This window comes from Pelobates fuscus, chromosome 7, assembly GCF_036172605.1.
Source record: "Pelobates fuscus isolate aPelFus1 chromosome 7, aPelFus1.pri, whole genome shotgun sequence".
NCBI classification, from domain to species: domain Eukaryota; kingdom Metazoa; phylum Chordata; class Amphibia; order Anura; family Pelobatidae; genus Pelobates; species Pelobates fuscus.
The window spans coordinates 146,169,293-146,241,381 of NC_086323.1; the positions used below are offsets into that span (position 1 = coordinate 146,169,293).

At 43.0% G+C, this 72,089-nt stretch overlaps 2 protein-coding genes across 2 annotated transcripts; one reads left to right on the forward strand and one right to left on the reverse strand.

The window, feature by feature from the left end:
• Positions 1–16,383: 16,383 nt before the first annotated feature.
• On the reverse strand, positions 16,384–17,971 carry GPR27 (G protein-coupled receptor 27). Its single transcript, XM_063427537.1, has one exon. The coding sequence runs from the start codon at positions 17,855–17,857 to the stop codon at positions 16,742–16,744; it is 1,116 nt and encodes a 371-aa protein (XP_063283607.1). The 5' UTR covers positions 17,858–17,971; the 3' UTR covers positions 16,384–16,741.
• A 5,724-nt stretch (positions 17,972–23,695) lies between these two features.
• Positions 23,696–44,940, forward strand: EIF4E3 (eukaryotic translation initiation factor 4E family member 3). The gene is made up of 7 exons (XM_063427538.1): positions 23,696–23,942; positions 38,024–38,096; positions 39,944–40,038; positions 41,490–41,550; positions 41,802–41,868; positions 42,380–42,535; positions 42,933–44,940. Exons 1-7 carry the CDS (start codon positions 23,737–23,739, stop codon positions 42,977–42,979), a joined length of 705 nt encoding a protein of 234 aa, XP_063283608.1. The 5' UTR covers positions 23,696–23,736; the 3' UTR covers positions 42,980–44,940.
• Positions 44,941–72,089: the final 27,149 nt, after the last annotated feature.

Consider the following 72,089-nt stretch of genomic DNA (forward strand, 5'->3'; position numbering starts at 1 on the left):
CCTATGTCTCAAAGTCGCCCAGTGTCCCCATGTCTCCCTGTGTCTCCATGCCTCTCAGTGTCCCCATGTTGCCCAGTGTCCCCTAGTGTTTGTATCCCCATGTCTATAGTGTCCCTTAGAGTCTGTGTCCTCATGTCTCCCAGTGTCCTGATGTCACTAGGACACTAGGGGACACTTAGAGACATAGGGACACTGAGACACTAGGGACAGTGGCTGGGAGACATGGGGGCACAGACTAGGGGCCACTGGGAGACATGGGGCCACTGTGTCCCTAGTGTCTCAGGGTCATGGGTGTTCGAATGTGGGGGTAAAGAGGGGTACTAGCCCCCCCCCCCCCGGATTTTTCAGCTTGTGCTGCTATTTTTCGTTTTAGTGTGAGAATACAGTGCAATACCAGCGCTGGCCAGTAGGTGGCGCTGTGAATGGAGAAAGGCAGGAAGCTACAGCTTATCCCTGCCTCTCTCTCATGACTGAAACCGCAGAGGAGCAGCACAGAGGCAGCCTACAGAGCAGGTAAGTGAGGGATGGGGGGTGGGGGAGACCGCATAGAGGAAGGTAAAGTAGAAGGAGCAGAAAGGTTCTGCAAGGGGCAGGAGGGGTCAGCAAGGAATGGAAAGGCTCAGCAAGAAGCAGGAAAGGGTCGAAAGGTTTTCAAGGAGCAGGAGGGTAAAGTAGAAGGAGCAGCAAGGAGCAGGAGGGGTCAGCAAGGAGCAGGAGGGGTCAGCAAGGAGTAGAAAGGGTCTGCAAGAGACAGGAGGGGTCAGCAAGGAATAGGAAGGGGCAGCAGGAAGGGGTAGGGACGGTCTGCAAGGAGTAGGAAGGGTCTTCAAGGAGCAAGAGGGGTCAGCAAGGAGTAGGAAGAGGCAGCAAGGAGCAGGAAGGGTCTGCAAGGAGCAAGAGGGGACAGCAAGGAGTAGGAAGAGGCAGCAAGGAGTAGGAAGAGGCAGCAAGGAGCAGGAAGAGGCAGCAAGGAGCAGGAAGGGGCAGCAAGGAGCAGGAAGGGGCAGCAAGGAGCAGGAAGGGGCAGCAAGGAGTAGGAAGGGGCAGCAAGGAGTAGGAAGAGGGAGCAGGAAGGGTCTGCAAGGAGCAGGAAGGGTCTGCAAGGAGCAGGAAGGGTCTGCAAGGAGTAGGAAGGGGCAGCATGGAGTAGGAAGAGGCAGCAAGGAGCAGGAGGGGTCAGCAAGGAGTAGAAAGGGTCTGCAAGGAGCAGGAAGGGTCTGCAAGGAGTAGGAAGGGGCAGCATGGAGTAGGAAGAGGCAGCAAGGAGCAGGAGGGGTCAGCAAGGAGTAGAAAGGGTCTGCAAGGGGCAGGAGGGGTCAGCAAGGAGTAGTAAGGGTCTGCTAGGAGTAGGAAGGGGCAGCAAGGAGAAAGAAGGGGCCGCAAGGAGAAAGAAGGGGCAGAAAGGATTAGGAAGGGTCTGCAAAAAGCAGGAAGGGGCTGCAAGGAGCAGGAAGGGGCTGCAAGGAGCAGGAAGGGTCTGCAAGGAGCAGGAAGGGGCAGGAAGAATCAGAAGGAACAGAAAGGATCAGCAAGGGGCTGCAAGAAGCTGGAAGGGGCAGAAAGAAGCAGGAAGGGCAGTAAGAAGCAGGAAGGGTCTGCAAGAAGCAGGAAGGGCCATCAAGGAGCAGGAAGAGCCATCAAGGAGCAGAAAGGGATCAGAAAGAGAAAGGAGCAGAAGGGCGCAAAATAAGCAGAAAGTAGCAGAAAGGTAAAGGAGCAGAAGGAGCCTCAGAAGACAAAGAAGACTGTGTCAAATGAAGGAGAAGAAAATTAGATTGGAGCACTTCATTCTGGACACCACATCATAAGGCGTTGGTATCTGGGCCTGGCAGGGAAACTTTGGACCTTCTCATGTCCCCAGGTAAAAACAAACAATATCAGTGTTAATGTGTTCACTTTTATTTACTTAGGAAGCTACAGCTTATCCCTGCCTCTCTCTCATGACTGAAACCGCAGAGGAGCAGCACAGAGGCAGCCTACAGAGCAGGTAAGTGAGGGATGGGGGGTGGGGGAGACCGCATAGAGGAAGGTAAAGTAGAAGGAGCAGAAAGGTTCTGCAAGGGGCAGGAGGGGTCAGCAAGGAATGGAAAGGCTCAGCAAGAAGCAGGAAAGGGTCGAAAGGTTTTCAAGGAGCAGGAGGGTAAAGTAGAAGGAGCAGCAAGGAGCAGGAGGGGTCAGCAAGGAGCAGGAGGGGTCAGCAAGGAGTAGAAAGGGTCTGCAAGAGACAGGAGGGGTCAGCAAGGAATAGGAAGGGGCAGCAGGAAGGGGTAGGGACGGTCTGCAAGGAGTAGGAAGGGTCTTCAAGGAGCAAGAGGGGTCAGCAAGGAGTAGAAAGAGGCAGCAAGGAGCAGGAAGGGTCTGCAAGGAGCAAGAGGGGTCAGCAAGGAGTAGGAAGAGGCAGCAAGGAGTAGGAAGAGGCAGCAAGGAGCAGGAAGAGGCAGCAAGGAGCAGGAAGGGGCAGCAAGGAGCAGGAAGGGGCAGCAAGGAGCAGGAAGGGGCAGCAAGGAGTAGGAAGGGGCAGCAAGGAGTAGGAAGAGGGAGCAGGAAGGGTCTGCAAGGAGCAGGAAGGGTCTGCAAGGAGCAGGAAGGGTCTGCAAGGAGTATGAAGGGGCAGCATGGAGTAGGAAGAGGCAGCAAGGAGCAGGAGGGGTCAGCAAGGAGTAGAAAGGGTCTGCAAGGAGCAGGAAGGGTCTGCAAGGAGTAGGAAGGGGCAGCATGGAGTAGGAAGAGGCAGCAAGGAGCAGGAGGGGTCAGCAAGGAGTAGAAAGGGTCTGCAAGGGGCAGGAGGGGTCAGCAAGGAGTAGTAAGGGTCTGCTAGGAGTAGGAAGGGGCAGCAAGGAGAAAGAAGGGGCCGCAAGGAGAAAGAAGGGGCAGAAAGGATTAGGAAGGGTCTGCAAAAAGCAGGAAGGGTCTGCAAGGAGCAGGAAGGGGCTGCAAGGAGCAGGAAGGGTCTGCAAGGAGCAGGAAGGGGCAGGAAGAATCAGAAGGAACAGAAAGGATCAGCAAGGGGCTGCAAGAAGCTGGAAGGGGCAGAAAGAAGCAGGAAGGGCAGGAAGAAGCAGGAAGGGTCTGCAAGAAGCAGGAAGGGCCATCAAGGAGCAGGAAGAGCCATCAAGGAGCAGAAAGGGATCAGAAAGAGAAAGGAGCAGAAGGGCGCAAAATAAGCAGAAAGTAGCAGAAAGGTAAAGGAGCAGAAGGAGCCTCAGAAGACAAAGAAGGCTGTGTCAAATGAAGGAGAAGAAAATGAGATTGGAGCACTTCATTCTGGACACCACATCATAAGGCGTTGGTATCTGGGCCTGGCAGGGAAACTTTGGACCTTCTCATGTCCCCAGGTAAAAACAAACAATATCAGTGTTAATGTGTTCACTTTTATTTACTGAGTGTCAGGGCCGCTGGGTAGGGGTGCCGCTGATTGGCTAGATGGGTCTGCTAGCACTCTAAGCCAATCAGTAGCTCCCCATTCATAAAAACATAAAACATTTTTATGAATCGGGAACTAGCGATTGGCTTAGAGTGTCAGCTGACCACTCTAGCCAATCAGCGGCACCCATGCCCAACGTCAATCTGCACTTCCTGACACTCTGTTTCAGAAGTCGAATACCACTGAGCGACCTGGAGATCTGGAGCTGAAGGAAGCCTTTGGGGGTAAACCATTTGAGAGCGGTTTCACCCCTTCAAAGAAAGAGCACCCAGGGGCCTCCTTGCATCACAGCATTTTCATTTAGATAAAGTTGTTATGGTGACCAGAATGTTCCTGTAATTTGATGAAAGGAACACTATATAGTGTCAGGAATACAAACATATATTCCTGACACCATAGTTGTGAAAACGCTATTCATCCTTGCTTTATGTGAAAATGACTATGCCCCTTTCCTTTCATGACACTGTCAAAAAGGGGCCAAGCATGGATGTCATTACAATTATGCCCCCCTCCCCCCCGGAAAAATTCCTGCGGACGTCCATGCTCAGGGTCCCCATGTTCCCCAGTGTCCCAATGTCTCAGCGTCCCCATGTCTCGGAGCTGCTGTCTGGAGTCTCTGTGCAGAGCTGCTCCCCGCGGATCAGTGAGTAGAGAGAGGCAGGGAGAGAGATGCCGTAACTTCTTATCACTGCCTCTCTCCATACAAACAGCGACCCCTACTGGCCGGCGCTGGTATTGCAGAATAATCTATGTTTATACTGAGACAGACATTTGTATTGCCGGTATTACTGCAATACCGGCACCGGCTAGGCAGCCTCAAATACCTGAGAAATACTTCTGAGAAATACCTGCCAACCCTAAGAAATACATGAGAAATACCTGGCAACCCTAAGAGTAGTGTGTAAAAAAAAAATTAAAAATGTTTTTTTTTTTTTTTAAACCAATGGGCCTATTCCATGGGCCTGGGCCTGGAGCTGCAGCTCCATCAGCCCCTATGTTAATCCGGCCCTGCCCGGGGGCACGTGCACATATCTCTGGATGTGCAATGTTTTAATCTGAAACAGACAGATTCCTTTCACAATGACCACTTACAAAAACAGAAGTGGTCATGGATACTGGAGTAACCCTTTAAGGATGATTTGACTACAGAGGACACTGGCCAAGGATCCTGGTACTAACACGAGCTTATTAAATCTGCCTAATGGGAAATTTCACACCTGTAGGCATAAAAATGTACTTTATTTCAACTTTATTTTAGCACTGGGCTACTCACAATAATGAGCTAAGAAGAAAAAACTGGGAGTAAGACTGACTTTTTAAAGGACAATTATCATCAAATTTTCACTTGGTGTTTTTTAAAAGTTCATTACATTTTTTTTTTTTTTTTTTTAATTCTTTATTTTTGTAGTACTAAGAATTACAGGCACACCTATATCGCCACGACAGCAGATACAGGTCGATGAAACAAGATGAGAGATACGGTAGTATGGCAAGCATTAATAGTACAATTTTGTTAAAGAGAGTTTTATAAAGGTCTGTAACATTTGCTTAAACGTTAGCTTAAACCAGGCTGGTAACCGCTAAGAAGTAGAGTAGACAATTGGAATATTATTGCTTAACAAAAAAGCATAACATAACAGCCTATAGGAGCCTGTCAACGGAGGTAGAAACATGGCAAGGATTTCACACTTTTCATGTTGTTGGTCAAGATTAACACATCAATATGGCCTAACAAGCTGCGACATTCAATGTGAACATGTAGGTAACAGATAGAACTTGCATATTATTTAAACATAAGTAGAGAGGAGGTGGTCATGCCACTATGCACAACGCAAGATATAAAACCCGTGTAAGGGCAAGTCGTACCAGCAGTAACAAGATTGGTATGAACGGGATTGTGGCCTGGGGACTAAATTACGTGTCCGGATTCCACCAGTATTATATAATACATGTTGTAAGGTATCCACGTTAATCTATAATACTCAAGCAAAAATGGTGCGAAGTCGCTGCACCTGTCAGGTAGCGTATGAGGGATACAAATGTTAGCATCTGAGATTTTAGGCCAATATCTACAAATAGTATAATAATAACCATGACAGTAGGCCTGCCTAGCCCCAATAGCATTCTTAAGCCAAATAATAACCGGCACATTACAACATAACATGTTAAGAAGAGAAGAAATACATTTTTAAAAAGTAAAATAAACAATGCATGCACGTTTATTAATAGTGAGTGTGACCTGTCGGTGGCCTGTCGGTGTGGTCTCCGTGTGGGAAAGAGTTGAACGCTATGGTACTTGGTAGGCAGGTTAGGAAGCCTGTGTCCAAATGTATTAGCCTTCGGTGTCACTTCAGCCCTGGTATATCGGGTGTTGTAGCTAAGCCGCCACGTAACTATGTGTTTGCCAGTTAAAAGGTAATATGTTATGTGTGGGACCGTGTGGGATTGCGGCCAAATGCCAAGATTCAGGCCCTTGTACAGGTCCTAACGCAAGGATTATTTAATCATGGACCAGATAAGGTCCTGGGACCCCCTAATAGCATCAGTCGCTATAACATGCAGGCTGTCTGGATAGTAGACTGTGTTCACCTGTGATGGTGTGTAGAGGAATATGGTGTAGTGTAGCCATCAAACAAGATATAACAAATAAGAACAGTACCAATATATATATAAAAAGAAAAGAAAAAAGGTTGTAGTCGTAGTCCGGTTGAAAAAATGTCCCTGCCGTCCATTGCAGTGGCCACCCTGTTGTTTGAAGGTATGTGTTTCAAGACTGTGAGTCAGGTATTTAGAGGGTGCCGTCAGGGAGGATGTGGGCCTCCTGATCGTTGCGAGGTTCGGTGTAAGTTAAGTGCTTGTACGTATGAGGTCGACCATTGGTTCCCTAACTGAAGAGTGTCCCTGCCATCCCAAGGATGATTCCGATGCCATTGAGTCTGCCTGTTAGGTGGTAAGTGCCACGTATGGGTCAGGTGTTTGGCCTGTCGGTACAAATGGTACAGATCTCGCCGGGTCCCACGAGTGTTGGGGTGACTTTGCACCCTGCCGGGCTGTCTGTGTGAGTGAGTCCGGCGGTAAGCCCAGTGCTTGCAGTAGCGGTGTCGCGTCGTTCAGCTCTCTGATCTGATGGGAGTCTGCTCCCTGTTGCACGGTAAGTACTTGGGTTGTTTGCCACCGATATTTGAGGCCTCTTTGGCGGAGGAGCGTGGTAAGCGGTTGGAGGGATCGCCTCCATGCCAGGGTACCCCTCGATAAATCTGCGAGGAAATGCAACGACATCCCTTCGAATTGGAATGGCGTCTTCTCCCTCAAGGCGTTTTGAAGTGTTGTCTTGTCTGTTCTGGATTGTAAGGTGAGTATAATATCTTGTGTGGCCTCTGAAGGTGCCCTGGGGGATTTGGGAATTCGAAATACGTTTGCGGGGGTGACCTTGTTGGCCTGCATGGGTGGCAGTATTTTGGTAATGAGGAGAGCCACAGCCCGAGCCAGGTCTGCGTCGGGGATATTTTCAGTGAACCCTCTTATTTTCATGTTGTCCCTCCGACCTGCATCCTCTTGTTCCGCCATGCGGTGTTCAAGGAGCACTTGTTGGTGTTGGATGTCGAGTATGTTTCACCTGATTTCCCCAATATCTCGGGTGGTGTCCGTGGCTGTGTGTTCCAATGTGTTTAATCGGGTTGTCATCCCTTTTATGTCCCCCCTGAGTGCCTCGATGTCATTGTGCAGATCCTTGTGGTGGTCCGCTAGCAGCCGCGTGAGGGCCGCAATTGTTACCGGAGCTGTCTCTGGGTTGGGACTGGGTAATTGTGGAGGTCTCACCGCCTTGGTTGCCGGCAGGTAGTCGTCCTCGGATGGGTCGTCCGAAAAATCGGAGCAACCGCCGTGTATCGACGCCATGTCTGGTCCACATGCCCCGCGGGCCTGCTTCCACATGTCGCCTATTGTAAGGCCGGGCGGGTGTTTTTTTCGGCCGGCGGTTTCTTTGTTTTCCGTCCCATGTTGCTCAGGGGTACTGCTGGATGCCTTTGTAGGTCGTTTTAGGGTATTTCTCCCGGATTTCTGGGGTTGTTTTACCCGTTTTTCTCGATTTTCTGCCGGAGCTCTCAGCCCGTGCGACTGCTCGCCTCGGCTGTCAGACTCCGCCCCCCATTACATTTAATTAAACTGAATTTTTCTTAAATTATGTATATTGATTTTTTTTATAAACCCGATGCCTATCTGTGCTCATTGGCACGTCATCCTGCAACTTTGGGATAGCATAAAAGAATGGGTTTCAAGGTTAAACTTGATGGACTTTAGTATTTTTTCAACCTATACAATTAATATATAGTTTTGGAAACGAGTTTCTATGCCCAAGAATGACTGTTCAAAGTGCAACTTGAGTTATGCAAACGATGAAGAACAGTGATTTTTGTTTTTGCACTGTTGGGCGTTTCAGCATGTTTGGTCTAGCGTCTTTCTATTTGGTACATATTGTTATAAACTTACAATTCTTCAGTTGAATTATCAAGTCAAGCTGATGGTAAAGAAGGGGTTAAGATGCAAAACAATCGTTCTTCTGTTGCTGGTCTTCTCCTGACATAACATCATTTCTGATGCATATCACAGTCCAACCCAACATCCAGATGCTGGCCCTCAGCGCATTTATCAAAACCCCCTCTGGACAATAGCAGGTGCGGCCTGAGATGTTATCTGACAACAACCAACTGTAAACACAGACTGTTAAAGGGATTTTCTACTCAAATAACTACAAATAAGTAGGAAGGAGATAATATCTCAAATGAAGCAGATTCACCCAGTTACTGCCCTGAAGGGCCAGCCAAAGTCAGATAAAGGTGGGACATGCCATTATGTAAACAATATTAACAATTTCAGGTAACTGAATTTGCCTACATGGGGATGACTGGACACAAAGTCAGGATTTGATTGGCTGGGGCTATCTTCACTGTGTGGCTATATACGTGTTATATAGGAAGCAGTTTAAGAAAACCGGGCAATGTCAAGATAACAGGGACTTCACCATTCTTACTATACACATACAGCTAACAGAATAGTATACATAGATTGAAATAGCCTTGTATGTCAGATTATATTGCAACAACAGTACATGTGTTCTATTGTTTAATAAATATATTATATTTTAAGTCACTGATGTAAGCATAGATTATTGAGTAGAATAAATGTGTAATATTATAGTTACAAATCCCAGTATCAAGGGAGACCTTTCTACATATATCTATCTATCTATCTATCTATCTATCTATCTGTCTGTCTATCTATCTACCTACCTTTCTATCTAATTATCTATCTATTTATCTTTCTATCTATCTTAATATTTTAAGACCTACACTACTAGTCAGGCAAGCCACTTGTCATAGCAAGCCTGGAGGGTCCATGGCATATCCAGGAGGAGTGCATTGATTAGTGACAAGTGGAAATTGTAAGTCCTAGATATGTGATTGCCCGGTAGTTAGATGGTGTTGTTTGACTGAGAGGCATTGTAGCTTTTTCATCCAGTAGGTGTGGATCATGTCAGGTCCTGGTGCTGACCAAGTCATTGTGTGGGCTTCTCATTGTTGTGTATTGGGAACATGTAGTGGTCTGCTTTCAAGTCTAGTAGCCATCGAGGGTTGGTGTTGAACTCCCAGATGTTCTTCCAGTACTGTTCAGTCTCAGCTCTAGGTTAATATGTTGTTGCACTGCAACTGTGGTTGGCTCTTAGGTAAATGTGGCATTTATTCTCCAAGTCTCAGCCTCTCTATGTTTCAGTTCAATTTGATAGCCAGTGCTGTGAGTCTTTGCTTGGCTGTTTCTGGAGCATCTGGTATGGGCACATAAACAAAATAAGGTCTCTCAAATGGGTTCAATAGTGTTGAGCCTACCAGGGGCCTGCTATGGGGATAACCCAAATCCAAAAACCCACATGTACACATATCCCCCTTCTCTTTCCTTATATCACCTAATCCAAAACTTATTTTTCTTACTCTATATCAATCCTTCCTTCACTTGTATCCCTCTCCTCATATCTCCTCCTCTTGTCCCTGTTTCCATCTCCCCAACTTGTGTCCATTTACCAATATTCTACCCTTCTGTCCTCTCCATTTTGCCTATCACAATGTTAGTTTCTTCTTTCCTCTACATTGTCTCTGGTAGCATGGTTCAGTAAGTAGCATGGTCTTGGAGTCCTTGGAGTGTCAGGACTCTTCGTGTTTGGAGCTAAGTCCTATGTGGAATGGGAGTGGATAGAACTCTCTTGTTGGAGCTCATAGCACTAGTGTCACGGCTCCCGGTGATTCTGTCGGTGTGGTTGCACATAAGGTAAGCAATAACGCCAACAGAAACAAATATGACTTGCCTTGTTCGCGGCAGATCACTGCCCGACCTCCCTCTGGTCCGGTCCCCAGCGGGTGTGATGCTTTTAAGAGCACTAGCCGCTGCAGGTTGGATTTTTGTAAAATATTACCTTCGCCCACAACAAAGATGGGGCCAACGTGCGTGCGACATCACGTCATAGACGCACACGCACATTTTGGGGTCAGAGGTCGGAGGCAGCCAATTACAGCCAAAGGAGGGTTATTTAAACCCAAATTACTTTTAGTTCAGTGCCTGTCGTGGTTTCCCTTAGTTGGTGATCCGAGAGTGTGCTCCTGAGCATTTTTTTCTGGTTATTGACTTTGGCTTTGTATTGACTTTCCTGAATTCTGGTATCCTTGACTTTTGGCGTTTCCTCATCATTGTGTCTCCTTCTGTGTCCCTGACCTCGGCAAGTATTCTGACTATTCTCTGGTACGTTAAGTCCAGCCATTCTAAGGCCCGGTAAGACGTTACCTTTAGTCCTAGGTGTGATATAATTCTGCGTGCTGGATCGACTAGTATCCTGTCAACTAGACTGTTAACTAAATAGTCCTGACAGAGCATGTTCGCTTTCAGTATTTACACTTGTTCACTAAACATTGAATTTTGGTGAATTGACAACTGAATTCTAAGCTTTGACTATAGCTGATCACCTATATTTGCCTTGACTTTGCAATTCAGTTTTCAGTTCACTACAATTAACACTATTCAGGGAATAGTGACATATGCAATAAACAGATCTTTATATAAAGTAATAAAACATTGATCAGATGGCGGAGCTTGAAAGCCGAGACAAGCGGTCGCACTACTCTGGAGCTCCGAGGCCCAAACAAGACAAATACCCATATAACCGGCAACTGAACCACGGCAGAAACCCCCGGCCCACACCCTAACAACATGGGTCGCAAAACAAACAAAAAACAAACGGGGAAAAACAACCCGGGACTCACCATGGGAGACATGTGGAGGCAGGCCCGAGGCGCAAACGAAGCCAACATGGCGGCACTCCACGGAGGCTGCTCGGACTTCTCTGACGACCTCTCAGGTGAGGAATACCTACCAGCCCACACATCAGGACGGCCCTCACCACCGACCAACGCCACACCGGACTCCACACCTGTGACAGTGGCGATCCTTAAACAAATACTAGCTGACCACCACGACGACATCCATAAGGACATCACTGCACTGAGGGGAGACCTAAAGGGAGTAACAACCCGCCTAAATGCAATGGAGACCTGAACCGAAACAAACACCAGGAACATAGGGGAACTCAAACGTACTGTGCAGGAGCTACAACTACAGCAACGCTCCCACGAACACCGCATGGCCGAGAACGAAGACGCCAGGTGGCGTAACAATTTAAAAATCAGGGGGCTCTCAGAGAAAACCACAGATGCAGAACTACCACAGGTCATCAAACGCCTGCTCGCGATGATACTGCCACCCGCACAGGCAGATCACATTCACCCAGATTACCTCTTCAGGGTCCCCAAATCACCAAAGGCACCTGCTGGGACCACCAGGGACGCCATACGGAACTGACAAACGGTGATACTGGACGCCCTGCGGGGCAGGACGTCCCTACAATTTGATGGCAGGGCACAGAGTTTTTACGCCGACCTCTCCAACGACACCTTGGCTTGGAGACGGTCCCTCCAGCCACTCACCACCCTCCTCCGCCAAAAGGGCCTCAGTTACCGCTGGCGACCATCCCACACCCTAACAGTCCAACAGGGACCTAACTCGCATCAGGTACGGGACTTGTGTGATGCGGCACCACTTCTACAATCATTAGGCCTAACTATGGACTCCCTCAACCCAAAAGGCCGGAAGAGCCCAGTATCCCCGCAGCACAGATGGGACCCAACCAGAACTGTCCCGTTCATCCCACAAGGCCTCACACCCGACCCATACGCTACTATTACCACTTGAACAGCGACGGACGACCACACGGAATACCTGTCGAGACAGCCAGAACATTTACACCAAACATACGGTAACCCGCCCCTCAAGTGTCACCAAGACGCGGTCGGGACAGTCGACACACAGCTTATCAATCCCTGACTGAACTGTGTTTAACGTTTCAAAATTTTGATGCCATGCCTAATGTCAAACGTTGATGACATGTCTAACCACTATTGCCCCTATTGCTTATTGGTTACTGTTACACCCTACTTATTGTTGAAACTTTAATTTGGATGGAGACAGACACCTGTACACATGCAGCTACCCACTACAGGGTAGCAGCTGAGCAGCCCATACAGATGCCCACGGCACGCACGGGACACAGACCCTTTTGAGTCAGAACTGTTAACTGCAAATAGCCTGATTACGTACAGATTCCTACCACTGCTTAACTTGAAGTATACTAGCCACAGCTCTATACTAACACACATATCTTTTAAATGCAACAAACAGGCAAAAATGAACACACACATAGCAGTTATAAAACACCTTACAACCAAACATTCATTAAGGTTATAAAGGGCAAAAAGCTTATAATAATGTCAAGTACTAGCCAAGTCAGAAAAAGTTAAATCATAATAAGGGTTTGCACAGAGATGATAGAAATGATCTGTCATGGTACAAACTAGCTAATATATACTCACTTACCACCAGAAGCTGCTGTGTTTATTGGGTTTTTGAAAGTAATGCCTCAATGTATTTCTGTTTCCGTATTCATAGGACACATTATTTCATTCAAGCAAAAATTAACATTTTGTTGGAAAAGAATACATTTAAAAATATATATGCCTGTGATTACCGAATGTGTTTATATTTAAAAATGTGCGCACATCACACTAAGAAGGTCAACCATGCAACTATCCGGCTCGTAAAAACTAGTGTAGCTATATCGGTGATGGTGTATCATGCATTAAGCATTTTGTTAACGTTGGCACACTTATGAACCACCTTGACTCTCCCACTACCTAACCGCTAGACCGAACACCCATTCGCTACTTACATAAAGTTTTTCTGGTTATAATTTCCTATTACTAACAATGTTCAGGGCTGCTATATAAATATATAAATCTATGATATAAGCATTAATACTATATAAAAATGTGCATTTCTCTTGTATGCCATGACGTTGGACATTTGTATTGACTATGTATGTTTGTTTTGCTGTTGTGGCACCACAGACCACCTGTATCTCACTGCACGAAAAATAAAATACAGAATACATAAAAAAAAAAGAGGGAAAGGAGGCGGAACCCCTCAAGCATTATCATGCTTGAACCCAGGGGAACTAAATTTAGACAACCCCTATACTTTAAGCATCCTGTCAAGTTAAACTAACAGGCAGCCAATCACCTCAGCAAGTTCGGGGCCTTTGCCCTAGCATACCATCCATGAACTCAGCGAGCCACTAGTGTCCCCGAACCTCAGGCCCATGCTATGTTAATCCTAGTCGGCCTACGCCGCACGTCCCTAGGGTTAGACTGGACAATCCAGCATGTTTATTCACAGTTATCCTATATTTTTGTTTTTTGTGTTTTAAACATGTGCTTAACATTAACCGACTTATAAGCTTGGCCAGCTCCTCAAACAGATGTGTTGTCTCCCCTTCTGCCCAGATAGTGGAAGCAAACGCCGTCATTGTGGGAGGTTAAGACATGCAAACTGAGATATGTAACTACTCTGCTCATAAATGTTGTTTACGCTACTTTAACCATAAAATAACAGTGCAGTATGCTTTAAATCTTTGTACAAACCAACACTGTCTATTGTATATTATCGATGTACCTTATTCTTGTCATTGCCAAATGATGTACTCACTACTGCACTGCCAAAAATAAAGAATTTAAAAAAAAAACAACAACAGTGATCAGATATATTAGACATTAGATATTCAAGTTTATTTCAAACATTTAAAAATGAATCAAGCCCAATAGCATCATAAAGTATCATTTTTTTGTCTTTTTTCTTTTTTTTTTTTTTTTAAACAAATAGCAGTTTAACGTTCTAATTTTGTTCTGGGAAGAAACTATATTGTCCCCCACTCAAACTTATGTCACCATAGAAATGTATATCTGATATCAAAAAAGTAAGAAATATTTCATATTATAAAATGGCATGGTTTCATTGCAATAATGCATAATATCAATACATAAAACAGAGCTGATTGTTGCATTTTAACAACATTTTCTTAGGAAACACACTATATACATTGTATACAATTATTTACATTGTTCGAAACTTGTGCAAGTAATTTAAGCAACATGGCAACAATTAACAATAAGTAAGGTGTATTTATAGATACATGGTATTATCAAATAAAAGTCACTTATATACTGCTGTCCATGTACCATCACATTATATTAGATCACAAATTTGCACATTATCTTTTATTTTTATATCAGGATAAATTGAAGATGAAAATAAGTATACAGTAAAATTTAACAATTAAACCAATTATATTCAATAAATCGAGTATGTGTAAAACTGATCATGAAAAATATCAGATTTAAAGCAGAAATCAAATGCCTTTTCCTAAATAATTAGAAAGCTAACTTTTAAAAATGTACTATTATCAGAACCGTAGCAGAGAGGATATTGCGCCATTGGAATATTTTCAAACAGTTATTAAAATGAGTATGCAAATCAATAGATTAATATACAAATCAGTGATTACAGAACTTTCAATAAGCTTTTTTTTCTGTTCATGAAAATCCCTATTAAGTAGCGAATGGTTTAAGAAATACTAATGGTACAAACATATAGTCCTGTGCTAGGATTTTCAGAAGCCCCAATTTTTATCTTGGTGCTTGTATGAAGAATTCATATGCTGTAGGAGGGAAATAAATAAACTAATCAGAAGAGTTCAATAGTGAATTCTTCATTATGGGTTGATTTTCTTAGCTGTTTATGCACTGCCCATCTGCATACACAAGTGATATGTCTCCAAAAACAGGTGATGGAAACAGGTGACCCAAACTTGGTGGTGAAACTATAAAATCTCTATTTACAGGTTTATTCACTTATCAGTGAATTTGTGGAAAACACAAATGTTAGGGTAAAACAGGCAGACTAGAAACATGTTCTAACTCAGGCTTTCCCAAACTCTGGCCCTCCAGATGTTGCTGAACTACAACTCCCATGATTCTATGAATGAAATAGATAGGCTGTGAATCATGGGAGTTGTAGTTCAGCAACATCTGGAGGGCCGGCGTTTGGGGAAGCCTGTAATAACTCAACTACATTTTTCAACTCAATGCCTGTGATCACAGGTTTTATAGTACAGCAAAAGTACGGTGTGTTGTTATTTTATATGTCCAGCCAAAATAGCTAAGCAGGAAAAATAGCTAAGTAGGAACATTTGTCCAATTTAGTTACTTCGGCCTGAAACTTGCAATTCTTAATGTATTACTGACAACTCACAGTATACTCAATGACCCTAACAAGGTTGTTCACCAAACCAGAAATGTATGGAGAATTGCAAATATGTCGGTAAAATAGCTGGATGGCGGAAAAAGTTCCAACTCGCTTAGCTAAACAAACAATCATAGCTATTAACTAAAGTGAAAATTTAAAGTGAATGTCAAATTTAAGGCCAGAGTAGTCAAACTGAAATTGTAGCTGAATTAGAGAATTTTTTCAGTTTGGCTATTTTGACTTTAAATTTGAAATTAATTTTTAATTCACTTTGCATTCTTACTTTAGTAAATAACCCTGATAGTTTTCCCCAAGAGGTAAACCAGTGTGGATACTGTGGTTTCTGTTGGAGTGATGTTATGCAAAGGCCATGACACAACATACACACAGTACACATTTCCAAGCATGCTTTCCTACAGTGGCTTTGTCACCTTTGGCGGAAGGGGGTGTCATGGCTATTTTACAAAGTCCCTGGAAGGTGACATCCCTAATCAGTACCCAGCAGCTGGGAAGTGTAAACTTAGGTGTATACATGACTGTGGGATACTTCATAGACCAGCTCGCATTAATGTAGGCGGACATGACAGATTCCAAAAGTTGTTATAGTAACAGCTGTGGGAATAATAAAACTGACAAAATTTGACATGTATATTTATTTATATTTACCTTTCTTACCTAATATTAAACTTTTTTTTTGGGGGGGGGGGGTTGTAGGCGGGGGTGTTTTTGAAATATCTGTGTCTGTAGTGCTTGATATGTAATTCCAACCCTATGCCTGAATTCGAATGCCAATGGATTTCTGATGCTCTGAGCCTGAAGGTGTGGCAGATAAACAGGGCATTGCTGGTTATTAGCGGCAGAAGATACCTGGCCAAAGCTGGCCCTATTAACCATCCTCACGCCTAGAGAGTGACGGGAGGAGTGGTCGACTGGTGACAGGCCTAGGGCCCTGCGCAAATTTAATCTGTCTCATTTTCATTGTGTGCAGTACAACAAACATACAGATAGAGAGATAGACAGAAAGTATGTGCCTGGCAAAATTTTGACATTCTTCATGGTGTTAATGTAATGCTATTGTGTTCAAAGTTTAACCCCTTAAGGACACGTGACATGTGTGACATGTCATGATTCCCTTTTATTCCAGAAGTTTGGTCCTTAAGGGGTTAAAACTTTTCACTTCAATGGCAATTTTTGCAAACACATTTGTATGTGTCTGGACACACATAAATACATTATCATTATTATTTTTATATATATTATTTTGAGGACAAAAATAAAAAAAAACATAGCTTGTGCAAGAAATCTCAGTACTGACAGTTACATGTCACACACTGTACCTTAGACACACCATATGTATCTCCATTTGTTTAATTAAACTTCACTTTAAACATAATGAATAATTCATTATGCTAACCTTGATTGACTGAAACTCCAATTACTCCTAGACTTATTTTAATTACAACAAGAAAGTAGTTTGTGTCTGACCACCCATGGAAATTGTAAAAAAAAAAAAAAATGCATTATGTCATGATAACTATTGTTTGCATACCCCATAACAAAATAATATACATTTACAGGCCTGCCTTAAATGTCTATATGAGGCTCTCTTTGTGTCTGGGTGCCTATACAAGGAAGATAGGCTCTCAAAATTAGCCTCACTTCTTTGTTTACCAGGATACAGACAATAGGGTTTACTCCTGTCTGAGCAAATGTAAGCCATACTGCCACTGTCAGGTAGTGTTGGGGCAGTGAAGCTGCTTTCAAAAACACCCTCAAATAGCAGGCCACCAAATAAGGAGCCCAGAATAGCAAAAACAGAACTGTAATCACATAAAACATTTTGCAGAGCCTCTTCTCCTGCTTGAATTCTTCCAAAACCAAAAGTCCCTTGATTTGATTTTGGGTTGTCTGCCTCATTCCAACTAGGGTAGGGGGTGTAGGACCCCTTCCAAATCCTGCAATCCAGTTGGCAGCTGCCTGGCCAGCTGCCCCTGGACCATGGAAGCTCCAATTTTGACTAATAGCTGGAGTAAGCTGGGCTGGCTTCATTTTGCGATGGTCATAAATAAAAAACAGTAGCTTCATATAGATTAAATGAGTGGCCCCCACTATGAAGGCCAGCATCAGCAAGAAGCCCAGGCTGTCATTAGCCTTAACATAACGATGCTCAAATGTGCACTGGTCCTCTTCTCTTATGAACTTGTAGGTGCCCACCTCAAATACTGGAGGTAAGGCCATAGCTGTGGACAGGATCCAAGCCATGGAGATGAGAAGGGCACAAGCCCAGCCTGTCATCTTCTTGCAATAAAACCTATGGTGGGCTATGGCCATGTACCTGGTCAGGCTGATGGACAAAAGCATGAATGCAGCATGAAAGCAGAGCAGGACTGCCCCAAAGGCCATGATCCGGCAGCTCCTCATGCTATAGGTCCATTGAGATCCACTAGTGATGGATTTCAGCACCAAAGGGAAACAAAGCAGGGAGCGGATGACATCTCCCAGGATCAGGTCCAGCATCAAGTAATAAGGGGCTCTGTGCAAGCTCCTGGCTCTCAGGGTGATGAAGGCGAACAGGAGGTTGCCCACCAGGCTGACAGAGGCGATGAAGCCCAGGGATGCCAGCTTAGCCACGGATGCAGGGCTGATGTCGCTGGGAAGGAGGGATGCGTTGCTTTTCCCCAAATCAGGATACCCAGCCATGGAGACAGCTGTCTGTGAGCGACGGATCCTTGGCAAGTCATGTGCAGATTAAAGGGACCCCCAGCAGCAGCATGGATCCTGTAATGTATGCACGGTGCAGCCACAGCACGCACAGCCAGGGGCACAGGGGGAGAGGAGGGGGAGAGCATGGCATGGCCCTGGTAGGGGGCATGGGGGCTCTGGTGGGAGTCAGGCAGGGGTAAAGGCACTAAACGTTAAAAATACACACGAGGCAAGCTATTCACTAATGTATGAACAAGAAGTACAGTCTGAGCTTGTGAATCTGAACATGTGTTATATATGCATCTGTCAGTGCACAAATATTGCATGTATCTGTCAAGGTATGTTTCTGTGTATGATATGTGAATGATATGTGTATATGTGTATGATACGTATATATATGTATACATCTGGCATATATTGCATGTATCTGTCAAGGTATGTTTATGTGTATGATATGTGTGTGTATATATACTTTTATATATACACACACATCTGGCATATATTGTATGTATCTGTCACGATATGTTTCTGTGTATGATATGAATATATGTACATCTGGCATATATTGCATGTATCTGTCAAGGTATGTTTCTGTGTATGATATGAATATATGTACATCTGGCATATATTGCATGTATCTGTCACGTATGTTTCTGTGTATGATATGTGTATATACATCTGGCATAGTTTGCATGTATCTGTCACGGTATGTTTCTGTGTATGATATGTATGTATATAAATCTGGCATGTATTACATGTGTCTGTGTAACTACATGTATTTATCTATATGTATCTGTCAGTTTATGTATCTTTATTTTTGAGTGTACTTGTATATACCGGTATGTCTATATATCTGTTAGTGTAAGTGACTGTGTTTGTTTGTTTATTTGTTTGTGTATACCAGTCTGTCTGTTTATGCATGCTTGTTCACTTATCTGATAAATTATCACTCATCTGTTGGTAAGTACACATTTGTCAATTAATGTATCTGTCAGTGACTGTGTATCTATCAGTGTATGTATGTCTGTGTGTGCATATTTATGTATATCTTTTCAAATGAAGAGGAAATGCACACACTATTATTTGGGTAATACTCCCATCAGGGTGCCTCCAAACCACAAAGGTCAACTCCCAAATAGGTCAAGTAGTTTTAAATACAAATGTCTGGGCACACCTGTGGGGCACACCTGTGGTTTCTTTAAAGAGGCAGTCTTTTATTCAGGAGTACAAAAAATAATGGTTTCGGCACCTATCCATGCCTTTGTCAAGTCTTGATTTGACAAAGGCACTAATTGGTGTTAAAATTTTGCTTATAAGTTGCCACTTAAAATTTGATGAGAAATGGTTACCTTGGCTAGATAATCTGAAATAACTATATACCTTGATGCGTTCTCTGTTATGAATATCCTTATATATAAAGGTCTCTCTAGTTCTTCCCTATGGTACTGTATTCAGGAAAGTTATGAAGTAACCTAATTATTATAGTTTAGGCCCGTCTAATCCGCTCAGTCCTTTTAAATTGTGATATTTGTGTTTTTGTGTGTGAAGTTTACTCAACAGTTCATATATCCTTCCATTGTAAATGAAAGTCTATATCTAATTCTGAACTGTTTTTGTCTGTGATGTTAAATATGTAAAATTTGCAAAAAGAATAATAAAAAAAATAAAAAAAATGTTGCTTATAATCTGTACTCCTGAATAAAAGACTGCCTCTTTAACCCCTTAAGGACCAAACTTCTGGAATAAAAGGGAATCATGACATGTCACACATGTCATGTGTCCTTAAGGGGTTAAAGAAACCACAGATGCGCCCAGACTTTTGTATCTAAAACTACTGGATGTATTTATGTAGGCATCTATATAATATAGCTATCCAGTTTTTCTAAATGTACATCTATGTGTGTTCATGTATCTTTCAGTGTGTCCATCTTTGTAAGTATGTAAATATATCTGTATGTTAGTGTGTATATTTATTTTCGTGTGTGTGTGTGTGTGTGAATGCTTTATGTGAGAAGTCTACTCACACAGCAGGTTGTGAATGTGTTATTTGCTGGCTGTGATAATTGCAGACACTCTCAGACAACTAACAAATCAGGAGATAGGGACATCTAAAGTACCCAGTACCTAAGATAGGGGTCAAATCAACATGTTTCTTCAGGAAGTGTGAAGGGAGGTTGTATACGTCAGCCATGGGACATTTAGCTAGGCTTGTAGAAAAAAGTGGTTTACCTAATGCCAGAAAACTGAGCAGTAAGATTGTGACAGATGATCTAAGAAGCAGAACTACTTCATTAAGCTGAAGTGGTTTGGGTGCTTAGACTGAACAGTGAATACATAACTTAATTAGCTATACATGAAAACCAACCTGCACAGCAAAAGAAAGTGAAATAGATGTTATCTGGAACAATATAAAACTTACCAGTACATTGTGTTTAAAGATGTGTTTAAATGTTTAAAGAAATTGCTTTACAATTCATTCCTATGTACTTTTTAATACCTCAGGATTTAGGGATTACCCAGTTGTATCAAGATTTTTTCTTTCTTTCTAAAAACACCTTAGACATACCTGGGCATTTCCCTAAATCCTGGACTGGTAGGCATGCCTTGAGGACTGGTTTGGAAAGTACTGCTGTAGCCATTAGGAGATGTGCACACTTCAATCTAATATCATTAGTACACCAGGTATTCCCAATGCTCAATATATCCATGTAATGGTGTTGCTTAGGCATCCAATTCCCACAGCTAATTGAAACAAGTATATATATATATATATTACTTAGAACCCAGATCAAAGATACAGTTAAGTCACAGTCCTTCCAGATCATGTGTATACCACAAAGATCACAGGGTAATGCAGTACACTAATAATCGGATGGCTTGGCAAGAGAAGCGTTACTTGGTCGCTTGAAAAAGATTCGGATGAGCTAAAATTCCCTAGTTATTTGCCAACTTTCTGCTGACAATTATATTCAGCAAGCAGAAAATGAAAGGTGGTTTGCTCTTTGCACTCTTGATGAGCTGATGAGCTCTGTCAAATAGTGAAAACTACATTAAGTGCTGAAACTAACTTGAGGAAGAGAATTGTCAAAAATAGAAGATTTTACAGATGATTCCTTAAAAAGTCACTCAGCATTTTTTTTTCATATAAATTTTACTTTTGTCTCTTTTGTTAGAAGCAATACTAAAAAGGATGCACCTAGAACGGGGATTGCTTGAAAAGGAGAATGGTTTGCTGACATTGACTTCTCATTATGAGATGCAAAATATTTCTGATGTATTAAAATAGGTTTTGGACAAAAGGCACAAGCAATTTAATTTCTTGTTCAGAGTTGATAGCTCATGTCTTCCAAGCCTACCAGATCACACTGAACTTTTTCAATTGGACTAGCATCGTTTAAGAAATGTATACACTCAAAAATGTATAGGGTTTTTTGTGTGTGTCCATAGGAGGAGGGTGTAAACTTGGATTTCATACTTGTGCAGTGTATAATTGCAGCCAGTGTGATGTGCAAGATGAGGTGTCTATTGAAAATTGCAAGTCCACTGGATAACCTACTAATAGGGGTAGGGTTTCCATTGAGTAATGCATTTGTTGTGATATGGTCTGCTTGATGAATGAGCGGAACTCCCTCAAACCTTTCTGTAATGCTGGTGCATTGCTATAGACTCACAACAAAAGAAAAATGAAAGACCAACATGCCACACCAAATCAAAATTATGATACTATGCTTCTACATACACAATCAAAAATGTCACTAAATGTTGTCCGAAGAAACATCCGCCTTTGTTAATTTGTGAAGCTCAGAGGAATCTATATCATACTGAGCAGCAGAACTATTGAGCGATAGCAGTTTAATGCTATCCTTAAGAGGCGCTGGTATTCCAAATTTACCTTTCTCTCATTGTTTCCTCTTCTTTTCCTCTCTCAGGATCTGTTCTTATTTTCTTTATTTCTGATCTAGTTCTCTTTAAAACATAAGACAAAGTAAGGATTACTATTTATTTTTCCAACGCTTGACCATCTTTAACAAAAGGATGAGCTTAAATCAGCTTCATTTCCTGTGTCAATGAGAAGGGTGAATACTTTCTATGACACAGGTAATGGAGTTGGGTCAAAGAAAGTCAAGCTTTGAAAAATACACAAGACAAAGTAGTCCCTACTTTGTCTTATCTTTTAAAGGAAACTAGATCAGAAATAAAGAGAAAAAAAAAGAAAGTTAGATTCGGATTGACACTGTCGCTTTAAAAGTCACAGTTTCCCTGAAACACTGGACCACTCTAGGCACCCAGACCACTTCAGCTTAATGAAGTGGTCTGGGTGCCAGGTCCTTCTAGGGTTAACCCATTTTTTCATAAACATAGCAGTTTCAGAGAAACTGCTATGTTTGTGAATGGGTTAAGCCTTCCCCTATTTCCTCTAGTGGCTGTCTCACTGACAGCCGCTAGAGGCGCTTGCGTGATTCTCACTGTGAAAATCACAGTGAGAGCACGCAAGCGTCCATAGGAAAGCATTATGAATGCTTTCCTATGTGACCGGCTGAATGCGCGCGCAGCTCTTGCCGCGCGTGCGCATTCAGCCGACGGGGAGGAGAAGAGGAGGATCGGAGGAGGAGAGCTCTCCGCCCACCGCTGGAAAAAGGTAAGTTTTTACCCCTTTCCCCTTTCCAGAGCCGGGCGGGAGGGGGTCCCTGAGGGTGGGGGCACCCTCAGGGCACTCTAGTGCCAGGAAAACGAGTATGTTTTCCTGGCACTAGAGTGGTCCTTTAAGGCAGCTATTCTATGTATCTAAACAAAGATATTAATCTTGAGTCACAGCTTCCCTGTAACAATATATCTAAATAACCTCCACTAATCTGCAAGTTGATACTATCTAAGCAAAGAAACGTTTTTTACAATTTAATCCATCAAATCAAGAGGGGGGGAAAGATGTACCTCATATTACACCTATCTAAAAAAAACCTGTTTAGTTGTCTGACTCCTACTCAGTGAGGCTTACTCTAACAAAGTCCTCTATATAATAGCCATCTCCCTTATATACCTCAGAGCTCTGTGAGAACCCCCATCAGAGCTGAAACATACCAAGCTCTCTGTACCAAAACCAGAGCATGCTTTTTATTTCTTTTCTTTTTGAGGGGGGTGGGGCACTTTTTTTTTTTTTTTTTTTTTACTCTTAATGAAAGGGTTCTCTCTGTTACTACTTTTTGGGGATCCCATACTTCTAATATATCAAAGAGGGTCATGTATGGTTTTTTTTAAAGGAATTCTGATTTACCAACTTATTTGACTCTTTTTGAGTGATTTGCTTTGTCTATATTAGATTGGCTATTTTCCAGTGTTATTTACCGTTTTATTTGGGGGGGAGGGACATCATAGTGTAAGGAATACAGCTTTCCATTACTAACACTGTGGGGTTCCTTTAACCCCTTAAGGACACATGACATGTTTGACATGTCATAATACCCTTTTATTCCAGAAGTTTGGTCCTTAAGGGGTTAAATGTTAAATTCCCTGTGCATTGTCATGTCAGTGAGTAACCCTCTCAGTGAGCCCTTTGTCCAGCACTGTTGTTGCCCAATGCTGGCCAATCTGTGTTATCAGATGTTGGTTGGGTATCCCATGGTGACTAGTCAGCTGAGTGGCCACATTAATAAGATCACAAGCCACGCTGGCTCCTCCCAGTCAGTGTGTTATACTGTAGCCCTCTCTCTGTGAATGGAAGCCGGCGCACAGCGCTCGCAATGACAAAACTAAACTAAACAAAACAGGCTGATGACGTCACCGACTCTGGCCAATAAAAGCGCGCGTCCTTCCGCCCCGTGCAGCAGAGTGCGCGGTTGCTGTGGTTTCGGGTGACGTGTCTTACGCAGGCGACAACAATGACGACTACGGTGCTAGCGGGGGCAGGGCTAAAGCGGAGAGTCCACAGGAAGATGGCGCTCCCCACGGCTCCCGACCGGCGGCTCCAGACCGACACCGAGGACAAACTAGAGCTCAACCACCGAGGCCTGGAGGAGCTCAGCAGCCTGGCCGCCGACGGAGACGGCATCCCACTGCATTCACCGTGGACATTCTGGCTGGACAGGTAATGGGCGGCAGGAGAGCCCGGCTGGAATGGCGGAAATACACTGACTGTGTGTGGGGCTGATATCGGTTATTATACACTGACTGTGTGTGTGAGGCTGATATCGGTTATTATACACTGACTGTGTGTGTGAGGCTGATATCGGTTATTATACACTGACTGTGTGTGAGGCTGATATCGGTTATTATACACTGACTGTGTGTGTGAGGCTGATATCGGTTATTATACACTGACTGTGTGTGTGAGGCTGATATCGGTTATTATACACTGACTGTGTGTGTGAGGCTGATATCGGTTATTATACACTGACTGTGTGTGTGAGGCTGATATCGGTTATTATACACTGACTGTGTGTGTGAGGCTGATATCGGTTATTATACACTGACTGTGTGTGTGAGGCTGATATCGGTTATTATACACTGACTGTGTGTGTGAGGCTGATATCGGTTATTATACACTGACTGTGTGTGTGAGGCTGATATCGGTTATTATACACTGACTGTGTGTGTGAGGCTGATATCGGTTATTATACACTGACTGTGTGTGTGAGGCTGATATCGGTTATTATACACTGACTGTGTGTGTGAGGCTGATATCGGTTATTATACACTGACTGTGTGTGTGAGGCTGATATCGGTTATTATACACTGACTGTGTGTGTGAGGCTGATATCGGTTATTATACACTGACTGTGTGTGTGAGGCTGATATCGGTTATTATACACTGACTGTGTGTGTGAGGCTGATATCGGTTATTATACACTGACTGTGTGTGTGAGGCTGATATCGGTTATTATACACTGACTGTGTGTGTGAGGCTGATATCGGTTATTATACACTGACTGTGTGTGTGAGGCTGATATCGGTTATTATACACTGACTGTGTGTGTGAGGCTGATATCGGTTATTATACACTGACTGTGTGTGTGAGGCTGATATCGGTTATTATACACACACTGTGTGTGTGGGGCTGATATCGGTTATTATACACTGACTGTGTGTGGGGCTGATATCGGTTATTATACACTGACTGTGTGTGTGTGGGGCTGATATCGGTTATTATACACACACTGTGTGTGGGGCTGATATCGGTTATTATACACACACTGTGTGTGTGGGCTGATATCGGTTATTATACACTGACTGTGTGGGGCTGATATCGGTTATTATACACTGACTGTGTGTGTGAGGCTGATATCGGTTATTATACACTGACTGTGTGTGTGGGGCTGATATCGGTTATTATACACTGACTGTGTGTGTGGGGCTGATATCGGTTATTATACACTGACTGTGTGTGTGTGGGGCTGATATCGGTTATTATACACTGACTGTGTGTGTGTGTGGGGCTGATATCGGTTATTATACACTGACTGTGTGTGTGTGGGGCTGATATCGGTTATTATACACTGACTGTGTGTGTGGGGCTGATATCGGTTATTATACACACACTGTGTGTGTGGGGCTGATATCGGTTATTATACACACACTGTGTGTGTGGGGCTGATATCGGTTATTATACACACACTGTGTGTGTGGGGCTGATATCGGTTATTATACACACACTGTGTGTGTGGGGCTGATATCGGTTATTATACACTGACTGTGTGTGGGGCTGATATCGGTTATTATACACTGACTGTGTGTGTGGGGCTGATATCGGTTATTATACACTGACTGTGTGTGTGGGGCTGATATCGGTTATTATACACACACTGTGTGTGTGGGGCTGATATCGGTTATTATACACTGACTGTGTGTGGGTCTGATATCGGTTATTATACACTGACTGTGTGTGTGGGGCTGATATCGGTTATTATACACACACTGTGTGTGGGGCTGATGGCGGCTATTATACACTGTGTGTGGGGCTGATGGCGGTTATTATAGACTGACTGTGGGGCTGATGGCGGTTATTATAGACTGACTGACTGTGGGGCTGATGGCGGTTATTATAGACTGACTGACTGTGGGGCTGATGGCGGTTATTATAGACTGACTGACTGTGGGGCTGATGGCGGTTATTATAGACTGACTGACTGTGGGGCTGATGGCGGTTATTATAGACTGACTGACTGTGGGGCTGATGGCGGTTATTATAGACTGACTGACTGTGGGGCTGATGGCGGTTATTATAGACTGACTGACTGTGGGGCTGATGGCGGTTATTATAGACTGGCTGATGGCGGTTATTATAGACTGACTGACTGTGGGGCTGATGGCGGTTATTATAGACTGACTGACTGTGGGGCTGATGGCGGTTATTATAGACTGACTGACTGACTGTGGGGCTGATGGCGGTTATTATAGACTGACTGACTGACTGTGGGGCTGATGGCGGTTATTATAGACTGACTGACTGACTGTGGGGCTGATGGCGGTTATTATAGACTGACTGACTGACTGTGGGGCTGATGGCGGTTATTATAGACTGACTGACTGTGGGGCTGATGGCGGTTATTATAGACTGACTGACTGACTGTGGGGCTGATGGCGGTTATTATAGACTGACTGACTGACTGTGGGGCTGATGGCGGTTATTATAGACTGACTGACTGACTGTGGGGCTGATGGCGGTTATTATAGACTGACTGACTGACTGTGGGGCTGATGGCGGTTATTATAGACTGACTGACTGACTGTGGGGCTGATGGCGGTTATTATAGACTGACTGACTGACTGTGGGGCTGATGGCGGTTACATTAACTCTTACAGGGTAATTAAATAAAACCTCATTGGTTTTATTTAGACTTCAACTGACCACTGTAGCCCTCCCCTCTTCCCAATTTCTGTTTCTTGTACATTCAGTCTCTTATCTTTGTTCCTCCCTCTTTCTTGTGTTTTTTATATATATATATATATATATATATATATATATATATATATATATATATATATATATATATATATATATATATATATATATATATATATATATATATATATATAGTTTACAATTCACCTTGGTTTAGTCCTATGTTCAATTAAGTAAGAGTGTCACCATTGGTAAAGGGTGGAGAATCGAAGTTCCACTTCAATTGCTAAATTAAACACAATTGGTGATCAAAATGAACCCCACCGGAAGGCAGACTGTGCACATTGTGCATGTGCAACGAAATGGAGTAATGGAAATTTGGAGGGAAAATGATGTGAGTGTAGGTCTAATCCGCAAGGTACAAGGGGCATTAGGTAAGGGAAAGGGGGTGATGGTATAGTTTAAGTTCTACATACAGGGAGTACAGTTAAATCATATGTAAGATACCATTTTCAAATATTGTGTAGTGCACTGGATGAACTCAAAATCCTCTGATTGCAAAAGTCATATTTTTGTTTGCAAATGCTTTCTTTTCTGTAATGGAAAGAAGGGATGTTATTTGGAGTCCTAGTGGAGAAATGTAAAATCATTCCTAGGGTAACTCCAAAGCGAAGTTGGGACTTGTGTGCTAAACGAAAGTTTAAAAAAATTCTACACAATCTTAATAGTGATGGGGTGCTGTAGTTTGTTTATGGTTAAAGGGACACAATGGTCACCAAAACCACTTTAGCTTTATGAAGCTGTATGTTGTATAGATCATGTCCCTGCAGTCTCACTGCTTAATTCTGTAATTTAGGAGTTAAATTACTTTGTTTATGCAGTCTAGTCTCACCACTCTGCATGTGACCTGCGCAGCCTTCCTAAACACTTCTTTTAAAGTGTCATCTAATGTTTACACTTCCTCTATTGCAAATTCCATTTAACTTAGAATTTCTTATCTCCTGTACAGTTTATAGTTTGCTAGGCACTGCAAGAGACTGGTGTAATTAAACTGCTATTGACAGTGCAGGAGAACAACTTTTAACATAAGTTACAACTGAAAACGAAACCATTTTGTGTTTATGCACTGTCAGTCACAGCAAAGGGAGGTATGGCTAGATCTGCATAAACTAAAACAAAGGTGATTTAACTCCTAAATAGCCGTGAAACATCAGGGGCATGATCCATTAAGCTAAAATTGTTTTGGTGACTATTGTCCTTTAAGACTGAAATTGGCAAACGCATTCTACTAGTATTTAAATACTTACTTGAAAGTGGATGCCAAATAGAGGGATATTTAAAAATTTTTGCTTGACTCTAGAAAGTGACAACTTTGGGTTGGGTTGGATCCCATGGGTGTGGGGGTGAAGTCAAAGGTAAGGCTTGCTTATATGTAGGCCTTTTTATCCAAGGGATTCCTGGCGCTGCATCATTTTACTCTTGCACAAGTTCAAATCTGCAGTTTATAGAGGGCCCCACAAGGACGAGGGAGCTTCCAGATGACCTTTTACGATGGCAAAGACCATGCCTGAATCCCACAGTCGGCACTTATGACTGTTGCTGGGATTGGACAAAAGTTGACGGAACTCCACCTGATGTTGACCTCAGTTGTCAAGACAAAGTAGTCCCTAGCTTGTCTCATGGAATCTCTAAACTTGGTTGTCATTAAAAAAACAAACCTCCAATTCAGTTACATTAAAGGGACACTCCACTTCTGCCCATTTTTTTACAAACTGCAATAATTACCTTGCAGGGTTAACTCCACCTCTAGTGGCTGTCTATTAGACAGCCACTAGAGGGAACTTTCTGATTTATAGCAAAGATTTTCTTTGCTAGAGCGTCGCTGGAAGTCCTCACTGTGTGAGGACCTCCAGCGTTGCTCATTTCCCCATGGGGAGCGCTAATGCGCATGCACGGCATTGGTCTCCTTGGCCGGTGGGTGGGGATCAGTCTCGCCCACCAGCCGACGAGTCAGAAGGAGGCGCAGAGGAGGAGACAGCGATAAGGGACATCGTCGCTGCCTCAGGTATGTTACTGAACCGGGGAGTGGAAGGTGGGAAGGAGAGGGGACCTGCAGTGCCAGGAAAACTTTTTTTTTTTTTCTGGCACTGGAGTTTCCCTTTAAGAACAGAGCTGGTTTAGGCATAAATGTGCAATATTGCAAAGTTTGCAGCTAGTACAAACATAAAATGAATTGGCTTTTTTTTTATTTCATTATATTGTGTAACGGCTACCCAGATAGAGAGAGGGTTTCTGCCGTTGAAGACGTCCTTTTTCCCTGCAAGCTGCTGTGGAGAAGTAGGCTGATGTAATCCCATCCACGATATCCAGAGTGAGGAGCAGGTTCAGCTGTAAACAGGAGCAGAATAATATTCCCAAATAATCCCCTTCCAAGAACGAGACGAGGCTACGTTTTGAAGGGTCAAGATGAACTGAGGACTGGAACACCCAGCCTGCTTTTTATTAGAAATAGATACACACAGAACACTCCCAGGGGGAGGATGAAAACAACCAATAATACAGATGGTAACACCCCCACGTCTCCTCCCCTCAGATAACTACATAACCCAATTAAAATGTCCACATTTTTCCACCAGTTCTGGATGTACCCCAAAAACAGGAGGTACAGCTTTAATTCCGGTAGCGCTGGATAGCTCTCCTTCAGGGGGACAATATATCCAAAAATCACCCCATTCGGATGTATAGTTCGGGAGATACAACGTTCCAAAGTTTTGACCGACCGCACAGACCAACTAGCCGAAATTAGTTCCATGAGTTTTGGCCTTGCGGTCGGTCTCCGTTTGCACGGTAAAAAGGTATGATATTCTTGCCATCCATGCGAATCGCGGGGTTCGCTGGAATCCCCATAGATGATTGCATATAACTACCGAACGAGGGGACGTTCGGTAGTTTCCATACGAACTTATGGAGGTCTGGAGGACTCAGCGGTGTTCGCCTGTTTGCGTATCCGTTTTCAGTTCCATGCGGTTACAGGCAAACACCGCTGTTCGCACACAAGATGGCCGCGAACACGTGCAAAGTCCCGAAATGGCGGCCACCTCTGTATTACACGCGAAATTCGCACGGAACCAGACGAACAGAGGGATGAAACGAATGGATGTGTAAGTTGTAATTCCCTTGTTTGTTTCACATCCACCAGAGGTTGGGAGGGATCTGTTACACTGCTCCCCTTTTGTGGAACACTCCAGCAGACCCGGATTGATCCTTTTCGGGTCAACTTGGGGCTGTCCGGTCCTTTGTTAGGGCAATAGTTCTGTTTGTCTGGACAGACCGTCCGCGTTCCCATTAAACTTGCCAGGGCGATATTGGATGGAGAAATTGTATGGCTGTAGTGCGAGACTCCATCTCAGTAAGCGTCCATTATCTCCAGCTACTCTGTTCAGCCATACAAGGGGGTTATGATCAGTAATTAAGGTGAATTCTTGACCATACAGATATGGGGTCAATTTCTTTAGGGCCCAGACCAGGGCTAAGCACTCTTTTTCCACTGCCGCGTAACTCACTTCTCTAGGTAACAGTTTTCTGCTGAGATACGCGACAGGGTGTTCGCCCCCGTCTTCGCCGACCTGGCTTAGCACTGCCCCCAGTCCGTACATGGACGCATCTGTGTGGACGACAAATCTTTTGTTAGGGACGGGGGCAGACAAAACAGGTGCATTGATTAAGGCTTGTTTCAAGGTTTGGAATGCTGTTTCACAGGCGGGAGACCACAGGACTACCCTAGGTAAATTCTTCTTTGTTAAATCTGTCAAGGGTTTGGCGATGGCGCTGTAGTCAGGGACAAATCTCCTGTAGTACCCTGCTGTCCCTAAAAATGCTAACACTTGTGTCTTAGTGTGGGGTGTGGGCCAATTGGCTACGGCCTCTACTTTAGCGGGTTCTGGTCGTTGTTTCCCACACCCCACCCTGTGTCCCAAATACTGGACTTCAGCCATGCCAAAGTTACACTTCTCCGGCTTCAGAGTTAGGCCGGCGGCCCTAATCTGATCCAACACAGTCTCTATGTGTTGTAGGTGTTCCCCCCAAGTCTCGCTATAGATCGCAATGTCATCCAGGTATGCGCAAGCGAAGTCCTGGAAGCCATCAAGGAGGCGGTCCACTAAGCGCTGAAAAGTAGCTGGGGCGTTTTTCATCCCGAAGGGCATGACCTTAAACTGGTACAGGCCAAACGGGGTGACAAACGCCGACTTAGGGATAGCGTCCTTGGCCAGGGGAATCTGCCAGTACCCCTTGCACAAGTCAATGGTGGTCAGATAGCGTCCCCTGGCAATGCGATCCAATAGCTCGTCTACTCGGGGCATGGGGTATGCGTCTGTCACAGTTCGGTCGTTGAGGCGTCGGTAATCGACACAGAACCGGGTCGTCCCATCCTTTTTGGGGACTAGGACGACGGGAGATGCCCAGGGACTGTCGGATGGCTCTATAACCCCTAGTTTTAACATCTCCTGAATCTCCTTCCTCATCTCTTCTTTTACCGCCTCGGGAATTCTATAGGGAGTTTGTCGGAGCGGGGCTTGTCCTGGGGTTTCTACGTAATGGGTCGCTACAGGTGTGTAACCTGGCTCCTGGGAAAAGGTTAATCTCTTTTCAACTAGTAGTTGCTGGAGTTGTTCTCGTTCTGTGGGAGTTAATCGCTCCCCTAGCTGTACTGTATTAAGCAGAGTTTTGGACTCGGGGTTGGCTAATAGATCAGGGATGGGGAGACTGTCAGGGTCCTCAGTGGCGGGGATGCATATGGCGGCTATGTCTTCGGGCCGTTCTTGGTATTCCTTTAATAGGTTTATATGAAAGGACTTCTGTATCTTTTCGTCCTTGCTACTGGCAATGATATAGGTGGTGTCACAGACCTGGGCTACTACTTTGTAGGGGCCTTGCCAGGAGGTCTGCAATTTATTTCCTCGAACGGGTTTAAGTACTAGAACTTTCTGTCCTACCTGGAATGTTCTCAGCCTAGCGTTCCGATCGTACCAATGTTTCTGCCGACCCTGGGCCGCATGGAGATGATCCCGTGCCATCCGGGCTAACTGTTCCATACGGTCCCGCATTTCTAGCACATATGGTACGATGGGGACACCTTCGTGTTCCGTCTCTCCCTCCCAGTGCTCTCGGATGAGGTCGAGGGGGCCTCGCACCCTCCTTCCATAGAGCAGTTCAAAGGGAGAGAACCCAGTGGACTCCTGCGGTACCTCCCGGTAAGCAAACAGGAGGTGTGGCAAAAATCGCTCCCAGTCTCTGTATTCCGCCGTAAAGGTCCGTAGCAATTGCTTTAGGGTACCATTAAAGCGTTCACAGAGACCGTTAGTCTGGGGGTGGTACGGCGAACTAAGCAGGGGCTTAATACCACAGACCTTCCACAACTGCTGGGTTAAGTCTGCGGTAAACTGTGTCCCTCTGTCCGACAAGATTTCCTGGGGAAATCCTACTCTGGTGAATATCCCGACTAGCGCACTGGCGACAGTGTCAGCCTGGATATTCGTCAGAGCGACGGCTTCTGGGTAGCGGGTGGCATAGTCCACCACGGTAAGAATGTATTTCTTACCAGAGGGACTGGGGTTAGGTAGGGGTCCTACTAGATCGACTGCCACCCTGCTAAATGGTTCCTCGATCACAGGCATAGGGGACAGTCGAGCTTTCGGATGATCCCCTCTCTTCCCCACCCTCTGGCATACATCACACGTGCTACAGTAACGGCGCACGTCCTTCGAGATTCCTGGCCAAAAGAAGGTCTGAGTGATCCTGTAGGTTGTGCGGTTACCCCCTAGATGTCCTGCTAACGGAATGTCGTGGCCAATTCGGAGAAGCTCCAATCGGTACTTTCTAGGTACCACTAATTGGCGCTTCTGCGAAGGAGCACAGCCTCTCTTCCTGCCTTCGGTTAATCTGTATAATCGGTCCCCCTCCCATATAAAACGTTCCCGCTCATCCCCTCTATTGTCAGCTAGTTCTCGGTACTTTCGGAGGGTGGGGTCCTGTCTAGTTTCCCTCCCAAACTCCTCTGGGGTGTCCCAAGCTAGCGGTCTCTCTGTAGTGTCATTGCTAGGTGTCTGTCGGTGGCTTACCTGGGTCTCCCGACCTGTTGGCAGATCGTCCTCGATACGGGTCTGTGAGCGGGTGGTCACGGGGCAAGCCGCAGCAGTAGTGGGTAAAAAGGCCAAGGCTAGAGGGCCAATATCATTGCCCAACACGACCTCAGCGGGTAGGTTGTCCATAATGCCCACCGTGGTCTTTCCTGACCCGACTCCCCAATCCAAGTGTACCCGGGCGGTGGGTAAGCGAAAGACAGCCCCCCCTGCGACCCGAACAGCAACAGTACGGTTAGACACAAGTTCTGGTTTCACCAGATGCTTTTGTATTAAAGTGATGGTAGCGCCAGTGTCCCTTAGGCCTTGTGCTATCTGTCCATTTACACGCACCTCCTGACGGTGGTGCTGGCGATTATCTGGGGAAGCCGCTTGTATGGGGTTGGCCTCATATAATATTCCCAGGCATTCCTCAGGACTCCCTTCAATTTCCAGGCAGTGAGCAGCAGCGGGGCGTGAAGATGGGCTTTCGGTGTTAGATGTGCGCCTCCAGTTATTATTGGCTGATCCCAACGGGCAAACACGGGCAATATGTCCCAGGTTGCCGCAGCGATGACACGTCACTTTGTAGGATTCCCGGGGCTGGTTGTTAGACCCTTGAGGACGTGGAGGTCCTGGGGGTACCGGGGCCCGGAATTCTGTGCGTGCAGCGTAGGTTGGGGTGCGGGCCTCTGTTCTAGGTGCTGGTCGTGTAGTACCTTGGCTCACTTTTCTCGTTTCCACATATTCGTCCGCTAGTCGTGCTGCCTCATTTAAGTTGGCTGGGCGGCGATCTCTCACCCAATCCTGTGTATCCGCCGCCAAATCTTGGAAGAAATGTTCCATCAAGAACAATTGTAGCACTTCTTCTCCGGTGTTAGCATTGCACCCTTGCATCCAATGTGATGCCACCCTTTGTAGCTTGTTTGCCCATTCCATGTGGGAGTCCGCTGCCTTCTTTTTGGACTCCCGGAAGCGACGGCGATACGCCTCTGGGGTGACTGCGTATCGGGTGAGTAGTGCGGCTTTCACCCGCTGATATTGTGTGATATCTTCGGCCGTGAGTGCCCGAAAAGCCTCATTTGCTTTTCCTGAAAGTTTTCCAGCCAGAATAGTAACCCATTGGTCTGGGGGTATCTGGTGCAGTGAGCACTGCCGCTCAAAATCTGCCAAATATCCATCAATTTCTTCCTCATTTTCTGCAAACGCTTTAAATGCAGTAAATGGTATTTTCCTCCCTGCAGCAACGGGCGGAGGAGTAGGAACTATATGTGTACTAGCTTGTTGTGCCAATACATGTTCCGTGTCTTGCCTTCTCTTAGTCTCGATCTCCTCTTTTGCGTTCTTGAACAGTCTGTCTAATAACTCCGTGGTCTTTTCTGGATATAATGCTAATCTTCGTTGTACAATAGCAGTGAGTACATCGTTCTCGCTGACCGGTGCAATAGGTTCAGTTACCTCCATGGATCTATCCATTTCGTCCAGCTCCAGTAGGTCAGCTATCAGCTCTCTCCTTGGTCTGTTACTGGCACTCCTACCACGATTTTCCAATAGATCTTTCAGTGTGGGTCTTTTCAGCTTGGCATACTGAGACTCCATTCAGCACTTGCTCCTTGGGCAAAAAGAACCATCCCACCGCTGCCAACCAATGTAACGGCTACCCAGATAGAGAGAGGGTTTCTGCCGTTGAAGACGTCCTTTTTCCCTGCAAGCTGCTGTGGAGAAGTAGGCTGATGTAATCCCATCCACGATATCCAGAGTGAGGAGCAGGTTCAGCTGTAAACAGGAGCAGAATAATATTCCCAAATAATCCCCTTCCAAGAACGAGACGAGGCTACGTTTTGAAGGGTCAAGATGAACTGAGGACTGGAACACCCAGCCTGCTTTTTATTAGAAATAGATACACACAGAACACTCCCAGGGGGAGGATGAAAACAACCAATAATACAGATGGTAACACCCCCACGTCTCCTCCCCTCAGATAACTACATAACCCAATTAAAATGTCCACATTTTTCCACCAGTTCTGGATGTACCCCAAAAACAGGAGGTACAGCTTTAATTCCGGTAGCGCTGGATAGCTCTCCTTCAGGGGGACAATATATCCAAAAATCACCCCATTCGGATGTATAGTTCGGGAGATACAACGTTCCAAAGTTTTGACCGACCGCACAGACCAACTAGCCGAAATTAGTTCCATGAGTTTTGGCCTTGCGGTCGGTCTCCGTTCGCACGGTAAAAAGGTATGATATTCTTGCCATCCATGCGAATCGCGGGGTTCGCTGGAATCCCCATAGATGATTGCATATAACTACCGAACGAGGGGACGTTCGGTAGTTTCCATACGAACTTATGGAGGTCTGGAGGACTCAGCGGTGTTCGCCTGTTTGCGTATCCGTTTTCAGTTCCATGCGGTTACAGGCAAACACCGCTGTTCGCACACAAGATGGCCGCGAACACGTGCAAAGTCCCGAAATGGCGGCCACCTCTGTATTACACGCGAAATTCGCACGGAACCAGACGAACAGAGGGATGAAACGAATGGATGTGTAAGTTGTAATTCCCTTGTTTGTTTCACATCCACCAGAGGTTGGGAGGGATCTGTTACATATTGTATTTGTTTGGTAAACGATAGTTTCCTTTTATAGGAACCCTATAGTGTTGGGAAGGCAAACTAATGCTAACAAAAGTGTTCCTCTAACTACAGGTTTGTTTTACACCTGATGTTTTGCCAGTCTCCATATTAATCAGTATTGTCCATTTCCTGTGACAAACCAGTCCCTTCTGTCATGTATATAACTTGATTGTCAGGATATTTATGAAAAGCTCAAATGACAATGTCTTGTCTATCTCTTGTCGTCCACATCCTACCTTGCCTCCCCACATAGTGATGTTTCAGTTTGTCAAATACTGTCTCTCTTTAATGAACATGTTTATTGTAGGAGTGGTTGGTTGACAAACACAACTTGATTCAATGCATCCCTATGATATGCTGCTGACTGGCCAAACCAGTGTTTGGGCCTGTCCTGCCTCATTGACTGTTTCAGCCAATCCATTGCTTTTCCTGTGGTGAAAGCTTTGAAGTTGCAGATATCATCCATTCTAATTAGGTCAATCAAGTAGGCGGTCAGGAACGGGCACAGTGCAGTGCCAGACAGACCGTGTGATGGTCTATGCCGTCTTGCAAGGCTTTAAAGCCTGTTGACAATATATGGTATCATAGCTTTCAGGTACCAGTATGGTTCTATGAAATCCCCAGGTATCACTCTGTACATAGAAGTCCCTTTGATCAGCGTGGGCCACAATTGGTGTCCTGAGACTGACAGATGAGCTGTGTGTTACACATGCCCCTATAAACTCCTGCAATTTGGTGATTTGTGCTCCGCAATTGTGAATAGCTTATAATCATATAGGACTAGCAGGCCATTCAAATCTCTCTGGTGACAATCACTACCAGCACAGTGGCATGCAGAGTTTGCCAGTTGCCCAAGAATTAACCACTGTCATCAGCAGTGGCAGCAAGCAGGAGCTGCAGTTTGTGCATGAGATCTTTCTCATGCTGCTTTTCCACGTTACAGAACACACTGTAATGTAAGCTTTAAATTACTTTACCCAGATTTTATTTTCATGGGATATCTGTAAACACAACATTTAATATAACCAGCACATTTCAGATGTTGGTGTTAAAAGACTCTCATATGGTCCAGGGAATGTGCTTTCTATAAATGTATACATTGTGTTGTAACTCAATGGATGCTTTGTGTTGACTAGTGCAATCGCAAGAGTCAAATGGATTCAGTGGAAGCCTGGATATGTGCTAAATGATACCCTGCACTAGGACAAAATTGCTTTAAATGAAATTGAGCAGTGAGACTGCAGGGTCATGTGTTGTACACCGTAACTCCTTTAATAAAGCTAAAGTTGTCTTGGTGCCTGTAGTGTCTTTAAAGTTGTAATCCCAGTGTGTGTTTTTTTTAATATATAAAGGTTTAGCTTTAAAAATGGAATTTACTTCTTGCAATTTTTTTTTTTTTTACTTCTAAATATAACTGAAATCCTAGTCATATCTTTTATGTATCTGGACTAAATGGTGAATTTTTCTTCATTTGCACTTGTATAGAAATTATTAAACACAAAACTGATGTGTTTATGCACTTTTTTAAAATGTATTCACTTTAATGTTGCTTATACAAATAAGCTATCAAATGAGGTGTTCAGTGCATCATATATCAAAGCTACTATATTAATGTAAAGAGATTCAGTCACTATACACTACCACCATATACTCTACTTCATCCATGTTTTGTCTTCTGTAACAACCACTTTACAGATTTGTCCTGCTTGGTAGGAGAGATTTAATAAAAATAAATAATTGATTTAATTGTGGGTATAAAAGCTGCATATCTTGTCTGACACCTTTTCCAGCCCTTCTTTTGTAACTGATTATACTTTCTGTACCTGTTCAGACTTCCCAATGCAGCTCAATGAGAAGTCTTTGCAAGGCAGTTGCTCAGTGCAATTGCTGTCTCACCGAGCTAACCAACCAGGAAGGAACACTACTGGGTTTCTGACTGCCAGCAGAACAAAATGTTTAATTGCATGTCAGATGCAATTTGCCTCAAATTGCTATTTTATTTAAATTTTTTTACACATGTTCAAAGTATATGCAAAGTGAAGAAACCCAATGTGGGCCATTCTCATGCATTTCCTTTTGTAGTAAACACTGTCTTTTCAGAGAAAATGCAGTGTTTACATTACAGCCTGGGATACCTCCACTGGCCACTCCTCAAATGGCTACTAGAGGTGCTTCCTGGGACAGTGCTGAATTGTGCAGCACTGCCATTCAGTGTTTCCTCCCTCTGCATGGAGACACTGAATTTGACTCACAGATGCATTAATTCAGTGGATTGGACAAGGCTCATTTGCTCTGCCACCTTGACAGTCTCAGCCAATCCTATGGGAAAGCATTGTGATTGGCTCAGAGCAACACTTGGTATCAGCCACCTGGCAGATAATGGCCAGAGCCAGCAGCTGCAGACTTTAACAAAAGTAAGATTTTACTATATTGAGGGGGGTCATTCTCATGCATTTAATTGGCAGACTTTTTATGCACTATGCGCTATGGCAAATAACATGCTTGTTTGATCACACACAACTCGAGTCGCTTGCAGTTTGAATTTACCATCTTTTTCTTTTTTTGTTTTCCAGGTCTCTTCCAGGAACAACAGCAGCAGAATGTGAATCAAACTTGAAAAAAATATATACAGTGCAAACTGTCCAGGTAAGGGAGCTAGCAAAAATTGTGTATGAAATATCTCTAGTCCATGACCAGATGTTCAGAATGATTCTAGGGACTACTGGATAGTCATGCCAGCAAGCTAGTCACAATTTGGCCACACATACAGCATTTTTGGTGTGAAGATAACCAAAGCATGCTTGAAAACTGCTGTTAAAGGAATAGATTTTAGACCTATGTAATTTATTAAACAAAACTGGTGAGTTATGTTTGCTGGGGGGGAGGGAGGAAGAGATTGGCCTATATGAATTAAAGTCTCTGACCTTTTTTCCTCTATTTATGGAGAATGTAATGCACAGAGGAAATAAAACCCATTCTGCTTCCCACTTCAGTTCTGAAACCTAAGCAGTTCTTGGTGTTCAAAATATACCATTTTAGTAATGACTGTATATTCTTCTACTACACTTGTGTGCTCAGGGTAACATTACAGACAATACTACTTATAAGCCTTTAGTATCTTAAGACATATTCTAATAACGTAAATAAAATGCAAGCAGTCTTCAGCTGCCACTCTGTACTGTACACACACTAGTGTGACTTGATATTCTTGATGATACCTGGACAAGTTTCTTGTCAAACTTTTTTTATACAGCAGTCTTGTACTGCTCTTTTGTTAATACTACTGTATTGTCAGTAGATTCAAATATGACTTCACAAAAATTCATACCCATTCTTCAGCAAAGGTTAGCAGTTTGAGAGTTAAATGTACTCAGGCCGCGTGGGTTATAGCTGGTCTCTTAATAAATTACATGCAGGCTAGGGAAACCATGACCCTAGTATCCCTCAGGTTAATCAATGATTAACTCTGAACTTTCTGGCAATCATGCAAACAAATTTAAACATGCAATGAGTCAAGGGGAAATAAAGGCAAAATCACAGATGGGTTGTTGCTTTTTCCATCTGACAGTGTTCATTGGCTGAGTCAGCTGAGCACAACACTGCTTAGCTTAGTGGTACTAACAGGATGCTCCTGCAAGGAGACTCAAGTGTACCCAGCAGGACCTAGGTAAGTTGTCATCTGAGGTCTCAGATTAAGAATGGAACTTATAAGTTAAATGTTGCAGTTTCCCAGTGTGGTGGTCTGCTCAATCGCTGCCTTATGTATATTTATTTGAAACGATGGTACCCTAATGGAAGGTAATGCAGTGTTTATTTATTCCTGTGTGGGCTGTGATATGGAAACTTTGTAGTGGTCCTGGGCCTTGGTGTGTTCCTTTCAAAGCACCAGACTCAATAGAGCTGTAATGGTTCTGGTGCAAAGACTGTCCAGGCAGTGCCTTTGGTACGGCCTGTCTTGAGAGAAAATGGGAAACTAACTGCTGCTTGTACTATGGAAAATGTACAGTTAGACTTTATTTTTGTACCTGCTCATTAGGGATTTCTGTAGTAAGCAAATGGCTGAACTAAACCTATGGGTGTGTACATCAAAACAGGTATTTATGGCAGGGCCAGCAATTGATAATCTGTATGGTTCTTTAATACAAGAGGCTTCCATTGACTGAGGGATTAAAAAAGTGTTTCCCAAGGTAGCTTTCATTTAAGAGTTGGGTTTAGATCTTTCTACTCTTAAAAATAAATGAGGCTTGTTTATAGGTATTACAAATCATAGTGCTTTCCAACAGTACAAAATATAAATGTTGGACCATATTTGTAATTACCCCTTGGGGTAGACTGCTTTCCAAAATGATTTCAGTGGTGCTGTCATATTAACTATGTGTATTGTAAAGTTGCATGACAATCTCTCTCCAAGATCCTATAGGTGTATGTCTAGATTTATTGGTTTCTCTAGTATAAACCATATTTAATGTAATCTTTCTTCCTTCCCTCTGTAGAGTTTCTGGAGTGTGTATAATAATATTCCACCAGTTACAAATCTCCCGCTGCGATGTAGCTACCACTTGATGAGGGGAGAGAGAAAGCCGCTTTGGTGAGTTCACATAGGAATGTATTTCATTTTTTTTAGTGGTCAATTTCCTTGCATTAAATGTTCAGCCTACTATTTTGCTTGGTTTCAATATGTACCACATGAAAAGTCCTCAGATCTGTAAGACCATAGATTTCCTGGTACCATGCTTACAAAAGTACATGCATCGTGTGATATTACTTTATAATGGCACATTCTCACTGATAAAGATGCAATAGGAGCTATTCACTAAATGCTAAAAGGCAGCTGGCTTTCAGTTTTGTAAACTTGGCAAAAAATTCAGACCGACTTTTCTCATGGATCTTGGTAATGTGAGGCCAATTTAATTCACTGATTAAAGTGAACTTCACAACTATCAATAACTAACTATGCATTTAGCCAATTCAAATTGTCTTTGCATTGCAGACTACTTGTACTATGTGAATAATGGCTAGAACACCTGCATTGCAGTGGGTTGCCATCACTAATATAGAGGAAACATCTAACGGCTCATTAAAATATTGTAGTATTGTGACTGTTTTCTCTTAAACATGAGTAAAGATCTGTTAACACTGGTGCTAGATCATCTGAAATGGCTGGGAGCATCAAATTGTATTGCTTTATAACCATGAATATTTAAAATGTGTAAACTATGTCAATTTTGATCTGTTGTACAAAGTCTTAAAGGGACACTATAGTCACCTGAACAACTTTAGCTTAATGAAGCAGTTTTGGTGTATAGAACATGCCCCTGCAGCCTCACTGCTCAATCCTCTGCCATTTAGGAGTTAAATCTCTTTGTTTATGAACCCTAGTCACACCTCCCTGCATGTGACTTGCACAGCCTTCATAAACACTTCCTGTAAAGAGAGCCCTATTTAGGCTTTATTTATTGCAAGTTCTGTTTAATTAGGATTTTCTTATCCCCTGCTATGTTAATGGCTTTCTAGACCCTGCAAGAGCCTCCTGTATGTGATTAAAGTTCAATTTAGAGATTGAGATACAATTATATAAGGTAAATTACATCTGTTTGCAAGTGAAACCATTTTTTTTTTCATGCAGGCTCTGTCAATCATAGCCAGGGGATGTGTGGCTTGGGCTGCATAAACAGAAACAAAGTGATTTAACTCCTAAATGACAGTGAATTGAGCAGTTAAATTGCAGGGGAATGATCTATACACTAAAACTGCTTTATTTAGCTAAAGTAATCTAGGTAACTAGTGTTCCTTTAACCCCTTAAGGACACGTGACATGTCATGATTCCCACTTATTCCAGAAGTTTGGTCCTTAAGGGGTTAATGACTTTGCTACTGCTGTAAAACCTGAGGTGTGTTATTAAATGGCGCATGGCAACATTGTATAGAAGGCTTGCTGCTAAACAGAAGCCATCTTTCTGCAGTGAACTTAACAGCAATGTATGTTGTGCAAGACTATCTTTTTTTTGTACTAAATTACTCCTTTACTTTTCTATGCAGGGAAGAAGAAAGTAATGCCAAGGGAGGGGTATGGAAAATGAAAGTTCCCAAGGAAAGCTCAGTACGTATTTCCACACAGAGCAATGACATTTGGTTTTTTTTTTTTTTTTTTTTTTTTTGGGGGGGCGAGAGGGGGTTTGGACATGTTTGTTGTAACCTGGGTATCAATTTTGACTTGCAAATGGTTTTTAAAAATCAGCCTCTTGTAAAGTCCCCACTCTAATACTGAGTAGTTCTGTGCTTAAAGGATTTGTCTGCTCGTGGTTCATGGCTTTTTTTTTTTTTTTTCCTGAATCTTATTTTATCCTCTAGGCTTTGGTTTGGAAAGAATTACTACTGGCTACCATCGGAGAGCAGTTTACAGATCATTGTGCAATTGGTAAGTTTAATTTTTTTTTTTTCTCAATAAAAGTACCTTGGTTTATTCCATATTGGTATTCCCTTTAGAGTTTTTTTTTAGGTCTGATATATCATGGTGCCTAAACAGTGACATCATGCATGTCTCATTAATAAAGAGGGCTGGCAAAACTAAATTAATCTAATGAAATGATCCACATGGTTAAGGACTGTCAATGTTAAAAACAAAATATGATTTTTATATACACCCTTTATATCACCAAATGCATAAAGGTTAGCTGTTGACTGTGCCAATCTTTTGCCTGGTATTGCTTGTTGGTTTAATAAAGTGTTAATTATTGCAATGCTGTGCCCATGATGCACTACTTTTGAAAGTGCATGCCCTGATACAGAACTTGTCTGAGACCAGAGGCATCAATGGGCAGCAACACTGAACATGGATATGCGGTAGAGGTAAATGGTCTCCTGTTATATGCCTTGCTAAACTCTTCACCCACCCCTTCCCTTGATTCATTCTGTGGTTCTCTTGCTAGATGATGAAGTGATTGGCGTCAGTGTAAGTGTCCGTGACCGTGAAGATATAGTTCAAGTTTGGAATGGAAATGCCTGTGTTGTAGGTGAAGCAACTGTTCTAGAGAAAATTTACAAACTTCTGCCAAACACATCTTTCAAAGCTGTATTTTATAAACGTAAGTATTTAAACAAATCTTACTATCCTTATCTTATTTAGCATAGTATTAAAATCTTCTATGTGTAATTTTGTTTTCTAAAATGCAGGGAAGAGTTTAATTCGCCCTTTAGCTGATCCACCGCAGTCAACGGTAGCAATGTATGTAATTCCTTTTCTTAGTGACGACACTGAGACTGCAGACCGCTGGTTTCTCATGAATTAAATGCGGATGAAACATGTCAGATATTGCAGATTCCTATGCTGTAGGTTTTTACTCTTCAATAAAGACTGCTTGCTCACCTACCTTTGTGTGCAAATATCCTATGTATCTTGTGTGTATGCATACACAAGGGAGACTAGTTTGCAGCAGGGTTTCAATATTATAATGAAATACATGTTGTTTTTCTCTCTTGCAGCCCATGAAGAACATCATGCCTTTGAAGGTGGCCGTTCAAGACATTAGCTTCACTGTAGCATTTTATTTTTCTTTAACCCTTTGACTTCTAAGCAGTTCTAATATCTGGATCACTATGCTGTGAGAGGGTTGGTTATATCTGTAAAGAAGTCTGTCTTGCAGTTTATTTATTTTTGTTTGTGTATTTTACATTTATTTTCTAAAATTTAAAAAATCATGCAATTTTACATTTCCTTTTTTTTTTTTTTTTTTTTTTTTTTTTACTCCCCACTTCAGAATGGGCAAATTAGTAATCAAAGTAAAGAACAAACTTGTATCTCACTTTATTAAAAGTGATGCTTTTAGTTTTTTATTCTTAACACTTTGAGTGCACTGCTCCAGCACTCGGTGTTTAGTCTTACATGTCTATTTCAGTAATATCAATAGAATTTTTAATGTACTCTTTACCTGTATACACTGGGAGCAGTTTTTATGGACTTTAAAGCTGGAAGTTGGAAACATCCACTGCCCTACTTATTGCAAGCTCTCCCTTAAGCTGATCTGTTAATGTAGTTACTCAGGGCTAACTTAGTCAATTTTAATTGAGGCTACCCAATTGGAGAAGGGGTGCTTTTTGGCTCTCGTGACATCCCTTTAACCCTGGCATCCAGTCCTCACTTACATGGAAATTATAGTGGCTTGATCATCCAAAACCCTGTGGGTACTGGGTCTTCTCGAGCATTCACTATGCTTTGATCTCTGGAACATCTTTGCAGGGCATGATAAAGTAAACCTTTCATTAGACTTATGGAGTATGCACAATCATGAAATGCTGCTTTTTGTTTATTCTTGCTGTGTAGTTTAGATTTTTATATTGGTTTTTTTCTTTAGCTTCATAATGTTTAGAACATTCCTTTCACTGTAATTTTAATTCCCCCAAAAACTATTGTACTGTATTGCACTGTATATAACAAAGAACTAGCCTTGCCCTGACAAGATTACACTGGGCCTCTGGTACAGTAGAATTTACCCCATAAAGGTTGAAACTTGGTATTAATTTGCTGCTGTCTCTCACAAAGCTTTACTGTATCAAATGGTTGCATAAGCTCTTCTCAAATATGAAGTATCTCTGAATTGGGAAACCTCATGTAGAGTACATTTCTCTTGGGGTTTTTTTGTGTGCATTTTATTGAAAGAAAACTGACCATGGGCCCAGATTTCAAGATACTGCAGGAAACACTTGTTGCATTGTAGTAACACTTCTGGTTTTATTAACAAAGCCTGGATTTGTGGAGAATTGACCATTTTAGGCCAAAATAGTCTAAAATATGTTCCCAGTTCCCCTCCATCTTGGTGGCTATGTTGGTGTAAAATGGTTTCATAATTCAATTCCTTTATTTGGTGAATAATCCCATCTTGTGTAAACTTATTTCAAGAATACATTTATTCCTAGAATTGCAAAATGTTGTTTGTAGCTGCCTTTGGTTTTTTTTTGTGGTTTTTTGTTTAGGTTTTTTGTTTACCTTCCCACACATTTGCTTGTAAAGTCTTCTTCTATCACAATGCACATTCTTGGCTGCAAATTTGCATTTTAAAAACTTACACCTTTCGATCTTCCTGTTAGGGAGACTGCATTTGATGTGCAAGGTTAAGCAATATTCTAATATCCTCTTCTGATTGTAGCATTACTGTGAAAATGTCAGTTCACCCTTTGAGTGCGTTTTATTCTTGGAACCAAAGATTTAGCAGTCTAAAAAAGGAAGCTGGCAGTGAATGTACAGTAACCACTGGGCATCATATATACTTTTTTTCTGATTTAAAACAAAAACAAAACTTGTTACTGGATATGCCTGCATCATACAGTAAAGTAGGAAGTTCCTCTAGCAATTTAGTCAAGATTGCACTGACCTACACCCATCCATCAAATCTTAATTTATCTTTTCCTTTATCTTTTTATGCTCTCGTATTTATAAACTGCTTATATATAAATGTGTATTCAGTTGTATTGTGAATAAAGATTTTCTAAAGTCTGTTTGGGTGTTTCTGTCTTTGCTAAAGAAAATCCAGCTATTATCTAGGTAAATACGATTTTGGGAGGGGAGAATCTGGAAAGGGTACTGTCGAGCAGATGTGTAAGAAGATGGAAATAATGCATTAAAATGAGGATGGTTTTTAATGTGAAGGGAGGTTGAGGAACTCTACTTGGGTAGTGGGCAGATTTTGAATGACATTTAGGACAAAAGCTGAGCCAACTCCATAAAATTTGAGGAAGGACTGGATTTTTGTTTTTTACTTTCTGTCAATATTTTTCCATAGTCCAAGTGGCAGTCATAACAAGTGGGATGTAGTTGCCCATTCGTCACAGGACAGGTAGCATTGAAAAGGTTAAAATCACAATGCAGTCTCCTCCCCCTCCTAGCTTTATAAAGGGCAACTCCACCCTGAGCTCCCAGTATATAACAAGCTAATAGGATATAGGTTTACCACTTTTTTTTTTTATTTCTAAAGGGAGGGAAGTCATGACTATGGATTGGACTGCGGGTAAAAAAAGTAGGGTAAGAAAAATTTTAGATTTTTCCAAGCGGCAGTCATAACAAGTGGGATGATATAGCAAGATAAAAACTAGAGAACCCACCATACAGGAGCCTGTGGATTATGGCTCCTGAATCACAAGGTATACCATCCCCAGCTGCTGGGACTGCCTACTGGAGTAATTCTGGAACACCAGTTTTAAACTGTGTTAGAACCTAAACACGGTTAGTAATCAGCTCTTCCAGAGCTCAAATCCAAATGTGACAACACTTGCATTTTAATATGCAAATAAATGGAAATAGACTTATACAGACAAGGCAAGATTTTGAGGAAACTTATGCTCTCAGTCTTCAGAATAGAGAAGGGCAATTGCTCATTCATATTTCCATTGGTGGCATTTTAAGGGGTTTAGTGTAGTTAGTCATTTATACAGACAAACCTACCTACATGAAACATTTATATATACCATAATTTATAGGGTGATTTGCTATAGCCAAATACCTACACCAACCAAACAGAAAATAGGAAAAAATAGGAAAGTCTGGAAGAATTTTGGTGATCACAATTTTAGTGTTTAAGTGTTATACAAAATACAAAAAACCTTAAGCTACTGAAATACCGTAAACCCCGGCTTAATCTTTGGAAATCACTTGTGAAAAAGAGGGGAAAGCTGCAAGATATATCTGCACATAGGTAATGTGATAACTAGAAAGAAATATAGGATTTAACAAAAAATCATATGCATAAATAGCATACATTTCAGAAGTGGAAAAATATGCATATATCCAAACTCTACACCTCTGGACATTTAGTATGTTGGTCTGCAAAGGCCTAGAGACTAACAAGAGAAGCTGAATTACCATTTCCACTGCATAGTATTAATGGCCTACATGTGTGATGAAAATCAAACAGCTTACACAATGTCTGGGCTCTTCCAGGTGTGATTGAGATGCCACCATCTCACTGTAAAACTCTCCCTCTCACAGCACAGGCTGACTAGTGGAAAACTGGTGCTCCAATCAGATCAAACTGACTTTATGATCATTGTAGTAGGTGTAGCTCACTTCAGAATGGAAACAAAGAAATCATAAAACGGTCCACATATATGGTAGCCATTTGAACTTATTTTAAAGCATAAGCGTGGACTAGCTACTCCAGCGACACCTATAATAATCTGCCTCTGATGGGCTACACAGCAGACCCTTGTGGTGTAAGACAGGGTATGTAAATAAAATGGTGAGCTAAAATCAAACCATAAACATACTGAAACCTTGCTTTATAAAATACAAATTATCCTCTTGAAAGGAGTACAAACTGGAAGTTAGGCATGTGCATGGGGAAAATTTTCGGTTCGGTTCGGCTCGGCATTCCTGAAATTCGGAATTTTTGCAATTCGGCAACTTCGACAATTCAGAATTTTGGGACTTCTGCACTTCTATTGCAGCCGCTTAGTAGATAACTCCCTAATTCCACCGGTATTAGGGAGTTATCTACCAAAAGACTGAAAGACCTAAATTACTAAGTAAAAATTACTTGGTATTAGTAAATTTTGCCCCTACCGCGAGTAGGGGCATGTCAAGTAAGCAGTGAGCAGCCTGTAGCTGCACACTTAAAAAAATAAATAAAAAATAGGCCCCCACCAGCGGGTGGGGACCCTAAAGTAAAACGATGGGGGGGGGGGGACCTATTGTCCTCCCCCCGGCCCCCACCCCTGAGCAGTGGATGGGGGCCCTACAGTAAAATAAGGGGGGGGGACCTATGGTCCTCCCCCGGCTCCCCACCAAAAAAGGCCAAATAAAAAAAACATAACCGACGCAATTTAAAAAAAAAAAAGCGCCAAAAAAAAATAATCCTTCACCCTGCGAGGGCTCCACACAGACTGAGCTCTGCAGGGCAGGGAAGGCTTATAAAGCCTTGCCCTGCAATTAGGCTCAGAGCACTCTGATTGGTGGGTTTAAGCCATCCAATCAGAGTGCTCTGACAGGTAAATCAAACAAGTTCTTTGGAATTTTCCCACGCTGTGTAATTTGACTCATAACTCTTTGATTGGTGGATTAGGTAACCAATTTTTTTTTTTTTTTTAAATTGCGTCGGTTATTATGGTTTTTTATTTGGCCTTTTTTGGGGGCTGAAAAAATAAGATTTTAGAAGAAAAAGAAAACATCGAATGGTAAGTTATTATTTTTTTTTTTTTTTTAATTCTTTATTTTTGTTGTGCACATAAAAGTTACAAGCAGGCGTGAGGTGCCCCGAGAGCAGTCCTCATGCGGTTTCGTCGCTAAACATGCGGGTCAATCGATTACAAGGCACATTTTTATATTATTGTTGTCAGCTGGTACATTCAGTTTGTGGGAGTAGTGTGTACATTGTCAAACACGGCAAGTAGAGGATCAGCACAATTTTATGGTGTTATTAATCGAGTGTTGGTCTGATCAGGTATGCGTGGTAAAACAGTATATGCAATTAATAAGAATTGCACTAACTCAATTTTTCATTTCTTTATCTGTTACAGCTTGTACCTGACGTAACTCTTGAGAGTTATTCTATACAGCAGTGTATAGTAACAGGTGTAGTGTAGTAACAGGTGTATCAGCGTGGTTTGATACAGAAAATCAATCAAAAAGCGAGGCTTACACGGTGTAGATTAAGTTTAACGGCAGGCTATGAAACATGTATGCTATGTGCATTGTGGTTAACTATAATATCTCGCTTAGTAGGGTGCTGGGTTAACAGAATGCACGTTGTGTATTACAGTGCTACAGCAGTAGGTAAGAGCTGAGAAAGCAAGGCAGAAGCAAAACAATATTATGGTATGTAAGTGTGTACCCATTCTTGTAAGTATTTTCAAGTTAGTTAGGTAATCAACGTAACACTGGCCTCAAGATAAGAAAGTGGGTCAGAGATAGTAAACCGGTAAGTGATAAAAACAGGTTTTAGGTCCCTGGGTGACCTATCAAGCCTATCCTTAGCCAAAATATATCTACAGCAGAAGAACTCTTAAGTAGGCTGGTGGTCTGGGATATCTGCCTGGCTACTGCATTAAAAATAATATCCAAGGGTACAAGAACACATAACCATAACAGTAGAAGTCATAATAAAAATTTAACACGGAGGCATTGTCCAAAGGTTGTGTGTGTTTGGGCAGTGCGGCAAAACAATGGTGGGTAGTGTAAGTCCCCGTGGTTGTTCACCTCTGTTAGCCTATGCCCACCCTGGAGGCCTGATATGCCAACCTGATTTGGAGATGCAGCTTCAGAGGGTTGCTATTGTGCATTGGATCATTCGGTAGGTAATTACAAGTGTTTGCCAGTCCTTTGCAATAGGTGTTATACCAGAATGATTCTCCGTTCTTACATGTCTGCAGGTGCAGAGCGTCCCATTTCCTCCCGTGTGGGAAGCAGTACAATAGTCTCCAACTGCTTTTCTGACACAATTTCCGATGACCGCGTCTAATGGCTTTCTTCCTGCGGGGTTGTTGTGCTGCTGCTGTACTCCTGGTGGGTCTCTGCCCAGGTGGACGTGCGCGTTTGTTTGCTGCTATGTCTGGGGCCATCTTGCCCGACCTGGGCCTCTGTAATTCCTCTTCGTGTTGCCTCCAAGTCTCCCGTGCTGTCCGAGCAACCAGTGCCGCCGTTCTCAAGCGAGCCTCCCATTTCGCCCAGAAGAGCTCAAAGGCGGCATCCAGTGTAGCCGTAGACGCCAGAGGTGAGTGGGTCGGATGCTTTTGGCCCTGCAGGGCCAGACCATGTGCAATTCCGTCGGCCATCTTGGTTGGGCCTCGTGGTGTCTGTTGGTTGGGGTTGTGCCCTGGAGTGTCCCGAAGTGGAGCGCTCTTTGTAGGTAGGTAGGTAGACCGGGATGACCCCCACCGGTCCAGAGGGGGGGAACGAGGGCCCATGTACATAGAGGCAGCCAGTCTTGGCAGCAGGAGAGCGGCCGTCCCTCCTGCGTCCGCCACGTGAGTAGGCCTCTGACACTTGTCGAGTGGATAGCATTCGTCCTGTGGCTTGGGTGGTGTCATTGTGTTCCGCTCAGTGTCACCTCTCGTTTGTTGACCTTTGTGTCACGATTAGTCGTTGTTTCGGTTGTGAGAATCCGTTTTGTGTCATGCTTGTTGCAGGAGCTCCTGAGGTTAGCGTCCTCTCAGCTCCATGCTCAGGCCCCGCCAGGGCCGGATTAACATAGGGGCTGATGGAGCTGCAGCTCCAGGCCCAGGCCCATGGAATAGGCCCATTTAAAAAAAAAAATATATATAATTTTTTTTTTTTTTTTTTTTTTTTTTTTTTTTTTTTACACACACTACTCTTAGGTTTGCCACCTGACTGGTATTTTACTGGCACATACAGTATTTGAGGCTGCCGGGCTGTGCAGGTATTGCAGTAATATCGGCAATACAAATGCAGGTATTTTTCTCAGTATAATCAGAGATTACACTGCAATACCAGCACCGGGCAGTAGTTGTCACTGTGTGTGGAGAGAGGCAGGGATAGGAAGTTACAGCATCTCCCTGCCTCTCTCTACTACTCACTGATCCGTGGGGGAACAGCTACACAGCACAAAGAGTCCAGACAGCAGCTCAAGTAAGTGAGGGATGGGGGAAAGGCAGCAGGTCGGCATGGGGACACTCAGACACTAGGGGATACTGGGAGACCTGGGGACACAGATACTTGTGGACACTGGAAAACATGGGGACACAGACACTAGGAGACACTGTGAGACATAGGGACGCTGAGAGACATAGGGACATTGGGAGACACTGAGCCATGGAGACACTAGGGACACAGTGTCCCCATGTCTCTCAGTGCCCCCCAGCCAGTGTCCTTAGTGGCTCAGTGTCCACATGGCTCCCAGTTTCCCCTAGTCTCCCAGCCAGTGTCCTCAGTGTCCCCAAGTCTCCCAGTGTCCCCATATCTCCCAGTGTCTGTGTTCCCATGTCTCTCAATGTCCCTAGTGTCTTAGTGTCCCCAAATGTTTCAGTGTCCCCTTGTCTCCCAGTGTCTGTGTCCCCATGTCTCTGTGTCCCTAGTGTCTCAGTGTCCCCATTTCTCCCAGTGTCCCCAAATGTCTGTGTCCCCATGTCTCCCAGTGTCCCCATGTCTGCATTCACAAGTACCCCCTTGTCTCCCAGTGTCCCCAAGTGTCTCAGTCTCCCAGTGCCCCCATGTCTCACTGTGTCCCCTAGTATCCTAGTGACATGGGGACACACTGAGACATGGGGACACACTGATACATGGGGACACTATGAGACTATGGGACTGGGTGACATGGGGACACTGACACTGATACATAGGGACACTGAGACACTGGGTGACTTGCGAGCCAGACACTGGGAGACAGGGAGACACTCGGAGCAATTCATCTATACAGCAGAATAAAACTGTGAGTAGTTTGTTGGTGATTTTACAGAATTTTCTCTTATGTCACTCCTTGTGATTTACATCATGTGATGTCATGCATAACTAATTAATTATACAAATGATTATGGCTGGTATTTTTTTTCCAAGAAAGGTGGCAACCCTAACTACTCTTCACATACTCTTGCTTAAAGGAACACTATAGGGTCAGGAACACAATCATGTATTTCTGATCCTATTATGTAAAAAAACACCATCTAGCCCCCCCTGGCCCCCTCTTGCCTAAATATAGTAAAATCTTACTTGTATTCAAGTCTGCAGATGCTGGCTCTGCCTCTGAATTGACATAATCAGAAGTGGTGGTCTGAGCAAATTACAATGCTTCCCCATAAGATTGGCTGAGACTGTCAACTGGGCAGATCGGGGCAGAGCCAGCACAAGTCAAACATAGCCCTTGCCAATCAGCATCTCCTCATAAAGATACATTGAATCAATGCATCTCTATGAGGAAAGTTCAGTCTGCATACAGAGGGTGGAGACACTGAGTGGCAGTGCTGCACACTAGGCAGTACTGCCCCAGGAAGCACCACTAGCATCCATCTAAGTAGTGGCTAGTGGAGTTATTTTCTCTGAAAAGACAGTGTATAGTGCAAAAAGCCTGAAGGGAATGATTCTACTTATCAGAATAAATACAATAAGCTGTAGTTGTTCTGGTGAGTATAGTGTCCCTTTAAGTTTGGAAGCTTAAGAGGGTTGTATGGCAACAAAACTTGTGTTGACTGGCTGACAATAAAATTAGTTTAGGTAATGCAGACTTGGGTTTCTCTAATACTGTGGCATGTTCCCTTTCTTCTACACTCACTACCTACACCTTTACTCTGTCCCAGACTATATACCAGGAACTTCTGCCTGCTAGTAAGACAATAAGGAGACAAGTGGACATGTGAGTGCTAGGGGACAGTCCTTAGAAAGCGTGGAGTAGGCACATCATTTGATGAATTTATGTCAAGCTCAGGGTGCTGCCTGCATAGCCCTTAGTTGGACAGCCTGCATGATTGGCAGGCAGCCTGACATGCATTCATGCCAGGCTGGCCTTTCAATTCTTTGGACAAACATGCCCGCTTTTTGGGCATGTTCACCCCTTTTGACAGGTCTGGTCACTGGATTCGCGTCAGTGGCCCACCCTTTTACCCTGCCCATTGACTTCCTGCTTCACTGGACAATGCTATTAGGGGGTATGGATTTACTTGAAAGATGAAAGCATAAATTAGAGAGAGATTAGCATAGAGTATGTGTTTTCGTATAGCTGCATCCTTCCCCTCCAACACCATCTCCATCAGATACACGACGCTTGGGAGGTATGGTTGTTTTAGTGTTTTTGGTCGATAAGATTCTGTAATTAGGCCCATCATAATTGTCAGCTCCAGGCCCACTGGGCTCTTCATCTGGCCCTGGGCCCCGCCCCCTTTACAGGTTCTTAGTTAAAGGTCCCCACCTCATTATTTTTAGGGTGAGGGGGGTAGGTAGGGGGATCATTTTTTGGGGGGGGGGGGTTGGGGACCCGCCGCTCAGGGGTGGGGGTCGGGGGGGAGGACCTTAGGTCCCCCCCACCCTTTTTAGTATTTAGGGGCCCCACCCACCGCTCAGGGGAGGGGGCTCGGGAAGGGGAACCTTTTTTTTTTTTTTTTTTTTAACAGTGAGCAGTCACAGGCTGCTCACTGTTTACTAGACATGCCCCTACTCGCAGTATAGTGAGTAAGGGCATAATTTACTAATACGAAGTAATCTTTACTTAGTATTAGTAAATTTGGCTGAAAGACCAATTTAGGTCTTTCAGCCTTTTAGTAGATAGCTCCCTAATACCATGGGAATTCATTCCTGTCATTACATTGACTGGCCAAGTAACTTACATTTTATATGAATGTATGTTACTTGATTGTTGTAAGTGTTGCAAATGTTTACAGCTGAATCCTGGCTATGTTTGTATACTTTTTATTTAAAATTGTTTACAATGTAACATTCTTCTTCTTTCACTGGGTAAGTATATTAGTACTTAGGCAATACTGTGCTTCGGACATTCGGACATTCGGACATTCAGAAGTACCCGAATGTCCAAATTGCCCTAAATTCGTCCGAATTCATATTCGGACCGAAACGAATTGCACGTCTACTGGAAGTTAATAGTCTAGTTTTAGCCCAACTCACAGAAGTTGGCTGACCCTTCCCAATTCAATTGCCAATCTAAGAAACACGGCCATGCTGGAAGATGATATAAATTTGACACGACCCAGGGAAAGTGAGTGGAGGTTATTAAAAGAAACTAGGAAAATGAAATGCTCACTATGGACATAAAGTACAAATAAAAAGCTGTGTATTTCTACTACCAGAAAGTCTGGGTTTCATATTGAATAGAGAAACACATCCTAAAATTGTTATATGTATAGTCTAAAATATTAACATTTGATTGCTTCGAGGGAGGAACTACACATTATCCAAAGCACAGCTAAGATGGAACTTAGAAATCCACAGAAGGGCTGCAGCTTAAATGCCCAGAGACTGACTTGGTAACAATCACTATAGAAAAGAAAGCGAGTGTCACGTCTACATTAATTGATAAGGAACACAACTGCAGATTTCTTAGGACTTCGATATTTTATTAGGACACTTAGAAGGTACTGAGACTTCAGTTCCAGAATTACAGGTACTGTATCTTTAAATAATAAACGGTTGCATTCAGTTTTCAGTGAACAGGTTCTGAATCAATTAGAGTCTGTCATATTAGTTAACAGGTTAAATGGAAAGCAGTTATAGGAGATTGTTCAATTCGAAGTTATCAGTAGCAAGACAGGTGCGGCTGAACTTGAATAATAATATGAATTGAGGAACGCTGTAACTGGATTGTTTGATAACTTGATAGCAGACTTTGGTAAAAGAAATAAAGGCTTAAGAGATGGTAACTCTTATCACAGAGGCTATATGTTACTTAGCTTCCAGAAGTAGGAAAACAGGTTCCCAAGCTCTCCTCCGAGGAGTTTGTTTCCTGAGAGAGGTTGAAGAGAGTTCAGGCAATAGTCGAGGACGAGGAGAGATGAAGGGGATTTGAATAGTCTTCCAGTCCGGTCCGGTAACATATGGTGTTCGCAGAGAAGTCTTGAGCCGGTTAGTAAGTGCGGTACGCATTTCAATAATCCAGCGTCTATCAGCTGGTGCGGTCGCATTAAGTAGGAAGACCGCGTCAAAAGGGGGTGTGGCTAAGCTCCGTCAAACCCGGAAGTACGAGGAGATACCGGGAGGGTTTAAGGCATGACAGCGAGAGACTCTAAGACAGCCTAGTGCCCAAGTTCCAGAACCCTTGCTCTTCACCTGACCTGAATCTGACAAATCAGAAATGTGAAATAGGCAATCAATTACATGCAGGTGTAACTCAATTGTATTAGTAGACAACAATTTAACCCTTAGAAAACCAGGCCAGCATAGAAAAAAAAAAACAACAACAGGGCTTTTATGGATGGACTGTTTTTTAAGATACACCTTCCATAAGTAGAATAAAACTAGATTCAAAATATAGATGATTTACAGGAAGGTGAATTCTTAGTCTAACAACTCATGTCTCGATGCTGCATCTCATATGTTATAGGCGTTATAATCTCAAGGGTAAAATATTTTTTACCTCATTAAACCCTTTCCTGCACAGATAGCAGAGGATCTGATACTAATCAGACAAAACTGAGGATAACCGCAGGTTAGAATAAAATTCCACCAGTAATTTATTTATTTATGTTTTTAAAATTTGACAATTTTTATTTCAAGTTCAATTTGGGTACAGAAATAAAGAGGGGTAGGGAAGGTTAGGAGCAATAATTACTGTTAATTTCAATTATACAATTTTACAGCATAGCCCTTTCATCTGTAGTTGCTTTCATATTTACGTGAAGTTTCACGAAAATTGTGATGTGCAACTAGGGATGTGTTGGAGTTGACATTTGACAGTGAGAATGGCTGTGCGATCTTGCACATAGTGCTGTTTGTTTTCGGGGTTCACCCGATTCGTATATCTGTACTGAATCGGCCACTGAGGCAAATTTGGTGTTCCTTAAATGATTGTATTAATGCTTTGTGTTGCTCGTCTTACTTTGGTCAACCTGGGCAAAGTTAGTCTTGATGCGGTTAGGGTCTGTGCGTCTTGTGGGTATTCGTTGATGGTCCGGTTTGGGTTGTGTGAGCTCTGTACCTCCCGTCAATGTGTCAGATCCACCAGTAATTTATATCGGCAGCAAACAGAATTGATAATGGTCAAACTATGGAGAAAAACTCAAGCTTTTAGATAATCTTATTTGGGAGGTCCCTCTTCACCTACTGTTCCTGTATGACAATACAAGTTTTGTTGGATTGTTTGTGTTAGTTAACTTATTGTACAGCGTCACATAGTATGTTGGCAATATATACATAAATGCAATTGAATCTTTGGGAGAAATATCCCTGATTGAAATTTTCACATACGACCAGTGCCCTTACTGAAACAAGTGTACCAAATATCTTAGAGTGTGTTTAAAGGCGAGAAAGACAGGTGGTCTGAACACTGCCCACAAAACATGCAGTTAGACTCTACATAGATGGGCCGAACATTGCACACAAACATGCAGTTATGCTGTACATAGATGGGCCTGAGCATAGTACACACATAGGCATTTAAACAGTACATAGATGGGTAATTTGAACCAAAACAGAAGATACATGCATATGCTGGTAGAGGAGATGAATCACAACCTGTGTGTACATTCCTTTTCTGTTATTGGAGACAAAGAGCAACCTGTGCTTTTGTTCCACAATGAGATCGACTTTCACAAGTATTATATCCAGTCTTTTCCTTCGTAGATAAGCCAGCCTTGGAAATAGCCTTGAATTTGGAACAAGCTTGCTGAAACAAACCAATAGGTACTTACCTTAAATGTGCTTGTGCCTTCTATATGGATAACGATGCTATAAGGAATTGGTTGCCTAATTGCCTCTCTGTTTGTTGGACAAATTGGCAGAACACACAGAGGCTAATGTGGATTGCACCTGGCACACACGTTTCCAAATTAACGTATTTAGAAAAGAGACTATTAAGATGAAAGCTACTCGTTTCACCTTAATAAGCCTCTGATGTGCTGGAGGACTGGTGAGAGCACACTGGTAACTAATCTGAAACACACCCGGTGGGCAGATAATTACTGCTGGGTTTAATTTTCCTGCCATCAGGCTCCAGATTCAAGAGTTCTCACCAGGTGCTGAGATCGTTTTGTGCACATGCATAGCACTCTGCGATTCTTAAGTGGAATGCAACAACACCTCAACAACAACAACAACAACACCACCACCACATATGGAGCCTCTCAGCTGTGCGTACAGACGCACCTTTGCCTCTTCCGTCACCCGGCATGGATTGGGCGGAATGATAAAGGAGTGAAACACAGGAGTCCGTCGTGTGTTCATATCCTATAATAATTGAAGGACAAGCGCACTGGCCAAGCAAACCTTCAAAAGCAAGACAGAGCCCTCCATGAGCCGCAGCCCCCTCACCACGTCTATCCAAAACACAAAGAAAGATAAATAGCTTCAACAAATCTGGCAAGGGAAGGCAGAGCTCTGCAACCTGACATGTCTCTCTCGAGGACAGGCAAATACTGGGGAGCTCAGGGTGGAGTTTCCATTTATAAGGCTGGGAGGGGAGGAGACTGGGGGTGGGGACTGCATTTTGACTGCATTTTGTTGTTTCAACCTTTTCAATGCTACCTGTCCTGTGATAAATGGGCAACTACATCCCACTTGTTATGACTGCCGCTTGGACGTCTGGAATGCGGTTCTACTGATATTTTACATGTTGTGCTTATGGGGGGAACTAAGTGCCAGAACAATTATAGCTTCATGAAGTGGACTTTTTTCTTTTTTTTTTAATTCTTTGCTTTTGTGGCATTTATAAAGAGATAACATTCAAGAACACTGTACAAAATAAAGGAACAATACACATGGCAATAGTAGTATAGTCCGCATAGCAGTTGTCTGTAAAGGCAGAGAGCAAGTTTACTTTTAGCACCAATAACATTGGATTAAAAGTGGTGCATTCGGTAAAGACATCTTACATTGCCAATGATTTGAAATTGGTGGGATTGTATGGTTGTTGGTCCTAAGTGTGGGGAGCAAGGTGAGGTGCCAGTTGGTCCCTGCTTCACCAATATTGGGGTGCTTTGGAGTGAATTGGCCTAAAGTTATGCAAGAATAGGGGTTGTGTGGGACTGTTATTGTCCTTTTTCTTATACCTATGTCAGGACAGTGTACATATATTTCCCTACTAAGGAGAGAGAAGGAATGGGGAAGTGTTCAGGGTCTGTTGAGTGGGTGGTTAGTTGCCTGCTCCCTCATGGACAGGTACTGGGGAAGGCGGTAGGTTTGGTAAGAAATACACTAAATGTCGAGAGGTGTAAATGTGAGTGATCCAGTGTTTACTATGGAAACCTTGGATTCAGGGAGACACCACATGACCAAATTTCGGAACGTTTTTTTTTTTTGGTGTATCGTGATTTGTGCGGTTCGCTTATCCAATTCTAGGCCACTGGATTTTTATATAGTTTGGGTGGAGGGGAGCTAAGAGATGGCCCAGACTTCGCCTATGGCTCTGCAAGTACCTAGAACAATTCTCGCTGTCTGTCTTTATATTCAGGATGAGTAGGGAGCCTACCAGGGTGTAGTAAATGTCTTTGAAGGAAGTATCGAAATTCCTTTGGGAATTCAAAGTGGACTAAGGCGTGGTAAGAGGAGGACACCAAAATTTTTGTAGTATTGTGCTAGGAGACTGTCTGGTCCCAGGCTCTTTGACTTTAAGTAGCCCAGGGCTGCAGCCAATTCCTTGGACGTCACTTTTGCCTCATTTGGGAGAGTAGGGATATCCACTTGACTGAAGAAATAGCATTTAAACAACACATTAAAGGGACACTATAGTCACCTGAACAACTTTAGCTTAATGAAGCAGTTTTGGTGTATAGAACATGCCCCTGCAGCCTCACTGCTCAATCCTCTGCCATTTAGGAGTTAATTCCCTTTGTTTATGAACCCTAGTCACACCTCCCTGCATGTGACTTGCACAGCCTTCCATAAACACTTCCTGTACAGAGAGCCCTATTTAGGCTTTCTTTATTGCAATTTCTGTTTAATTAAGATTTTCTTATCCACTGCTATGTTATGCTGGACCCTGCAAGAGCCTCCTGTATGTGATTAAAGTTCAATTTAGAGATTGAGATACAATTATTTAAGGTAAATTACATCTGTTTGAAAGTGAAACCAGTTGTTTTTGTTCATGCAGGCTCTGTCAATCATAGCCAGGGGAGGTGTGGCTAGGGCTGCATAAACAGAAACAAAGTGATTTAACTCCTAAATGACAGTGAAATTGCAGGGCAATGATCTATACACTGTTGTAGTGGTAGTGATTGCAGTGTCTGGCGTGTGTCTTCCCTGAGACAGTAGTTGTGCCGTCTCGAAGGGACACCTGATCAATGTCCTTTTGGGTAGTGTGACTGCTGCCTCCTCTGAGGGTGCTTGTTCTGGATCTAATGTTACCACAGCTACTGCAGCGTGCTTCTCTGGTTCTGGTGCTTGGGTTCTTAGTATAATTTTATTTAAAGTAGTTAGATTCCAGATATCTTAGCTAGGGCAGTACACTGTTGTAGTGGTAGTGATTGCAGTTTCTGGCGTGTGTCTTCCCTGAGACAGTAGTGGTGCCGTCTCGAAGGGACATCTCATCAATGTCCTTTTGGGTAGTGTGACTGCTGCCTCCTGTGAGGGCACTTGTTCTGGATCTAATGTTACCACAACTACTGCAGCATGCTGCTCTGGTTCTGGTGCTTGGGGTCTTAGTATAAATCTCTAAACTTCAAGTTCCTAGTAGCCGCCTAGTCTCAGAACTGCTTGCATACTCAAAGCTCCTTTAACTGATCTACTGCCCTAACCCAAAACCATAAGTATATATATCTTGCCTCCAAACTGCTAGCAAACTCAGCCTCCTCAGCTGATCTACCGTCATATGCAAAGAGCCTGAGTTGATAGGTATCCAGCCCCATAACTGCTAGGAATCTCAGTGCTCCATCAGCTGATCTACTGCCTTAAGCAGAGCCTGAGTTCATATATAGTCGGCCTCAGAGCTCCTCTAACTGATCTACTGCCCTAACCCAAAAACATAAGTATATATATATAGCCGGCCTCAGAACTGCTAGCAAACTCAGCCTCATCAGCTGATCCACCGCCATATGCAAAGAGCCTGAGTTGATAGGTATCCAGCCCCATAACTGCTAGGAATCTCAGTGCTCCATCAGCTGATCTACTGCATTAAGCAGAGCCTGAGTTCATATATATCTGGCCTCAGAGACCCCTTTAACTGATCTACTGCCAAAACCATAAGTATATATATCTGGCCTCAGAACTGCTAGCAAACTCAGCCTAATCAGCTGATCTACCGCCATATGCGAAGAGCCTGAGTTGATAGGTATCCAGACCCATAACTGCTAGGAATCTCAGTGCTCCATCAGCTGATCTACTGCCTTAAGCAGAGCCTGAGTTCATATATAGTCGGCCTCAGAGCTCCTCTAACTGATCTACTGCCCTAACCCAAAAACATAAGTATATATATATATATCCGGCCTCAGAACTGCTAGCAAACTCAGCCTCATCAGCTGATCTACCGCCATATGCGAAGAGCCTGAGTTGATAGGTATCCAGACCCATAACTGCTAGGAATCTCAGTGCTCCATCAGCTGATCTACTGCCTTAAGCAGAGCCTGAGTTCATATATAGTCGGCCTCAGAGCTCCTCTAACTGATCTACTGCCCTAACCCAAAAACATAAGTATATATATATATCCGGCCTCAGAACTGCTAGCAAACTCAGCCTCATCAGCTGATCCACCGCCATATGCAAAGAGCCTGAGTTGATAGGTATTCAGCCCCATAACTGCTAGGGATCTCTGTGCTCCATCAGCTGATCTCTTGCCTTAAGCAGAGCCTGAGTTCATATATATCGGGCCTCAGAGACCCCTTTAACTGATCTAATGTCCTGACCCAAAACCATAAGTATATATATATATCCGGCCTCAAAACTGCTAGCAAACTCAGCCTCATCAGCTGATCCACCGCCATATGCAAAGAGCCTGAGGTGATCGGTATCCAGCCCCCTAACTGCTAGGAATCTCAGTGCTCCATCAGCTGATCTACTGCCTTAAGCAGAGCCTGAGTTCATATATATATATCTGGCCTCAGAGACCCCTTTAACTGATCTACTGCCAAAACCATAGGTATATATATCTGGCCTCAGAACTGCTAGCAAACTCAGCCTCATCAGCTGATCTACCGCCATATGCGAAGAGCCTGAGTTGATAGGTATCCAACCCCATAACTGCTAGGAATCTCAGTGCTCCATCAGCTGATCTACTGCCTTAAGCAGAGCCTGAGTTCATATATATCTGGCCTCAGAGACCCCTTTAACTGATCTACTGCCCTGACCCAAAACCATAAGTATATATCCTGCCTCAGAGACCCCTTAAACTGATCTACTGCCCTGACCCAAAACCATAAGTATATATATCCGGCCTCAGACCCCTTTAACTGATCTGCTGCCCTAACCCAACAAGCTTGAGTTAAAAGCAATCTGGCCTAAGAACTGCAAGGAACTCATAGTTATAGATATTCAGTGATATATATTTTAATTTGTGGAGTAAAAGCTTCTTGATCCAAGGATATATCTGACTGCCATTCTGGGGTCAAGAAGGATTTTTTTTTTTTAGTTTGTTGCCAAATTGGCGCTTCAGACTTGTTTTTTTGCCTTCTTTTGGATCATAGTCAAAAACAGATGTGTGAGAGACTGAACTAACATATCTGTAATATAGATATAGCTGATGATTTGCATTTACAAAGAAACAGCTGTCCATGAGTGGTTCACTGGCTTTGCTCTTTTCCCCCGAGTTGTGTTTCAAAGCTGTTGTGCACAACAGACATTAACTCCACGGAATACATGTTTAAGATTTAAATAATGAGTCAAAATGGTGCTTATTTGTAAAACTATTTTGTATATGCCCATACAGAATCTCTTGCAGTAGTAACAGCACTGCAAATGTGAGATTTCTGTGGGAAAAGCAATGACTTTACTGGTGTGTGCAGATCTGTATTTAACAATGTGTTGACTATCCACTTACTTCAGGTGGAAGGGGTTTTTCAATAACTTATTTCTCCACCATAACTTTCCAAGCCTCAATAGCAAGCCAGTAAACAACCTCATGCTGACGAGTTGCATTAACAACGAAACAGCTGTCCATGAGTGGTTTACTTCTCTGCCTTTTTTTTTTTTTTGTGTGTGTGTGCAGGTTTCAGACAACTCTCACAGAAATATTTCAGATATTCTCTGGTGGTCATCATGCCGCTGCATAATACACACATATATAAAAAAATAAATAAAAAGGCAAAACAAACAAAAATGTAAATATCCAAAACAAAAAACAGGATAAATGAATTGCCTGACTAGACAAGACTACCACCACCGCCTTTAACCCTTTAAGGACACATGACATGTCATGATTCCCTTTTATTACAGAAGTTTGGTCCTTAAGGGGTTAATGCGACCTCATCCCCATCAAACAATCAGCAGAGATATCGAACACTGTCCTGGCAATGTGGCCTCTGAAAATTTAGAGTTCCAAGGTTGCCAAATCTTGTGATATTCTTCTAAATTTGTCTGTGTAATATAATCGCCTTTTTCCATCAAAGCAATCTAAATAAATCTGCCTTTTGACATCTCCCCAACATATTTGGTTCTGTTTTTCCCCAGTCACAAGCGATTATTAACTTCATAGCCAGGAGGATATGAATAACTAAACTCATCTTTGCTGCTGGTATGGTCCTTAGCCTGCAATGAGGTAGTGCTATTTTTGGGTGAGGGCTGACTGCAATATTGGTCAGACCAGCGATCACCCTGAAAATCTCATCCCAGGTGTGAACTGCATGTGTATGTCATTTTCAGTACTCTCTCCACATCACCAACATACATCAGACATTAGTGGGTTAAACTTATGAATCGTTTGTGGAACTATGTACCATTTGAACATTATCTTAAATTGGAGTTCCAATATATATTTATAAAGTGTGTGAAACTCCAATTTTCAGACCATAATTTCCACTCCCACTTTCATATTTTTACCAACTGGTCCATGCCTTGGAAAAATTCCCTGGAGCCATTCGTTCCCATATATAGTACCATCTTTTAAAAATGCCCATTTGGGGTGCTAGTGTATAGCTTTATAGTTTCTTTATTTGGCCATGATGATATGTTCAGATCTGAATATAGATCAAATATAGAATGAATTATATATATTTTTTTTCCAACTGACTTTTTTTCTTTTTAAATAAAATTAACATTTTCAAAAAACATCCCAAGTATGCAACTTTTCAAGTCCCTAATCTGGGACTCTTCCTCCTGATCCATCCATAGAAGACTCTCCAAGTTGCTTATACCCATTAGCTGTTCTGTCCAATACGAGTCCTCCAATTTGGAGGAAGGGCATTGGATTTTGTAAACATGAGTAAGCATTCTGGCCTGGGCATAGCCGGCCTTACGTGGAATTCACGCACCTTCTCGGTCTTAGTGTCTATGTAATGCCTATCTCTTTATTGGAGGTTTTTATTATTCCAGATAAATATACCTGAAATCCTTTGAAATTGTTTACAAGCCATAGGTATCATTCTAAGACAGTAAAGCCCTCTTTGTAATATATAGGCTCTAACCAGGTTCATTCACAGGCTTCCCCTTCCTCTGGGCCGAGACTTCCTGGTTCAAGCTCATGGGGCACTGCCACATCCTGTTGTTGTTCACGTGTTTTTCAGCAAAACCGTAAGTTTTTTTGCTTTGGTCCACGTAGGGCCACGCTATCACGGACATTCCACATGTATTCAGCCCACATTTGGCCTTTCACTAACTAGGGTGGCCTTAGCATTTCAGTCCGTATCCCTTCCTCATTCGGATATGGCGAATTTCACTACTATCGCAAATACGGCTTATTTCAATCACATTGATACCTCAATTTGGTTCATGCATTCTGCTTACTGTATTCGAACATATCGTATTTTATAATATGCAATTCAGTTAGTCACCCTACGTTCTTTTGTATAATAAATGCTACGCCATATTCCATTTTCATATTTGCAACTTTTGTTACTTATTTTCACAAGGCCTCAGTACCTATGGTGTTCAGGCACTCATGGTACTACACTGTTTAGTAATTAAGTGTTGCTACTGACTATAGGTTATAGTCTCACTTCAATCAAGACCTGCCATAAACCAGGTATGCCACTGGGGGGCATTCCACTGCCCACAAAAAACAAAACTGCTTAGTAGATATACCCCAAATGAAAACCTGCATTTTTTATATATTTTTTAAGATTTTTATTTTTATTTATTTTTTAAATTGAGATTATATTTACAAGTGTTTCTCAACAAGTCCTACAGGGCCTATAACACATGGTACTGTCATTCGATTCGACACAAGCCTCACATTAATGCATGTTACTCTGTTATTCTAGCATTTGCTGTTGCTTTCAACCCTATTGTGCTATACCAATTATGTATGCATAAGTGTTAATCATCCTCCTAAACAAGTATGCCTTATAAACGTATGTATTATATATCAAAATAAAATGAAAAACATTATGTTCACTTTTCACAAGCTAGACGTTTTATACAGGGAGTGCAGAATTATTAGGCAAGTTGTATTTTTGAGGATTAATTTTATTATTGAACAACAACCATGTTCTCAATGAACCCAAAAAACTCATTAATATCAAAGCTGAATATTTTTGGAAGTAGTTTTTAGTTTGTTTTTAGTTATAGCTATTTTAGGGGGATATCTGTGTGTGCAGGTGACTATTACTGTGCATAATTATTAGGCAACTTATCATAAAACAATTATATACCCATTTCAATTTTTTATTTTTACCAGTGAAACCAATATAACATCTCAACATTCACAAATATACATTTCTGACATTCAAAAACATAACAAAAACAAATCAGTGACCAATATAGCCACCTTTCTTTGCAAGGACACTCAAAAGCCTGCCATCCATGGATTCTGTCAGTGTTTTGATCTGTTCACCATCAACATTGCTTGCAGAAGCAACCACAGCCTCCCAGACACTGTTCAGAGAGGTGTACTGTTTTCCCTCCTTGTAAATCTCACATTTGATGATGGACCACAGGTTCTCAATGGGGTTCAGATCAGGTGAACAAGGAGGCCATGTCATTAGATTTTCTTCTTTTATACCCTTTCTTGCCAGCCACGCTGTGGAGTACTTGGACGCGTGTGATGGAGCATTGTCCTGCATGAAAATCATGTTTTTCTTGAAGGATGCAGACTTCTTCCTGTACCACTGCTTGAAGAAGGTGTCTTCCAGAAACTGGCAGTAGGACTGGGAGTTGAGCTTGACTCCATTCTCAACCCGAAAAGGCCCCACAAGCTCATCTTTGATGATACCAGCCCAAACCAGTACTCCACCTCCACCTTGCTGGTGTCTGAGTCGGACTGGAGCTCTCTGCCCTTTACCAATCCAGCCACGGGCCCATCCATCTGGCCCATCAAGACTCACTCTCATTTCATCAGTCCATAAAACCTTAGAAAAATCAGTCTTGAGGTATTTCTTGGCCCAGTCTTGACGTTTCAGCTTGTGTGTCTTGTTCAGTGGTGGTCGTCTTTCAGCCTTTCTTACCTTGGCCATGTCTCTGAGTATTGCACACCTTGTGCTTTTGGGCACTCCAGTGATGTTGCAGCTCTGAAATATGGCCAAACTGGTGGCAAGTGGCATCTTGGCAGCTGCACGCTTGACTTTTCTCAGTTCATGGGCAGTTATTTTGCGCCTTGGTTTTTCCACACGCTTCTTGCGACCCTATTGACTATTTTGAATGAAACGCTTGATTGTTCGATGATCACGCTTCAGAAGCTTTGCAATTTTAAGAGTGCTGCATCCCTCTGCAAGATATCTCACTATTTTTGACTTTTCTGAGTCTATCAAGTCCTTCTTTTGACCCATTTTGCCAAAGGAAAGGAAGTTGCCTAATAATTATGCACACCTGATATAGGGTGTTGATGTCATTAGACCACACCCCTTCTCATTACAGAGATGCACATCACCTAATATGCTTAATTGGTAGTAGGCTTTTGAGCCTATACAGCTTGGAGTAAGACAACATGCATAAAGAGGATGATGTGGTCAAAATACTCATTTGCCTAATAATTCTGCACTCCCTGTAAATGTATGTCTTATAAATTCAGTTTCCTCCTACGTTTAGTGTACGGCCATCATAGCCTAAAATCAATTCAGCACTATTGCATTCTAGTGGTCTAAACCTCATTCCTGTCATAAATTCTGTTTTATACCCTACGTTCAACTGGCTCAGTAAGTATGTATTCTATAACATTTAACGTGTATTTCTTACGTTCTTTATGTTAACCATTTCACAAGCTAGATGCTTATTATTTTTATTATTATTTCTCTGTCTCATTACTATCATAGCTCCTTTAATCGCTACTTCTCCACAAACTCTACAACCTATATCTTATCTACCAATCACCCCCTCCATTACTTTTATCACAGCCTCACGTGGCCACCCTGCACCTCAGGACTTACATTAAGTCCATTCTTGGTCTTATATACATAGTCCTTGCAAAATGCCCTCAATGGGACTTTGCAACGTCCGTTTAACATGACCCTCAGTGGGCAACATACTATGTTCCTATTTCAGTGCTTCATTGGGCTTTTCATTTGCATAACATCCACTTACAGTGGGGCATACTACCCCACTACACGATATCGATAAACTAATCATACCTTACTATACAGTACGGCTTTCACTAGGACATCCTCCTGGGGAACCTGTATCCTTCATCATATACGTCGTCCCTACCCCATGTCAAACACTATGGTTCAGAAGTATATATTAGGTGGGATCATCACCTACATAGGACACAGTCTAAATATACTTATATGTTGCAAACGATTGAGTGTCATCAATACCTTTAAACATGGTAGTTTCTTGACCTTCACTACATTCACTTCACAAGGTCCTCTATGGGCAACCCAAAACACAATTTTGGCTCCTCATTTGGACTTGATATGAAGGGCCTGCTTCACAAAGGTTATATACTGCTTATATTACTTAATTCAATTATACGCTCTGTCTCGCTAGACCTACTCCAACCCAACCTATATGGACCTCTCGGTGCCAAAGGAATCCGGGAAACCTTAATCCCTTATCTGATAAGTTTTATCCTTATTCCACATATTAAGCCACTTCGGTTTAGCATGGTATTGACAATGTTACATATATGACAAGTCACTTACATCTAGACACTTAATAATCTATCGTGTTGGTTATTTTTGCATGGATCACAGCCTCAGACGGCCCTCCATTACAAACAACATTGCCACTCTGGTATTCATTACAATTCTCCATACCACTACAGATGAACCGATTCCAACAACAAAGGCATCTACTTGGCCTCTACACAACTCTTACATCCTTGATATGTTTATTCCACATTTGTTAGTTCCATATGTCCGTACCCCTCAAACAGCCCTATTTTTTTCGCTCCTGCAGCTCAGGACTTATATTGGGCACTCTCGGCCTTTCAATACAATACCTCTACACATGGTCCTCATTAGGCCTTCACTCCAAACGGTTACATACGTCCCTCTTCGGGCAAACCACTACGATCCAATTTCGGCCCCCCATTTGGGCATTTACATACATTTTCCTACATACAGGAAAACGTACAACCCTTTCATATCACATTTTACTATTCCACCCTGCCTCACTAGGCCCACACAAGTCCTCCCTACATGGTTCCTCTTTCGACACCCCCAAGAACCCAGAACCCCTCATTACACAATTATACATATTCAGGCCTCTTCGATCTATTTTACTTAAATTAGTATAACCCACACCTGTATCTAAGGTGATTACTAGATCTCATAATTCGCTTCACGCTACTAAGCTACAGATGTTACATACATGTTTTGGCATTGAATTACTTAGGCTATTTTTTCTCACGCATACTTCAGGTCCTTCTAGTAGGATGCACAGTGGGAACTCATATCTAGATTCAGTTCAATCAGGTATCTCTTTTCCTGACTCATTTTGTTTGGCCTAGGTATGTACTCATTATACTTGAGTTCCCACCATTCTTACTTATCAACCTGTTGTTGATGTATTAATCCTTAACCACAACATAGGTACTTATTTAAATTAGCACGTACATCATCCTGGACATATTCCCATTGTTTCTTTAGGTTCCTCTCTACGACATCCTTTCTCAAGCTCAACCTCACTAGTTGGGCAATGTACGTACGTTCCAACATACTTTCTATCAATCCATTGCATTTCTATTCCCCTACACATTGTTTTAGGGGATAGATCAACTGGCTGCAAAGGGTTTGGTGCAGGCCATTTTCTAGTATATATTAATAATTCAGTCCCACGAGGACAACACCAATCCTCACACAGAGGTATTTACCCATCGGCCTAACTCATAGCTAGAGCCTCACTCCAACCTCTAAAGGTTATTAGGGCCTCTCCTGTCACAGCCACTCATTTGAATCTCTTACTTGTCACCGAGAGGCCAACATTCATGCCACTTCACACTGTGGCCTCAGTCCCTCTGTCAAAATCACAGCTAGAGACACTCTGAGCCACTTGGTATTTAACAAGGCCTCACCTTTCCCTTGTATAGCTAATTTCTTCGCCATCCGGCACTTAGCGAACTGCCAGTTGATACAGGGCTTCACTCTCATTGACATTGACATGTCCATTACATTTACTCATTGTTTATTCATCATATCTTTCACCACTAAAAGAGGTTATTTCATTTCCAAGTAACCCCGCCAGACCTTCCACCCCAGCTAGTCCATTGTACCCTGGTCAATTACAAGGATACGACCAACACAAATCCTTGTAATCCTGGACTGTTCCTAATTATTAAGTGTTCTTGCATAGCAAGACCACTTAATGTTATCTCACATATATATTATTATTATTATTATTATAGCCAAATTTACCATCCGAAGATGGCAACCGCCAAAGTACTCTGACCTGTGCCAAGCTGGAGCAGCAAGTGATGTCATAGACAGGGCCTTTTGTACACCTGCTAATGTTTTTATAAATGTATGTTTTAATGTAACTGTGAAGCACTTTGGCCAACAACGTTGCAATTAAATGTGCTATATAAATAAATAAAAGTTGAAATGAATTTCTCATTCTATCAAGCTTGCCATGTGCACTTTTCAAATTTGATCAATCAATCAATTGGTTAGTGTAATGTTTACTATCTTTACTCACTCCAAACACTCTACACAGTTACTCTGCCCAGTCCAACCTTTCCACAGTTACTCCAGCCACTCCAACCACACAACAGTTACTCAAGCCACTCCACCCAGTTACTCCGCCCACTCCAGTTGTAGACTACTGGTGGAGGCAAGAACACTTTACACAATTTCCCCAGAAATTGTAGCTTTTCTAGTTATTATTATTATTTGGTATTTTGTAGAACGACAATCTTTTTTTTATCTGAATGTGTTTAGGCCAGTGTGAAGCAGCAGTAGTAGTTTCACAGGCAGGGTATAGCATCTCTGAAAAATTAGTATTTATTAGACATGTGCAATTCGTTTCGGTCCGAATTGCAGAGGTCCCGAATTTCCAAAGTGCCGAAGTTCCCGAAGCACAGTATTGCCCAAGTACTAATATACTTACCCAGTGAAAGAAGAAGAATGTTACATTGTAAACAATTTTAAATAAAAAGTATACAAACATAGCCAGGATTCAGCTGTAAGCATTTGCAACACTTACAACAATCAAGTAACATACATTCATATAAAATGTAAGTTACTTGGCCAGTCAATGTAATGACAGGAATGAATAAGTAGATAACTCCCTAATTCCCACGGTATTAGGGAGCTATCTACTAAAAGGCTGAAAGACCTGAATTGGTCTTTCAGCCAAATTTACTAATACTAAGTAAAGATTACTTTGTATTAGTAAATTGTGCCCCTACTCGCTATACCGCGAGTAGGGGCATGTCTATTAAACAGTGAGCACTGTAAAAAAAAAAAAAAAAAAAAAGGTCCAACTAAAGGTGGGACCTATTGCCCCCCCCCGGCCCGGCCCCACCCTTGAGCGGCGGGTGGGGGCCCTAATGTTAAATAATGGGGGGGGGGGGAACTTATTGTCCTCCCCCTGGCCCCCACCCCTGAGCGGTGGGTGGGGGCCCTAAATACTAATAAGGACAATTTTTTTTCCCCAAACCCCTAGTCACCTCACGCCCTCCAATAAAAATGATCCCCCTACCTACCCCCCTCAACCTAAAAATAATGAGGGGGGGACCTTTAACTAAGTACCTGAAAAAAAAATTACCATTCGATTTTTTCTTTCTTCTAAAATTTTTTTTTCAGCCCCCAAAAAAGGCCAAATAAAAAAACATAATAACCGACGAAATTATAAAAAAATAAATAAATAAAAAAAATGAGCGCAAAAAAACGCAAAAAAATAAAATCCTTCTTCACCCATGGAGGGCACCGCGCAGACTGAGATCTGCAGGGCGGGGGAAGGCTTATAAAGCCTTCCTCGCCCTGCAATTAGGCTCAGAGCACTCTGATTGGTGGGTTTAAACCATCCAATCAGAGTGCTCTGACAGGTAAATTATGAGACTGACAGGTAAGTCTCTACATTTACCTGTCACAGCACTCTGATTGGTTGGTTTGAAATCCACCAATCAGAGTGCTCTGTGTCATTTTACACAGTGTGGGAAAGTTCTTTGGAATTTTCCCACGCTGTGTAATTTGACTCATCACTCTCTGATTGGTTAGTTAATCAGAGAGAACTTTCCCACGCTGTGTAAAATGACACAGAGCACTCTGATTGGTGGATTTCAAACCAACCAATCAGAGTGCTGTGACAGGTAAATGTAGAGACTTACCTGTCAGTCTCATAATTTACCTGTCAGAGCACTCTGATTGGATGGCTTTTGCGTCGGTTATTATGGTTTTTTTATTTGGCCTTTTTTGGGGTTGAAAAAAGAAGATTTTAGAAGAAAGAAAACATCGGATGGTAAGTTTTTTTTTTGTTTTTGTTTTTCTACAGGTTCTTAGTTAAAGGTCCCCCACTTATTAGTTTTTAGGATTAAGGGGGTAGGTAGTGGGATCATTTTTATTGGGGGGGAGGGGGTGACTAGGGGTTTAGGGACCCCTAGTCACCTTGGGGGGGGAGGGGTGGGGGCCAGGGGGGAGGACATTAGGTCCCCCACTTATTACAATTTAGGGCCCCCACCCGCCGCTCAGGGGTGGGGGCCGGGGGGGAGCACATTAGGTCCCCCCCTTATTCTTGTTTAGGGCCCCCACCCACCGCTGAGGCGTGGGGGCCAGGGGGGAGGACACTAGGTCCCCCCCTTATTACAATTTAGGGCCCCCACCCGCCGCTCAGGGGTGGGGGCCAGGGAGGAGCACATTAGGTCCCCCCCCCCTTATTCTTGTTTAGGGCCCCCACCCGCCGCTCAGGGGTGGGAGCCAGGGGGGAGGACATTAGGCCCCCCGTATTAGTATTTAGGGCCCCCAACCGCCGCTGAGGCGTGGGGGCCAGGGGGGAGGACACTAGGTCCCCCCCTTATTACAATTTAGGGCCCCCACCCGCCGCTCAGGGGTGGGGGCCAGGGGGGAGGACATTAGGCCCCCCGTATTAGTATTTAGGGCCCCCACCCGCCGCTCAGGGGTGGGGGCCAGGGGGGAGGACACTAGGTCCCCCCCCTTATTACAATTTAGGGCCCCCACCCGCCGTTTAGGGGTTGGGGCCAGGGGGGAGGACATTAGGCCCCCCATTATTAGTATTTAGGGCCCCCACCCGCCGCTCAGGGGTGGGGGCCAGGGGGGAGGACATTAGTTCCCCCCCTATTAGTATTTAGGGCCCCCACCCGCCGCTCAGGGGTGGGGGCCAGGGGGGAGGACAATAGGTTCCCCCACATCATTTTACTTTAGGGCCTTCACCCGCCGCTCAGGGGTGGGGGCCGGGGGCACTATTTTTTTTTTCAAACAGTGAGCAGTAACAGGCTTCTCACTGTTTACTAGACATGCCCCTACTCACGGTATAGCGAGTAGGGGCAAAATGTACTAATACTAAGTCATTTTTACTTAGTATTAGTAAATTTGGCTGAAAGACCAATTTAGGTCTTTCAGCCTTTTGGTAGATAACTCCGTAATACCGTGGGAATTAGGGAGTTATCTACCAAGCGGCTACAAGAGAAGTCCCGAAATGCCAAAGTTCCGAAGTGCTGAAGTGCCGAAGTTGCCAAGTTTCCGAAGTTCCGAAGTCTTGAAGTCCCGAATTGCGAAAATCACGAATTTCGGAATGCCGAACTGAACCGAAAATTTTCCCCATGCACATGCCTAGTATTTATCTCTAACTGTATGCTGTGCAAGTCAAACAACACTAGTCGCAAATCCATCAGGCAGCAACCCATTTTTCAAACAAAAACATAAGGCAAGGTGGAATCACTACAATAACAGGCATTAAAAAAAAGAAAGAAAAGGGGAGCATCAGCAGCAGTAATGACTCCACTATTTCCACCGTTAGGCAGAGCATAGGTAATTTGGAGGATAGTACGAGTAATCGACATAGACAGATTGGCTAGGGACGTGTCCACCAGCCCACTCTTGAACATTTTGTTGGATATCATTCCAGTGCCATATTAAACCAGCAGGCTAACAAAATCCTGCCTGATAGCCCAGAATTATAGAGTGCGCCTTACTGGCCAACATGCCTTTCACTCACTGACAGCACATTAGGGGCAACCTACAGGTGGAACTTCACTTTATACTGTTAATATTCCTCTGTGGTGCATTATTGTTATTTAGTCCAAGGACTGAGACTATTCTACACACCCCTGCTGGCAGGATACAAATATATTGAAACACACATCTTTCTATATCTGTCCCTCTATTGGCCATATAAAGCCTGCTTGAGGACTGTGAAATTTGCTTAATTTTCAGTAAAAATAAGTAACAATTTCAAAAATGGAGTGGTAGCAAAACACACTGGATATAATTTTTGAGCAGCAGGGGGCAATCCTTAACCCCTAGAACTTAATGTGGCTGCAGTTAGTTGGCTGAGGGTGCTTAGAGTGTTAACTGAACACCCTGCAAGACATCTGATGCCTCTTCTTATGTAACAATATGGTTGGATTTATT

What these genes read in the sequence shown, in the direction of transcription:
- GPR27 (XM_063427537.1), bottom strand. Translation starts at nt 17,857, where the DNA reads ATGGCTGGGTATCCTGATTTGGGGAAAAGCAACGCATCCCTCCTTCCC.
- EIF4E3 (XM_063427538.1), top strand. Translation starts at nt 23,737, where the DNA reads ATGACGACTACGGTGCTAGCGGGGGCAGGGCTAAAGCGGAGAGTCCAC. An exon ending in TGGACATTCTGGCTGGACAG is followed by an intron (nt 23,943 to 38,023) that starts GTAATGGGCGGC and finishes TTTGTTTTCCAG; the next exon opens with GTCTCTTCCAGGAACAACAG. An exon ending in ATACAGTGCAAACTGTCCAG is followed by an intron (nt 38,097 to 39,943) that starts GTAAGGGAGCTA and finishes TTCCCTCTGTAG; the next exon opens with AGTTTCTGGAGTGTGTATAA.